Here is a 72,089-nt window from a genome sequence, read left to right as displayed (position 1 = left end):
CCACATGAGGTAGAGCACAGTCACCAGGAGAGACTTGTCCAATCAGGATTGAAGAAGACTCGAAAATTGAAATCTCTATATCCATTGAATATGAGGTTGTAAGGAATGGTGCATTTAACGTATCTAAGAATACGCTTAACAACTTCTTTGTATGTGGTAGTGAGCTTATGCATAAATTGACAATATTGATTGATGGCATATGAGATAGAAGGCCTTGTTATTGTCAATTGTGCTTTGTTAATCAAGTTAGCTTCTCTCGGTGGGATGCTTAATCATCAAGGTTCTAGAATCATCCATTTGTTGGACCAAGAGTAATTGGCAAGACTTCTAATTGCGCACTAGCTCACTAGATTCTATGTACAAGTGACAGACATTTGTTCAAAAACATGTTTCTCCTCTTGGTGGTGGGGGCTAGGGCTTGGGAGTGAGAAGAGATGAGCAGAACAAGAAAAGAGAGAGGGAGGGGGAGAGAAAGCATGAAAGAGAGAGAGAGAGAGTTTCTTCTCAGTTTTTCTCTTGGGAATTTTCTCAGAGTTCTCTTGTTCACCATCTTGGTTGAGAAGCAAGGCATAGGGTTGCTTGTAATCATCTATGAATGTCACCAAATATTTAATACCTCTGATGAATGGTATTCTCACTTTCCCAAAGATGCCAGAGTGCACTAGCTCGAGCGGGTTCTTTGCTTGAAATATTGAATCAGTGTAGGGAAGTTGATGTGCCTTTCAATATTGGCACTCGGCACACACTGCTTCATGCCAAACCTCTAGATCATGAAGTCCCTTCACCAATTATGTTTCCATCATCGCCTTGAGCTTTGGGTATCCAACATGTGCCAATCTCGGATAACATAGATCAACAATTTCATTCTTCTAGATTCTTTGTACATATGCTTCCTATGTGGGGTTTATTTTCTAAAAGGAAAATCAGAAATTCTTAGAAATTTCATAGAATTCCAATAACAAGTGGAGAGTGATATTGGTTATTAAATCAAGTGCTTGGGAACAGATAACGGTGATGATTACACATCAACGAATTCGCAACTTACGTAAGCACATAATTCATAGGCAACTCACGTGTCCTGATACACCTCAGCAGAATATGGTGGCCGAGAGAAAAAATTGGCACTTGGCAAAAGTTTCACGTAGTATAATGCATGTGAAGAATATACTGTCTCGGTTTTGGACCGAGTGTATGAGAACCGCCACTTATGTGACAAATCGTCTTCAACCGTCGAAGCATGTGTTTATCTCACCATATGAGAAGTTGTACGGTATCAAACCCGTTGTAAGTCATTTAAGAGTTTTTCATTCAGTATGTTAAGTGTTTGTGCCTACCATCTTCCCAGCAAGTTTGATAATAAAGCTCTTCGTTGCGTCTTCACTGGGTATGACTCTGAAAGGAAGGGTTAGATTTGTGTGAACCTAGAAAGTGGCCATGTATTTGACGAAACTTTATCGTGGTGGCCATCTGATCGAGTTAGTCTTCCAGATAGTCTGGAGCTAGAGGCTAATCAGTAAGAGAAATTAAAAGTGGACGTTCCAAGTAGAGATGATGCCGAATCTACAAAACCTCAGGAGGAGGTGGTGGCTAGAAAAGAGAGCCCTAAAAGTCCAAAGAAACGAAGTCCATGGAAAACAAGGTATTCATTAGACAAGAACATCTCAAGAGATGAGACCGTCTCAGTTAGAGGAATCTGATGTCGAAGTGATCAAGCCTAGAAGATCCTCGTGGATACGAAAACCAAATCCAAAGTTTGCAAATGCAGCGTATGCAGAAACATCATATGGTGAAGTTGGTTTTACTGAACCGAAGACTTTGAAGAATTTTGCAAAGGAGCTTAACGTGACCTATAGAGTCAGCACTGAGGGGGAGTGTTGAGAGTCATCGCCGACTCTCCACGGTTTAAGAGGGGCTGGGCCGATGTAGGCCTACTCGAACTAGGAAACGTGGTAGTGGTCATAGGTGTTAGTTATGGGTTATTTGAGTAATATTTAGTTCAAGAGTTGTACTTATTTTAGGAGTTTTTGTTTCTAGAAGTCTAACTAGAGTTACGCTTTATCTATTGGTTGAAGTGGACGAGTGGTTATTTGGTAGTTATTTCATAATAGGACTTTGGTATTGCTTTATTCGTTAAAGAGTTTAAGTTGGAAAAAAAAAATTACTCTTAATATGTTTGTGTATGTTTTTTTTTAGATCTACATAAAGAGATAAACAAAACGTGTATAGCATTGAGAGAAAAGAAAAAGTGGTGTATTGTTTAGAGCTTTGAGATGAAATCAAAGAAAGAGATAAGTTTTCTCTCACCTTGCTTTGCCTTTTTGTTTTTGGTTTCTTCTTCTTTCAGCTTTGATTTCTTTCTTCAAGAAGTGATATCAAAGCTTCATCTAAATCCAATTTGAGCTCAATAGTTGAATGTTTTTAATAGGGCTGCAACTCGAGCCGGGTTTTACCCGACCCGCATCAACCCGACCCGAAAATAGCCTGGGTTAGGTTCAGGTTTCATGGGTTTCGGGTCGAGCCGGGTTCAGCATTCAAAAGCCCGCATGAATCTCGGATCGAGCCGGGTTTGAAGGGGCCCGACCCGACCCGAGTTACATAAGTTATAGTATGTACATTTTTTTTCTATTGTTACTTAAAAGTTAAAGGGATAATTACATTTACACCCCCCTCTAGTTTCTGACACATCCACTTCCACCCCTATAGTTTAAAACGTGACAAATACACCCTTGTAGTTTCAATTTGTTTAAGGTAGGCCCCCTCAGCTGAAGGTTCGTCCATAGATTGAAGGGTTAGGATGATCTGATGGAGCTGATTTTTTGGGCACACCCTATCTATGTCAGGACCCATCAAATGAACGCTTTGGATCATCCAAACAATGTGGGCCCACATTATCTGGATGATTTTTTGGTAGTGTTTGGATTCGGGTAGGGGCCCACATTATTTGGATGATCCAAAGTGTTCATTTGATGGGTCCTGACATAGATATGGTGTGCCCAAAAAATCAGCTCCATCGGATCATCCTAACCCTTCAATTTATGGACGAACCTTCAGCTGAGGGGGCAAACCTTAAACAAATTGAAACTACAGGGGTGTATTTGTCACGTTTTAAACTACAGGGGTGGAAGTGGATGTGTCAGAAACTAGAGGGGGTGTAAATGTAATTATCCCAAAGTTAAAAGTGAAAACCCACGCACCCACTGTTACTGTATGTGAGTGTAATTTCTGTTTCTATGAGTTGAGTTGATTCAAGTGTTTGATTCAGCATTGTTTGATTGTAATTACAACATTGTTTGATTACATCATTGTTTGATTCAAGTGTGATGTGAGTGTAATTACATCATTGTTTGATTCAAGTGTAATGTGAGTGTAATTTCTGCTTCTATGAGTTGAGTTGCCTTGCCAAACAAGAATTTTCCTTAAAAATTTGCGTCAACGTGAAAAAACCCGACCCGAGATATTTCTCGGGTAAGGTTGGGTTCTCCAAAACCCGACCCGCCCGACCCGAGTTGCAGCCCTAGTTTTTAATCAATGGACTGAGTCTAACTCATTTAAGATCGATTAACACGCTGTCAACTACATTTATATGGTCCTCACTACTCTATCATTCCAATGGGACCCAGCACAGCGGGCCGACTTTTATGATTTTACCACAAAACATGTGGCACAATTTCGGAGGATATGAATTAGATTGCACTTGCTGCAAAATCCGGTTCAAGTCCCATTGCAAGGACGTGGGTCCCACCACCAGACGAATTCCGAGGTGGAACACACCAAACTCGCTTGTATGTCCACCAGCAATCGGACGCAATACATTGGGCCCACTTATGCCACGCGTACATGATCGTAACCATTGATCCAAACGACAACCATGTGTCCAGACAAACGCAGTTGAGAACTCCTTCATCAGATGATCCGTGGCCGTTGATCCATCAAGGCTTGTTTAGGGTTCAGACGATGAATGTTAAACCGTTGATTCTGTATAGTTCTTTATCTTACACATGGGACTAACAACATTGGATCATCTCTTGATGTTTGGCAAGATCAACGACTTTGATTTCACATACATGCCCCATCTGTAGGACCCATAAATTGTCTTGTACCATTGATTGTGGAGATTTTATATGGTTTAAGCCTGTATAGTCCAGTATTTTCCAAAATGTATTGTACGGCCCACTTCATATGAAAATCCAATCTGTCCGGACCACAACATAAATAGGTTGTGCCCCAAAAATCTTTTCCATATGATGATCTCATCACTCCGGACCACAACATAAATAGGTTGGCCATGGTTTGAAATTTCGGTTTCAGAATAAATTTAGGACCTAGCCGAAACCGAAATTTCGGCCGAAACTTAGTAAAGATGGGCGAAATGTCTGTTTTTTGGGCCGAAATTTCGGCTGAAATTTTGTGAAGGAATAAAAAATTAATATTTTGTTTGAAATTTCGTACGTTTCGGATTTCGGTGCCGGTGTTGACCGAAATTCGGATTTCGGTGCCTGAAATTTCAAACCATGGTTGTGGCCCATCAAATCGATAGTTTGGATTATCTTATGATGTTTGCCGTCTAGTAGTTTTTTGAAAAAATACTGGACTACTCGGGCTTACATTATAGAAAAACTCAGAATGGTGAAAGTGACTTTCTGCATAGTGGTTCTCAATTCCAACCCTTGGTTTTACTTCCAGACACCCCTTCTTCACTGGCTGTTATAAATTATAATCCCCATCAAGTCATCAGCCCTTACTAGCCAATGAACTTACAGACTGTATGCCACAAAAACAAGTGGGTGTAAATTGTGTAATTACCAATTCCCCAAACTAAAATAAAAACTACTTCACCAACGCGAGAAGCGTGGCAGGCATAACCACGTGCCGGGGACATGTGCCTGGCACGGGCCGGAAGACACGCGTGTGTGGGGGCGCACCGAAACTATTGACTAGGAAAGAAGCCTAGCCATGTGGGAAGGAAAGTGGCTAGACAAGACCTACCAAAAACATAGAATAAAAAAGGAAGTTGATATTGGCACACTATATTTTGATAATTGCACTAACTATCCTTGTCTTTTCTTTTTAATTGGTTTATGAGTAGGCTAGGGGTGCAACACGGGTCGGGTTGAGGCCAACCCAAACCCAACCCGAGGAGCCATTTACTCAACCCGACCCGACCCGACCCTACGAACCCTTTTTCTCAACCCGAATTTTTAAGCTTACTTTAAAAAAAAAAAATGATAAAATGTCAAGTTACACTCGGGTCGGATTACCCAAGCCCTCAACCCGAACCCGAGCCCGACATGAGTTCAACCCGACCCAACCCAATTTTTTAGGGTTGAACCCAACCCGAGTTGCACCCATTCTGAGTATTTTTGGAAATTGCAATAACTTTGACAGCCGGTTAATAAAAAGAGACAAGTTGAGTCAGTGCAAATTATCAAAACCTCGTAGAGCCAATATCAGTATCCGAAAAATAATAGAATAAAGATCCCACGGAATCCAATCACTGAATAGTGATTCTAGGGATTCTCGGAATCAGCCGATACGCAATTCTCTGTACTTAAAATAGTCTCACTTTCCTAATCCAACCCTCAATCTGCATTTCCTTCTAAAAAGGGGGGTGTGTGTATAAGGAAAAAGGGGGTGGGAATATCAGTTGCCCTTTTTTGAACGTTGAAATTCTCGCGAGATATTTTGTTCAGAGGGCGACAATCAGGAACCATCTCCGCAAACGCGGGAGATTAGATTTCTTAATATCTGTTTCTATTTTTAAATTTTTGTAATTTCTTAAAAAGGGTTGTTTCTAATGTGCGCCTCTTAAGGTCTATATGTCTTAACCGGTGCCGCGCTACTGTAGAACTTTTAAGCGAGGTAGGCTAGTTTGGACTTAAATTTCAAAGAGAAAAAGAGAGAGGAATTTGGTCTGCAAAAGTAAGCGAATTTTCGAGCCGAAATGGGTATGTGTTTTTGTTCTTAATTTTGGGTTTTGGGTTTTGGGTTTTCTCGGATTTTGTTTTATGTTTGGGTTTTATTAGTAGATGTTTGGGTTTTGTTTTTTTCTCTGTTTTGGTTTTGTTTCTTGATCTCTGGTGATTGATTTTCATGGGTTTTTGTGCTTTTTTGGTTTTTGATTTGTGGCTTTGGGTGAGATGTTTTTATTAGTTTTGTGGTTTATTTGTTATTAATTGTTGTTAAAGTATGATGAGAGAAAGATTTTATGGTTGTGTAGTCTTTGGATTTTGATTTTGATTGATGGGGTTTTTTTTTTTTTCTGATTAGACTCTACCACTCTCTCTGTCTCAATTTGGTTGGTTTTTGGTTCATGGGTTTTGTGGGTTTTCTATTGTTTTTGCTCTTTATTTGTTGTTTTAATTCATTTTTTACATGTGTTTTCTATTTTTCAGTTTTCTTCTCTTTTACTGGTTTGGGGGCATGTGATTCCACGTTTTTCTCTTTTTTTACCCTCCTTGCTGGCGGAGCAGTATTTATAGTGTGAACCTCCTTAGGTGCAACCATACACTACAAGAAAAACGGTAATTAGCGACGTTCTCTTACCGACGTTCCTAAAAAGCGACCCTAATATTCTATATACAACGACGTTCAAGTAGTAGAACGTCAGTGAATTGATATTCCCGCTCAAGTAACTTCTCCCGCCCAGAAAATAAGCCCTATGTATACACCGACATTCGTTGGGCGTCGCTAAATCCCTGTAAGTACCGACGTTTTTTAATAAAAACGTTGTTAATTATTTTTTTTTTACTTTCGGAATTCACCGACATTCATGTAATGTCGCTGAATATAAAAATTAGTGTCGATATTTTATAAGCGTCGGTGCCTCTTTTTTTTCATTTCCCGATCAAGCTCGCGCCACTTAGGGCAGAAAACATTTTTTTCCCGCCCGCCCAAACCCTCAGCTTTCCGCATGCCTATTTCCACTCGAAACCCTCCCAAATCTCTTCTCTAACCCTTACCCTCTTTCCAGAAGCCCTATTTCTGTTCTCAAATTCCATCTAAAATCCCTAATTTCCCTAATCTCCTCATCTCTAATCTCTCCTCTTCTATCTGATATTTTTTTCTTCTTCCATTCAACGGTGATAACGAGGGACGATTGAGGGTTTACCGGCATTCAAGGGAGATAACGAGGTATATCTAAGGGATTTGAAATGATGATTGTGGCATTTGATGAGGCATTTTTTGTTTAAATTTATGGTTTCAGTTTTTTGTTTCGAGAGATTCCGCAATTAGGGTTTCTTTTTTCCCTGTATGATTAATGATTCTGTTTGATCTGTAATATCTTCTCCCACTTGTCTTTACAATTAGGGTTTTGGTTTCTATTTTTTTTTTTAAGGGATTTGATTTCCCATATTCATTCTATTTTCAAGGTTTTTGATTTCTCACTTCTTTTTAAAGGTTTTAGAAAGTTCTTATGTAATTAACGAGGCATATCTATAAAGACTGGAAATGGCTTGATCAACCTATTGTAAAAAAAAAAAAAACAGCTCGAATAAAGAGCGAAAATGTGAAATTGATCACATTTTATTTAAAGGTTTTCTCGCAATTTGGGATCACTGTGATATGCTGATTTTGTGGGATTTTTAAAAAGTTCCCAAATCAGTTAAAATGACAGTGTTCTGTGTTTAACTTTGACTGGTCATTATAGTTATAGATTTAATTTAACTAAGGATGTCAATCAATTTGTGGTTAAGATTGGGTTAGATTAGAAGTCTACTTTGTGATTTTGTTTCTACCTAGGGTTTTCATTTACTTTCAAGGGCTTTGATATTTCATTTTCAATTTTTTTTCTAGGGTATTTGTCACTTCAAGAGAAAGGGTTTCCCACCCATTTCCTCAAAAAAGAAGGCTAAGAAGAAACGGTATGGTTTGTATTCACATTGCCCTAGGGTTTTGATTTTGTTTGATTTTTTTTTTCCATCTAGGGTTTCTTCTTATTTATTTATTTTTTATTTTCATCTAGGTCTCAGCCAGCGAAAGGGAAGAGGAGGTTGAAATCATAAAGAGGTATTGATTTTGCAAGCTTTAATTTCATTGTACCCTTAGGATTGCTTTACTCTTCCCTTTGCAAGCTCACTAAGTAATTTCTCTTCTTAATTGTTTGCGTATCTTCTGTGTGAAATTCGTGCAAACAGTTAAGAAGAAGATAAATTGCTTGGAAGATATTGGAAGTTTGGGTTGATTTTATAGTGCTCTGTTTTCTTCACGATAAATCGTTTGGAAGCCTCTTGAATAGATTGAATTGAATGCCTCAGATCGGAGTTTTGTTTGGTCGGCCACCCTTAATATCCAGAACTATCAAGGGTAGTTGAAAATCACTAAGCCAATTTAAAAATTTTGGACTAAACCTCATGCCTTTTACACTCTTCAAATTGAACTTATAGAGTTTTAATTTTTAGGAGTTTGAGCTCAGATACGCTGTAGTGTTGCTGCCATTATGAGTTCCTATGCTCTCTGATGCTTATACCTGTTTACTTAGGGTGTACTTGTTAGAGTTCTCAAGATTCAACCGGATATGGACAAGATCTAATTGTCATCAGTTCATACACATTTGAGTTTCCATTTTGGGTTTTATGTACTTTAATTCCATGCATGTTGGAATTGTTATCCGTCCTTACATGTTGAGTAGCCACCTGTTCATGCACATTTGAAATCTTATCTACTCATGTATGTTTGAATTGCCACATGTCAATCTTATCTCCCTGTGTAATTCAACATCTTTTGTTTATGGAATACTTCGGTCGATTTTCAAGACTAGTGACTATGATCCTCTCCAAATCCATGCCCTGCCCCCTCTTTTCCCCAACACCTCACTTTCTATCTAGACCCCTCATAGTTTGCAGTGGCAAGGAGCAATGATTAAAATATCCTTGATCTGTTTATTGTAGACCCCTCCAACACCTGATGGTTATGAGTAGTTGACCCCTCGCTCAATCTGTTGGTTGTTGAGGGTGATTCCCTCAATGTGTTTCGGTAAGTTTCTGAGAGGAAGGATGTCCTTGGCATTTGGTGGGTGCTTTTTAGGAGATTAATGATATGGTTTGGGATCATTCCACAATCTTTTTGCATGCTATCCGATCTGCTAATAGTGAGGCTGACTTTTTGGTTTGTTTAACTGTTGCTAGAGCTGATTTGATTACCCCTTATTTATTTATTTATTTTTGTTTTGGTTCTTGATTCGACCATCATAGTAGCCTGAGACTCATGCCATTTTTTCGATAAATTTTAGTCACCATTCAAAGAAGGCATTAAATTATCCACATCAACAACTATATTACCCTAAACCCTAAATTGTTATGCATTGCTTATTGGTCGTTGTGCTTTTTTTTTTGTTCAGATGTAATTAAAGTGTTTCCACATCAAGTTCCTGTTTTTTTTTTTTTTGCCATTTAATGTTTTTTACTTTTACCTACAATGTCTTCATTTTAGGATTAATAATTTGAATGTATCTATAGTGTTCCTAGAGTGTTGGTTGGCTTGGCATGTTGTACTTTAAAAGGTCAAATTTATGCCACATCTTGATATTTGCACAACAGATATGCTATCTTTAACTGATGATCTCTTTAAAAGTCAAATTTTCCTTTATCTCATTTAGGCTCCATTTGTGCCTACTTATATACTGGACGCTGTATCTTTTTTTTTTTGCAAATAATCGATCTACTTGTTTTCAGGTTAGATCAACCCGGAGTACATGAGCCACCTTTGCTTTATGTCTTTTACGTATCATTTCCGAGTTCATGTGTCATGGGCTATGTTGGTTCAATTTTTAAGACTGTTTTGTTGTGTTTTGTGGCTTCTGTTGCCTCTTTTAGCTTTTTGTTGCATTGTGTTGGGCTTTTTCATCCTCATGTCATAGAACACATTTTCTTTTTCATCTATATTTGTGTATGCAATTTGATAGTCAAAATTGTTGTGATCCAGCTTATCTAGTTTTGACGCAGTAAATACGATTATCTGTTTCTCTCTCGATCTTGTGCTCAAATATCTTCATAGATAAGAGTCAATGAGCCCCTTCAAAATGCTTCCAAATGATCAAAAGTACTGTAATTTTTTTACTGCTTATCTTCTGCGCTTTCTGCATATAACCCATTCATTCTACTCTTTCTGATGCTAGAACCTCTCGGCAGAAGATCATTATGAAGGTATCTTTTTGCTTGCAAGCATCTATGTAGCATTATCACAAGTACATTCTATCATTTATGTTCTCTCCATACACTCTTTTCCTTTCTTAAATGTCCCCAGAGTTCTATGAATCTCACAGGTTCGATATCTCATTTTCATTGGCCATGAAGCACTTCTTTACTTAAGTTTATTCATTACATCTGGATCAAACAATTTTATTTTCTACATTATTCAATTCTTTGGGTTTCAATTATGGATTCTAGTATGGTTTCTTACATTATTCTTTGGGTTTCAATTATGGTTCAAGTATGGGTTTCAATTATGGATTCAAGTGTGGTTTCTTACACTTCTACATTATTCTTTGGGTTTCAATTATGGACTCAAATATGGTTTCTTACATGCCTCTATTGGAATTTTTCTAGGTTTCTCGCCACTGCATCTTCTGACCACACTGTTAAGATATGGAATGTTGACGGTTTCACCTTCGAGTGAATTTTGACAGGTAAATCTTGGATCAGATCCCTTGCATGTTCTAACTTAGTCCCTTATGGAGTGATCTTTATTTTATTTTCGGTGGTTTTGGTTCATATCTCCACAGACCATCAACGCTGGTTATGGGATTGTGTGTCCTCTGTAGGCCCTTCTTTAATTAACGGGTATAGGTCACTGAACTCATTTTTGCAAAGTCCAGTTATTGCACTCATTTTGGATCATATGTTCCCTTAATTGAGTCTCTTTGTATTTGTTTCTCCATTTTTTTTATAATGTCATGAGTATTATTTTTTTTTTAATTTCAATTGCAGCTTCTTCTGATACAACTGCAAGACTATGGACAATGGCAACAGGGGAAGCCATCAGAGTGTATTAAGGACATCACAAAGCCTTCAAGACTTCAAGACTATTTAGTATTACCCTATCAATTCTTTGGTCAGTAAGAGCTGGGCTTTGTTTCTTCTCTCTTGTAGTATGAGGTGAAAAGCAGCTTGTCTTACCTACATAAAGCATGTTTGATAAATAGACCTTTACATGTTGGATGCGAACTGCTATTCATTTTTTAACTTTAAAATTCCCATTTGCAAGTCAATGATGAAATGATTAGGATAATCCCTATTAGGCCCTTGATCAACATGTGTCGTACTGTTTACATGTATGTTAATTGTTCAAAGCCAAATCATACATTGCTCTGTAATAGAACTATACCCAGGGTGCAAGCTCTCAAAATTGTGTTTCTTCGATCCATGTTTCAGCCCTTGTCTTGGCAATAACAATTCAATTCTGTATTTTATGTGACATGCAGGGTGTATGGAGATTATTTCATGTTCTCAGGATCGTCGATCTATGGAATTTTAGAGGAAGGGATGGAACCTTTTATATAATTTTGTTTCTTGTCATTGTATTTGAAACGATGGATGCCATTATAGTGTCATTTAATGTCCTTTAAATAGTCTTTTTTTAGTACTGTTGGATGTCACACTGAGGAAGAAGTTGTTGGTATATGGGTTGATTTTAGATGGAGATGGAGATAGTTGGTTTGATGATTTTTGTTTGGAGGACCTTCTTGGGTTTAATTTAAATGGAAATGGTGGTTTGATGACTTTGGATGTTTTTTTTTTTTTCTATCGTTTGGATGCCAATATGTGTATATATATGTTACTTATGGTGGTACAGGTTTTATACAGGTTCATATTCACTGTGCTGCTTTATTTCCAAAAAAAATAAAAAAAAATGCTAATCACCGGTGGTCATAAAACCGTCGGTGAATAATAAAAAGAAAACGCCTCTACATCTTTTACCGACGGTTCAGAACGCCGGTGTATGTCCTCTACACCGACAGTTCCAATGAACGTCGGTATAGTTTAAAGAGAAAGTCCTAATTTGTAGTCTCATTTACCGACGCTCATGGCCGTCGGTGTAAAAAAACCTTTACCGACGCTGTTGACAACCATCAGTGAATGTCCTTTTTTCCGGCTCTTTCACCCCTTTTTTACCGACGTTTAAAACCATCGGTATAACATCATACATCGATGGTTTATTAGAACCGTCGGTAAAAGGGTTTAGTCATGGTAGCATTACCGACGCTATGACAAACCGTCGGTGTTACGTTCACCGATGTTTTTACGACGTTTTACCGATGCTCGTGAACGTCGCTAAATGTCCTTTTTCTTGTAGTGATAGGTCTTTTTCCTTCTCTTGAATCAGAAGGAACTCTTGATCTCAAACCCTTAGACAAGGCATCTTCTATTTGGGTTCCCTTCTTGATGAGATGATTGAAATCAAGAAAGTACTGGATGGCCATGTGATGATAGTATTGTGGAGACAGATTCTTCACAACAATTTTTATCTGTTCCCCATCTGACAGACGATGAGTCATCTGCGCGGCTTTCCTTCTCCATCTACGGATGAAGGAAGTGAAGGTTTCATTGTGGCCCTGCTTTAATGCTTTGAGATCTCTTTTGGTTACGTCGATCCCCTCCTCCATGGAGAACTGTTCGACGAACCTATTGGCGATATCCTCCAAGGTTCTGATCTCTTCTGATTTTAGGCTCTATAACCATTTCTTAGCTACTCCGAGCAAAGATCGGGGAAACAAAAGAGCAACCTGCTCCGGAGATAGACTATGCTACTGCAAAAGCGGAAGCACTGACATCAGATGGCTTCTAGGACACCCTGTCCCATCATACTTATCCATGTCTGGTACTTTAAATCTAGGAGGCAATGTGACTCCTGGATATATCATGAAATCTGCCATGTTAAGCTTCTACGGGCCTTGAAATTTTATGTTTTCCATCTCCTGGGCTGTAGACACCCCATTTTGACGGAACCCCTAGTTGCCATGTTTTGTGAATAACCCCATCAAATCAGTGAGTTAGAGTCTCAAGTTTTTCCCTAGGCTCGTTAAGGGTCCTAGCTAGGTACCCGTAAAATCTCGTTAGAATCCGAGTACGTATGCCTGGCAAATGAGCAGAGAGAATGAGCGTAGTGCAAATGCAGAAGAGGGGTGAATTATCCTAGAAGGAGCCCCACCAGATTCGAATAAGACGCGATGTGAAGTGCGCTTATAAAAATTTTTTTTTTGCAAAACCGCGCGCCTCTCAATACTTGGAGTGCCAATATCCACAACCATTTTTCCCTATAAATATGAGCTTAATCTCTTCATTTCAGAGGATCAAGATTTTTTTTTCCCAAATTTCTGAGAGAAAGAAAGCGAGAGAAACCCTAACCCTAACTTCGATCAAGCTCTCTTCTCCGGTTGTATTCCGATCGTACTCCGGTCAAGCCTTCTACCTTGTGCTATCTTCTTCTTCTTCTTCTTCAGCCATACCTTTGGAAACCTAGATCTGTGATTGATTTTTTTGAAACCCTATTCTTTCACTCATAAACCTTAGATCCAAACATTTTAGCTCTAGATCCTTTACTTTCTTAGCTAGAAACTCCAAATTTTAATTTTAATTTTTAGATCTGAAGCTTTGTATTCTTTAAACCTAAAATTTGAATCCTAAGATCCTTAATCAGTTTTTGATTGAGCAAAAATCTATTTGTTTTCATCAAATCAGTTCAATCTCTCTTTGTTATGGTGTAGATCTGTTTCGATTGTTGTCTTTAATACTGGAGGTTTATACTCAAGAAGGAAGTAGAAGCGAAAGGGATTAATTCGGCAAGAGGTAAGTGATTTGTTGTTTATTAAGATATTTGCTTATACATTTTTTGATATAAATTCTTATGGATCTCTATTGTATATTGCTGTATTTTCTATAGACATTTTCATTAATTGACTCTAAACAATGGTGAGATCTGTGTTTTTCATATTGAGCTCATGATTTTTTTTTTGAAAATTGTCTGTATACTATAAGATCTGTAAAAAAAAATACCTATGATTTGCTTAAACAAGTTAAGTTTATGAGATTTCTCTTCTTCTATTTCATACAAGAACAGTGCCAACACTTTAGTTTAAGAAGTTACTCGTCCATAGTTTGTTTTCCCTTTCAATTGGCTTATAATGTTTTGGAGCTGTAATGATATTTTGACAGTCTTTTAGCCATTAAAAGATGAGGTGTTTGGGTGGAAGTATCAAAACATAATAATGTTGGTACCATTTCATTGATTAACTTCACCAACCCTATGTTCTTTTGGTGACTAAAGAGTTGTCAAGGCCATTTAACTACCTTTCAAAAGATAAAATATCAAGCTCTATTGTTGGCTGAATAACAAGTGGTTAGATTAATTAGGTTATTAGGTTTGTAGAAAGTTGATATAAGATAAATTTGTATGGAATATAAAGGTCTGCTGGTGTATGAAGCTTGTGAGGGGATGGATAGATAGCAGATTATTGTCTCTGTAGTGTAGCCAATCTGTAACAAGTAAATTTTATATGTTGAAGCACTGGTTTAAGATGTGAAGCATAGACAATTTAAGGTGTAAGTTAAGGGTAGGGTTTAGACTAGTCATTAGGTTTGGAGGTTTAAGGAATTAAAAGAAATGCTACAGGTAGGTTATTATTATTCAAAGACGTTTTGTAATATAAATTATTTGACTGAGAAATTGGTATGCTTTACTTGAAAGTTGTGTTGGAAATGAAGGGAATAATACTCCTATGTCTGTTAAATGAGTATAATTTTTTTTTGTTTCTCTAAAGAGTTTAATATTACTATTAAAGTTATTTTGACTATGGTCGTAACGTGTATCTTAATAGCTAGGTCTTTTACTTTATGCAGCTAATAGGATTTTCTGAGCATAACAATGAGTACACACACTGATTTCTGAATGGTTTCAATACATTTTGAATGAATACCAAAAGTTGAATTTTCACTTTACTTGAAGAGTTTATAGTGTTTCCTTTTGTCGTTTGGGAGAATGAGTTTACCGTTATTTGGTAATCTATTTATATTTGTATTGGCATTTCATTGTTAGTCTTGTGTTATATGTTGATTTCTAAGAAAGCTGATTCCAGTTGAACCACAAGAAAAATGAAATTCAAGTTGTTTGGTTTGTTAATTGGCATGATTGTATCTGATGAGAAATTATACTATCCAAAAATGATATTGAATTTTTAATTTGATGAATGACTTGAATATTATGGTCGGTTGTGATGATCTTGACTAATTTTCATTATTAAATAGTGTAATAAGAAGTTTTTTGGAGTTTATATAAAGAAGAAGAAAGAAAGAGAACTCAGTTTTTACTAGTCCATTTTCATTCTTGATATCTCATTCTTTGGTTTTCATCATTTTTATCTACTGTTTTATTTTAACCAATACTAAGCAGATTTTTCTTCATCATGGTAGTCATTTTCTTTTAATTTGTTTCAATTTTATCATTATTACTACTTTGGCTTTCCTCTATTTTAGATTTAACATCACTTCCATTTCTTATTGTTTTCATCATTGATTTTCATAGTTTTCATCCACCATGGAATTTGACAACCCATCTTTTCCATTCTGTTGCATTTCCATTCACTCTCTTTTCTATTTAGAATCATTATTAATATGTTAAGAAAGCAGTAACGAGTCGTAAGGAGAACTGAAGATACAGAGTAGTATCGTAGGCCTTGAATCCAATAGTATTGTGATGTTTTCTTCTTCAAAGCTAATCTCTGTTGAATTGACTTCATATAATTTGAAATTCACCAAGAGGATATTCGTTGAGTTTAATTGGCAAAAGACGTTCAAGTGCATCTAATTTAGATATCCCAGGTAGTTATAAAATGACTTAAGGTAATAAGAAAGTTTATAATAATAATAATAATATTATTATTTTATTTTATTTTTTACATTCATATCCAGTTTCTGCTGTGCATTCCCTGGTTGAAGCAGGGGTGTTTCTGTTATGCATTTATATTCATTTGGCTATGTGCTAAAGTTCATAAGAACTGAATGTAGGTTGACATGATTCATGTTGCATGAGATTTGTGAATTCTTCCATTCATTGGATTAGAAATCAAGTTTTTATCTGTCCTTGGTCCCATATTCATGTGAAATTACTAAATATCATAGTTATGTACATATCCTTTCCCTAAGGCTGTGTTCTTCTGTTTGTTTAGTGTGGGTATGTAAGTTTTTTTTTTATTTGCGTCAAGTTTCATTTTTGATTTAGATGATATTATCTGAAAGATTTGGCAAGTGCATAGAATTTATAGATGGGTTTACACAATTATGGGTTCTTCATCTTTATCATTGGCGAATTGACTTGTAAGAGAATTACATGTTAACATAGTAATAACTGATATAAAATGAGTCTGTTTGTTGGTGTCTAAGCTTTAAATTGCCATGTGACCTGGAATCTATTAGCACATAATCTGGAATCTGCTAGCACACAACCTTGAATGAGTTGCCATATAACTTGGAATCTGTTAGCACATAATTTAGAATCTGTTAGCACATAATCTGGAATCTGTTAGCACAATTCAACCCCCATTTTCTGCACAAGTTTTAGCACACAATGCACCCCCAGTTTTGCACAAAACAGCCCCTGTTTTATGCACAATTCAGCCCAGTTTTGCACAAAACAGCCCTTGTTTTTATGTACATGTCAATGCACAATTTAGCTTCAGTTTTGCACAAAACAGCCCCTGTTTTATGCACAACTCAAGCCCAGTTTTTGCACAATCCAGCGCCCACCCAAGACTAGTAGGTGCTAAACCTGGTCTATCATTCTTGCTGTGTATTATATTTTAGCTGGACAAAGAATGCTTGAATTTGGGTTGTTCTTTTTATCCTATTTTCCAGTTCATAGAGTTTCTTTTAAAAAAAAACTAAGGAATTCGATTCTTGTATTTGGCCCCGCATTATTTTCAATATCTAACACTCACATGTTAGTAAAAACTTCATTTTTTTTACGCTGTGTCATTGAATCCTGAATATGTGCATTCCAACAGCAGACATGTGTTTTATATATTCGCATAAATTTCTTGATTTAAATGCCTTCAATTGTTGAATGTTCATATTGCATTGAGATTTTTTGTATACTGATTCAAGGCTTTATTCTTTGAACCGATGAGGCAATAGTTCATGGCCACTGTTATATGAACAGAACCCCTGTTGGCGTTTAATTTATGAGAAGGTGGTTTGTTGAGTGGTCGACTATATTGAATATAGGCAGATAATGATAGAATTGTATGAATATGGGATTTTGATCTTAGGGTTTTGTCAATATTTTTTTCTCTGGCTTGGTAAAGAACGCTTAGACATCCATGAGTCTAAATCATTTTCTTTGAACTTATTTGATCTTGTTGTGAATTTTGATATCTTTATCTAATAGAAGATTGAAATGAAGCCTTGGCTTTAATTATGTATTATATTTGGATTTGTGTCTCTTATGTGTCTTTGAAGAGAAGATGAGCATAGAACTACCATTCAAATTTTAACTCCAATGCATGCTCAAGTAGTTTAGGAATATGGAAATATGACCTAGAAATCATCTGTCATGATGTCAATGAGTTCCATTTGCTTGAGTACTTGTAAAAATAATTGTGAATGTCTCTTTTGCATATTTGAGAAATGACCTTCAAAGACTATCCTTATGTCATCATGTACGCGGGTTCGGATCCTAACTTTTCTTGATATTTGTATATTTTATCTGGACTTGCACTTTGAATAGAATGCAACAGGGTATAAACTCTTTTCTTAAGTGGAATGCATCCCTACTGAAATTTCTTTCTGTCTTGGTAATTTTTATTAGAATAGTTGGCTACATATTTTGATTTTTTTTTCTCCTAACAAAGATGGTGATTATTTTAAGAAATAATGTAGTGTATCCTCCCTTTCAAGGATATTGGTTATTATTTTTTTATTAAAACTTATGATTGGAATTCATTTTGATTTATGTTTGGAGTATGTACTTGAAGAGCATGATGATAGGGTTGAAGTCCAACTTTTGAAATCAATGGATGTAGATCTTTGGGCCTTCTTATGATGGTTTCAAAGAAATTAAGGGCGATGAAGGAGTCATCCCAAGCCTATCATTAGGGGACTAGCTTAGTTCATATAGTGTTTCCCTCTATTTTCTTTTCTTTTAGAAAATGCTTCAATCTTTTAGACAATCTCTCTATCATAGTATAGAGCTCGCTCAGTCTCATTATCTTGCTTGTTTTCTTCTTTTGGAGAAAGGTTGTCTCCTTTGTTTTAAGGGTGTCACCTCCTTTAGACATATTTTATCTGATTGGCGTTCTACTTGTTTGTGATCATACTAGTTTACTTGTTTGTGACCATGCTGGTGTACCTGTTTGTGAGCACACTAGTTTACTTGTTTGTGAATCACCCTTGTGTACTTGTTTAGTGTCTTTATCTCGGAATATGTTCCGAACTACGTTGGCTTGATCCCTTTCCATAGGGTACGTAATGCAGCTTGGGATCCACATCCCAGGTCCAGCCAAACCTTTCAAAATAAACATTTTTAAACCTTAAAATATATATATATATATATATATATAATTCTTCAAAACCTTTTCGAAAAGATCTTCCCCTAGAGTTAGGAGTCTGTCCTAGCTGTTTAGGGTGTTTCTGTCCTAGCTGTTTAGGGTGTTTAGAGTTAGGAGGCTGTCCTGATTTGTATTGATATGGTGTGTCCTGTCGTGTGAGTGTCCCTAGAGTTAGGAGGCCTCAAGTCGATCGGTTAGATATTTAGTCGAACCGATGACTAGACTAGGAAGCATATAGTCAGCCCATGGTTTTTATTAGGTTGCACAGCCTAGTTACACATAGGATGTAGGGCCCACCTGCATTAGTTTAAGGCTAATCAACTTGCATTAGTTAGGACATATAGAGAGTCCTAAAAATTACAATTTACTTGAACTTAAGTAAATTGTGCAAAAACTTTAAAAATCAGTTGAGTCTAGTGGATCGAGTCTAGGATAGCGGTTCTAGATGGTTAGGCATCGTAGTTAGAATAGGTCATCGAACTACGTTGACTCCGATTCTTCCCGAGGCTGGGATACGTAGAGCAGCTGGGATGGACGGCCATCTTGGTCCGAGTCAAGTCCTGCATTAGAGTTTTAGGATTTGTCTTATTGAGTCATGTATAGAGTTGATTTGTATTGTGTGTTTTGCTGTGTTTTCTTACTTTCTTGTACTGATCCTATACTTTTAGCTGTAGCGTGCATGTGTTTGTCCACCGGAACTTAGACACTCATTAGGAATTTCACTCATAATCTAGCTATTTTAGGTGACACACTTCTTTCATTTATCTTTTGTATGCTTATTATTTCTATTTCTCAGGAAATGCATGCTTAGGTAGACGACTCCTGAGGATTGTTCCCATTTCATATGATTTTACCCAAAATTCTTTGGATCTAATAATAAATGGCATAAGAGACCAAGTGCTTGCACTCGGACGAATTGGAGGCGCTCTTCGGACCTTCTCCATTCGTAATCAGGCACTAACCCATTCATTTCTGGTTATCCATGGTATACATAGCTTATTTTTTAGGATCCATGGCCGTATACCATGGATGGCGACTCTGAGTTTTGTTTTGTTTCGAGAGTTCCTTGGTAGAGCTCTCCTTCACGCGTGGATGATCCAAGAGGCCGCTGGGGGCTCGTCCCCCACATCTCTCCCGGATTGGGGTCCACATGCCAGCCTATCCATTCTGTTTGTTATCGCTTTGCCCTTATCAGCTCTCTCCAGATGAGGGAGGCAATTTTCTTCTGCATACTGCTCATCCTCAAAATCATCCTCAACAACGAACACTGCTGGTCTATTCATCATAGGAGGTGGAGGAGGTATAACTGAAGGATGCTGGGGGGCATTCTCTTTAGAAGTAGAACTTCTATCATTTTTCAGGCGAGCAATTTCTTCATTAATGGTACCCAATTGTGCCCAAATAGCTTTCATCATCTCATTGGTGTCCAGGGCATTATTTCCATTCTCCGCCATCGATTCAGGTGTGGGTAGAACGGGTGAAAGAGATTCCTGGAAATTTGAAAGGGGTAACAGCAGGGAAGTAAAAGAGGGTGGTGACAAAGATTGTCGACTCGGCCTGGAATCAGATGTCTGACGGGACCAGGTTGGTTTTGGAATGAGGGTTTTTTGAGAAGCTATGATTACTCTATATCAGAATCTTGAAATAGAAGTATAAAAACTAGATTAAAATGAATGATAAATGAGATAAGATATTCAATCAAATAATGACGGGAGAAACGTAAAAACACTTTCATTAATAGAATTCAAATTGCGATTACAACGGATGGAAATATTAATCTTTGATCACAACTGGATAAGCAGACTGACAATAATGGGAAATGTAGAAATCCAAATGACAAAACATGATATGGATCTTCAAGGCTCCTCAATCCGAGCTCTCCTGCTTGCGGGCTCTTCTGATATTTCTCCACGTCGGACTTTGGATGATAAACTAAACCTCCTTTCCATATTTTTGTTTCCCCAAGCAGCCACAATGGATCGAACAAGATCAGGAGTATGATCTTCACAAAGAGGAGGGACTATGGCTCCGGGAGGACATGGAATTCCCGCAACCTGATGGAGAAATCGCATGGGTGCATAAAAAGAAGATTTCTCGGTACCCATGAGATAAACAAACGGATGTGGGTAAGTGCTAGTAAAAACTTGAAAGCACGAATGACTTACCCAACGAAACTGACTCTCCTCTACATACTGCAACCAACTGCGCCATTCATCAATGGACTGAGGTTGATTGGCTATTGGTTTCCATGTACGGAAATTCCTCAGGGTATAAGGATTTTAGTTTTGTCGCTGAAGAATTTAAAGTTTTTCACCAAGCCAGATATACAACAACTTGACACACCCACAGAAATTGTCTTTGATCTCCTGAGAGGCAATAAGATCTAGTCCCAAGAAGGTTTCTGCTAACATGGTGGGGATTGGATTCCTCCCTTCGTTAATTTGGTCTACCACGGTTAGCAAGGTTAACGGAGCAACACGAGGGTTTTTCCGAATGACATATCGCGCAAAGACACTAAAAATCAAAGCATTGCGTTGACAGCTCTGAAAACGGGAGTTAGTAGGATCAATGTTTTTGGAAAAAAGGGTAATGAGGTTTTGAACTTGCACACACGAATCCGTTAAGCATGGAAGAGCATCAACGGTTTGATTTTTTAATAGCTTGCAAAAAAGAGAATGAGAGGAATCTATATTCGAAGTTCGTATCCAAAATCCCTCTGTTAGGAGTTCTAATAAAGCACACCAATCTTCGAATATAGGACAAAGCTCGAAGGATCTAAATCGAAAAACATGCAGATTAGGATCCCAAAATCCAGCGGCTGCTTGGAGAAACTTCCAATTTATGTCAGATACACTTAAATGATTGAAGGTACAGATGAACCGATCAACCATACTCCTTTCCGAAGATTCTCGCGGAAGAGTCCTAATAGTCTCGCTTATCCAGCCTTTCAACACATTATTCGCCATAATTTAACCTAAACACAAAGAATAGGTTGGGATAATTAGGGAATGGAGAATAACTTGGAATAAACAAAGAATAAGGATGAACTTAGCAATTAATCACAAGAATGATATAATTAATGACATCAAATGTTCCATTGATGATCAAAGATGATCAGAAACTCAGGGAAGAGACCACGGTCATAAAATGACAAAAGTAGATCATAGACCGAATCTAAATCTGGAAGATGGACGGCAAAAATGTATGATCAAGAAGATCAATAATGATAGACTATGGTCATAGAGATAGTAGACAAGCTATCGACCATATCTAAGACAGAGCAAACAACGATTTGAATAATACATATACAATATGAATCTACAACAAAAGAATGGATGAATGAAGCTTGAACTTTGAAGAATAATAACAGGCAAAATTTATCATCACTGTGTCAAGGAATAAACCATAGCTATGAGTGTGACAAGTAGAAGCCACTAGCCATGTTTAGATCTGAGAGATGAATATACACAACTGATTGATTCAAGCCAGGACTCGCTACTAGAAAGTAGGTTCTGATCTTATAATCAAGAGATATATGGACAAAAATCTCGATGAATAGAACAAAAGATAGGCCACGACCATGAGAGAGGTAAGCAAAAGCCACTGGTCGGGTCTAGATCTGAAAAATGGACTGATATAACTGATTTGATTAGATAAGGAAGCCTCACTAATGAGTAGGCTCTAATCTAATAATCAAAATATATACATATATATCCTAACCAGGGGCACCAGCCCTAAATATAATTCCGCAGAAGCAAGAAGCTTGACTCAAGACAGACATGTGAGTGCACTAGGACTGCGTCTGTAGCCACATAAGGTAAACTACAATAATCTATGCATAGGACATGGCTCCTAAATCTAGGCTCCAACATGTATAAGCAACACATGTTCGTCTTTATATGAATGCAATATATATATATATATATATAAGCATATGCAGATCCTAATTGGGTTTTACTAAATCAACAAATATATCATGTACATAATATATGTAAAATGAAAGTAGAGCTCCGGATTCAATATATAGGGCACTATGCATATGATCCATACTTTAAGTATATAACACAAGTACACTGAGTGTTATATACAGTATGCTTCATTGCTCACCGGCTGCTGTAAACACAAGTACACCGAGTGTTTACGATTGCAGCACTGGCGCATAGCTTGGAAATAGATACAACAGCACCAACAGGGTAATGACATCCCATGTGGCACGCAGTGCATCTATCCCGTGGAGCTAATAATAATAAAATCAATAAAAAAAAATAAAAAACAAGATGATGTATGTTGTGTAGTGTGTGAATCTCTTGTTTTAAACACCTATTTGGTACCCCTGGATTCTAAGCGATTAAATTCTCATTTCATATGATTTTAGCCCAAAATCCTTCAAAGTTAATAAAAAATGGCATTTTAACAGAGTTAGGCAATATCTCGAAAAAATTCCCCAGTGGAGTCGCCAGCCTGTGGACCCAGATCCAAGAGAGGCGGGGGACGAGCCCCACACGAGATAGAAAGTCTCTCTCTACAGATCATCCACGTGAATGGAGAGCTCTACCAAGGAACTCTCGAAAGAAGTGCCCCTCACAGCATGAGTGGCGATACAAAGGGAGATACCTCTCGATTCGGGGACTAGCCCAGATTCGAGGCGTACCTTAAACAAAGAAGAGTCGTCATCCAAGGAAGTGGGCCTTGGATCCCATACTATGCTCTGTTGCAACGGATAACCAGAGATATAAAAAGAAGGTTCGTGCCTGGTTACGAATTTAGAAGGTTCGAAGAGCACCTCATCCGCCCAAGGGCAAGCACCTGGTCTCTTATGCCATTTATTTATTAATTTCGAAAAGTTTTGGGCGAAAGTCATTTGAAATGGGAACGAATATCTCCGAGAAGACGTCTATCTAATCATGCATGTCTCAGAGATGAATAATAAACACACACAAAATAAATGAAAGAAGTGTCACCTATGAATATCTAAGTTATGAGTGTCATACCGAATTGGTGTCTGAGTTCTGGTGTGCAAACACATGCATGCTACAGCTAAAGGTATATGATCTGTACATGAAAGTAAGAAAACACAGCAAAACACACGACGCAATTCAATTCTAAACACGACTCGACAAAACGAATCCTAAAACTCTAATGCAGTACTTGACTCGGACCAGAATGGCCATCCACCCTGGCTGCTCTACGTATCCCTGCCTCGGGAAGAGTCGGAGTCAACGTAGTTCGATGACCTATTCTAAACTACAATGCCTAACCGTCTAGAACCGCTATCCTAAACTCGATCCACCAGACTCGATTGATTTTTAAAACTTTTTGTACGATTGCTTAAATTCAAGTGAATTTTAACTTTTAGGACTCTCTATATGCCCTAACTAATGCAAGTTGATTAGCCTTAAGCCAATGCAGGTGGGCCCTACATTCTATGTGTAACTAAGCTGTGCATTCTAAAAAAAATCATGGGCCGACTATATGCTTCTTAGTCTAGCCATCGGTTCGACTAAATGTCTAGGCGATCAACTTGAGCCCTCCTAACTCTAGGGACACTCACACGACAGGACACACCATATCAAAGAAATCAGGACATCTTCCTAACTCTAAAACACCCCAAATATCTAGGACAGACTCCTAACTCTAGGGGAAGATCTGTTTGAAAAAAAGGTTTTGAATAATTTTTGTATTTTTGGAAGATTTGAAATGTTTATTTTTTTAAAAGGTTTGGCTGGACTTGGGATAAAGATCCCAAGCCGCACTACGTACCCTGTTGAAAGGGATCAAGCCAACGTAGTTCGGAACAGATTTTTCTAACTACTCTAAGACTCAAGACTTTTGAGATTTTCAATTTTTAGATGTTTTTTGAATTTTCAAGTGTTTTTGAAATGTTTTTCCTGATATCCCATAAAGGTTGGACAGCATCATATGCTTTGCGGGGGAAAAAAAGACAGAATCACGACTCTGCAAGGGTTGGACATCATCCTATACCTTACAAGAGTGGATAAAAATCACATGATTTGATGAGAGGTTGGACAGAATCCTAACCCCTATGATGATAGGACAGACTCCTGAAAGAAGGATTGACTCTCTAGCTAAGGACAGATTCCTATACTGAGGACTGACTCCTAGTGGACAACCCCAATAAGGGAATACAAATGAGACTAGGCTAGTCTCCTAAATGAAAAGGAGATAAAAAAGAGTGTTAGTGAGACTGGGCAAGTCTCCTAAACACAGAGATGGGCTCCATTGCCCTTGCAATGATAAGAAGGGTATGATTTTTAACAGACCAAGTCGGTCCTTACCCTAAAGGAGGTGTTCTATTTGAGACTTGGATAGTCTCCTATGTATGACTCGCTAATGAGACAAAGCTTGTCTCCAAAGGATTTGATCATGTTTTCGTGAGACATAGCTTGTCTCCCTAAAAGGATTGACGCTCTAATGAGACAAAGCCTGTCTCTAAACGGGTTTGACATTCATGTTGGGACATAGCTTGTCTCCCTAAAAGGGGTAGGCTCCAGCTAGCACTATCATTACCCTTGCAATGAGAGGGGATTTTAATGCCTAGGATACATGTCTAAAGACTGGGTTAGTCTTCTGAAAGAAAGAGGGGAATGCTATCAAGACTAGGTGAGTCTCCTAAGGATGGGCTTGGGCTATCACCTTCATCACCGTTGCAATAGGAGAATAAATTCCTGAATAAAGGAATAATTCTTAAAAGAAAAGATCTTAGAAACATTGAACACTTGTAAATAACAGTCATTTTATAAGAATCCTGAATATTAGAGTAAGACCCTGCAGATAATGGGAGAATGAAAAGCATCAACAACACACCATACAAAGTATATCCTAATAAAATATCTCCTTTCCATTCACTTTTGCAGAAAACTATAGGGGTGCATAGTATAAAATTTCTAAGATTTCTCAAAACAAAAAGGCCAATTCCAACATGCTATCTAAGTGATCTCTGCAGATAAAAAAGGTGGTTGATCTCTTCGGAGATATAATTGTGCAAAGAACATGAACAGATTTGTGATGTTTTAAATCGAATATATTTTTTGTGAGTAAATGGTTATAGTTTGGCAGCCAAAAGTATTATTGATAAATGATTTTACAAAGAAACAAAAGTAGTCTATCATATACCTACCTTTAGGGGAACCCACTTTTAGCAAAAACATACTACCAACCCATTCGACCCTTTTTAAAGAGATTCAAAGTTTTAAACAATTCTAGAACTAATCACTTCAACTTGTATCATCAGGTAGCCTAGAGCAAAAACAACTAGGATTCATTTTGGAAATGGGACAGAATCATGGGCAAAAGCTTGTATAGAAAAATAGTTAAAACTAGTGCCAAAACAGGGAAAAATTAGGGGCAGAAATGTGCTAAACCAGTGTCAAAACTGGGCAGAAATGTGCAGAAAATGGGCCAAACCAAGCCACAACAGGGCAGAAATGTACATAAAATGAGCTAAACCAATGCCACAATAGAGCAGAAATGTGCATAAAATGAGCTGAACCAGTGTCAACACAGGGCAGAAATGTGCAGAAAATGAGCCAAACCAATGCCAAAACAGGGCAGAAATGAGAGATGTCCATTAGTAAAGTAAAAAAATGGTTGCCACAATCACAACTATAAGGGGACTGTGCATATTAAAATGGTGAGGTGGCTGCCAATACGAAGGAGGTGCTATGGACATCTCTATGACACAACAGTTGGAGTAGGGCTGCTACGTAGATGAAAGGATTGACATTACAAAGAGAGGGAGGGCTGCTATTATAAGCCACTAAAGGTCAGTCCACACAATGGAGCAATCTTATGAATACCCCCTCTTCTTCAAATTTGCACTACCAATTTCTCTCTGATCACATCTATGTTCATAACAATTTGTACACAAGTCCATATGTTATTATGAGAAGCCAAGGTTAATACAACTTATCAAGCATGCTACGACCTAAAACATTTCTTAGGTAGCATATTCCATATACAATACTTTGCTTCAAAATATGAGAACAACACAGTTCTTCTTTTTTTTATTTCACCACAAGTGATGGCATTTTAAAAATCTTCTTCAAAATTAACACCATCCTATGAAAACCAGTTGACATTTGATATAGGGGTGAGTGTGCATACAGTGTGGTCGTGTGTAAGGGAGTGAAGGAATATATCATTAGTTCAAATCATATCCAAGAATATATATATATATATATATATATATATATATATATATATATATATATATATATATATATATAGTCTGCTATTACAAATACTTTCCGAGACCTCTCATCATCAACCAAAGTAAGCAATAAACAACAGACAAATGATACCAACCTAGCTACCCTTAAATATTTGCATTAGCCTCTCTTACTTGTATCAATAATAATTTACCTAATCCTGCTTTGTTAACATGGCCTAGAGAAATGAACTCACACAGGAAGAATATATTCCAAGAATGCCATCGATCAATTAGACTAATCACTCTACTAATCTTTTAATTGACATGAATCGTCCAACTTTTCAGACATAACAAGTCATTAAAACATAAAAAGAAACTTTATGCTACAAGCAGTTCTATGAAGTATCAAGCTCTAAACATCAAAACCACATCAGATCTGTAAGATTATGAACATTAAATAATGAAATTAGCTACAAAATAAATAAATTCCTCGAAATTAGCAATCATATTCTCAAGAGAACAAAATCATCATCATAAAAGAAATTCAATAGAATCGAAGGACATAATTCAAAAGCTAATGCCGTGATGAACAAAAATCAGAAATCACACACTGAGATCTGCTACCATTACATTTTTAAAATGACTTTTAAGGATAAAATCAAAGAAATCTCAAAATTGTATTAGAATATTACCTTTTGTGACAAATTTCCTCACCTTCTCCAAGAAAATATGCTTGCTAACTTCAGGAACTCTTTCCTTACTTCGAATCAGTTTTTTTTTTTTTTTAGCGACTATGGAGACTCCTTACTTGATTTTTTTTTTTACAAATCTCAGAATTCCAGATCTTCTCTTGAATTAGAATTTCTACAACTGTGCTGGATCGGAATAGTATCAAAGATTGAAGCTGATAACCAAAAATTACAAAGACAATTCGCAGAGAATGAATCGTTCTTTCTGATTTGAGATAGAGATAAAGGTAATGAAAAAGTAGATCTAAGGTTTTGGTATCAAGCAATGAAAATCCAAGGTTTTAGGGCTAGAATGAAGAACAGAGTAAGAAAAATACTGTAAACAATAACAAAATCCGACCAAAGTTGACTGGAGATTGGCCGGAATCCGACTAGATTCACCGGAGAAAAAAGGGTTAAGGTTTCAGATCTAGAGGATTAGGGATTTTAAGGCTCAATGGAAGATTAGAACAGCAAGATTATTACAAAGAAGGGATTGACCGAAGGCTTACTGGGAAAATGACCGGAGAAATCAAAGATCGCCGGAGAAGAAAGGGGTTTCAAGAGTAGATCTAGGATTTCTAGTTGCAGGAAAAGGTTTGAGGCTGAGATAAGAAGAGATGGAGAATATGATCGGAGGTTGCAGATCTTGCCAGAGCTCCGGTGGATCTGGCCGGAGAAGATCAATCGGAGAAGAAGAACGGTGAGATCTACTTTCTCTCACTGGCTCTCTCTCTTTCTCTCTCTAAAACGAATTTCCTTTTTTTTTAAATGAGAGAAAATCCACATTTATAGGCATTTTTGAAAATTGATAATGGCACCCAGATTGATAAGGCGCGCGAAAATTTGATATGGCGCGCCCACAACTTTTGTCCCATTCGGCCCAGGTTCGGCACCAATCAGGATAATTCGCCCCCCTGTTCTGAACTTGCACCACGACTTTGCTCGACTCGTTCGCTAGGCAAACGTGCTCGGATTTCGATAAAATTTTGCAGGGACCTAGCTGGGGCCTTAACCTAGCTTAGGGTGAAGTTTGTGACCCTAGCTGATTGATTTGGTTGAGTTTTGCTCAAACAAGAGAGATTTAGGGCACGGTCAAAATGGGGTGTCTACACCAAGGTATCTAATTTGGAATACCAAGTTTGTTGCCTCTAGCCGCTATATATAGAAATACACTAGGGTTAGTGACTGGTTAATGGACTCTAGCCCATGTAGGCCCACTACACCAGTCCATTATCTTATTGGGCTTATATTAGAACATACATGGGTATTATCATGCTCCCAACAGTTTTTGCATAATATCCATAGTTTCAAAACTCCCCCACGTCACCATGGAGACATTGAGTTGACTCCCTTCTACTTTGGCTGTGTTCTAATTGTTGATTTTTAAGAGCACAGATGCAAAACAAAATAGAATAGGAGAAAGTTATGGTCTGTTGAAGTTTTGGTAAAATCGGGATGAATCTGGAATTTTTGCAAAAAACCAGTCGAATGAATATTGTCGGATGCCCGAATGAATAGTGTCGGACATCAGGAAAAACATGAACCGAGAACCCGAGAGTGTCTTTCCCTTCGAAAGTGCATAGAGACGTCCAAATGAATAGTGTTAGGCGTCCGAATGAATAGTGTCGAACGTCCGACCACAGTGAAAATTTGGAAGTATTTTTTTAACTTTGGGAGGTTTTAACCACTACTTTGGCCACTATCCTAGGCCTATTTATTGATATGTATGACACTGTTTGAGATAGGTATTGCGCCCTATAAGTTGTTGAAAGGAAATATATTCGTCATTCGAGGTGCTTAATTTCATATTACTTTAGTGTTTTGATTTACCATTCGATATCATATAGTTTGATCATAGTTGCCTAACATCTTTTGAACATGTGAACCTTTGAATAGAGTTTTAGATCTTTACTTGGGTCTTGCGTGCTTAACCATTTTTAAGAATTGAACTCTATTGAATCTTGCTATTTGATACACACTTACTAGATGTATTTCCCACAACTTGGATTCTTTGTGAAACCTTTGCAATTCCTCAATACCATGAACTTCTGGACTATTGTGCACCCTACTACATTGGAAACCCTTGTCGAAAACTTTGTGAACCACCACTATGAACACCCTTTTGGACTATATGTATTGTGGACACCTATTGAGAGCTTGCTTTGCAGGTATACGGCAATATCGTGTCCCCAAGTCTTGGGGGTGTGACAACCTGCGTGGGTGGCATGATAAAAAGTGAGCTGCTGTTGGATCAATGTACCAAGCAGGGACGGAGCCAGGGGGCGAGGGGGGGCACTTGCCCCCCCTCAAAATTGAAAAATTCTCAATTTCTCAGGATCTATATAAGTATGGACAAAGTGAGGGAATGAGAACATAGTGTTTTTTTCAACATCGAATAATCTGTGTCCAAAATTGTCCAAAATTGTAATTGTCAGAAATTGACTCTTGCAATTAATACCTCTCTCTCTGGGATGAGAACATAGCGTTGTTTTCAACTTTGAATAATCTGTGTACAAAATTGTCTAAAATTGTAATTGTCAGAAATTCAATCTTGCAATTAATACCTCTCTCTCTCTCTCTAGGATGAGAACATAGGCATTTTTTTCAACTTCAAATAATCTGTGTACAAAATTATCCAAAATTGTAATTGTCAGTAATTGACTCTTGCAATTAATACTTCTCTCTCTCTCTCTCTCTCTCTCTCTCTCTCTCTCTCTCTGGGATGAGAACATAGCGTTTTTTTCAACTTCAAATTATCTGTGTACAAAATTGTCCAAAATTGTAATTGTCAGAGATTGACTCTTGCAATTAATCTCTCACTCTCTCTCTCTCTCTCTCTCTCTCTGGGATGAGAACATAGCGTTGTTTTAAACTTCGAATAATCTGTCTACAAAAGTGTCCAAAATTGTAATTGTCAGAAATTGACTCTTGCAATTTACACCTCTCTCTCTCTCTCTCTCTCTCTCTCTCTCTCTCTTTCTCTCTCTCTGGGATGAGAACATAGCGTTTTTTTCGACTTTGAATAATATGTGTACAAAATTGTCCAAAATTGTAATTGTCAGAAATTGACTCTTGCAATTAATCTATATATATATATATATATATATATATCTCTATGGGATGAGAACATAGCGTTTTTTTCAACTTCGAATAATCTGTATACAAAATTGTAATTGTCAGAAATTGACTCTTGCAATTAATACCTCTCTCTCTCTGGGATGAGAACATAGCGTTTTTTTCAACTTCGAATAATCTCTCTCTCTCTCTCTCTCTCTCTCTCTCTCTCTCTCTCTCTCTCTCTCTCTCTCTCTCTCTCTCTCCAGCGAACTAAAAATCTCCTATGACATTGTGGATTTGTGGCACACAAATGAATGGTTCGATCATCCTCTGAAGTGGGACCCAGAAGAAAACTGGAATTCACGCATACACACCGTATAAAATCTCCACTGATACGCTCAAAATATATCAGTTATAATATGGTGTAAGCTCGTATAGTTCAAATTATTTTTAAAAAAGTATTGTATAACTTACCATAGGATGATCCAAGCTGTCCATTTGATGGGCCACATCGTAAATACACTGCACCCCAATGAAAATGGTTTTTGGGGTGCAATGTATTTACGATGTTAGGGTCATAGCCCAAAAATTCATTTCGATAGGATGATCCTAGGCCACATCGTAAATACGTTGCACCCCAATGAAAATGGTTCTTGGGGTGCAATGTATTTCCGATGTTAGGGTCATAGCCCAAAAACACATTTCAATAGGATGATCCTAGATCGTACTACGATCTGTATTGGAATTGCATATTATGGAGACCTTTCATAGAGCTAGGATCGTTCTATTGAATGATACCAGACTACACGAACTTTCACCATCCCAAAACAAATTACCCATGCCATGCTAGGAGTGTTAAATAGTGGGCCCAAACCATCAAAACATGTGTAATATAATTTGGCCCCACTACATGAACTGTAAGGGAAAAGTTATTCTAGCCCCCTTTTTTACTTGGGAGAAACCCTCTAGTGTAAAAGAGTAATGGGCCTCACCCATGTTCTGCCCCTCCTCAAGCAAATTCCTGGCTCCGCCCCTGGTACTAAGTGTTAATGATTTTGCATTTTCAAAATCATGTATATTACATGTTTTAGTGTTTTGGAAAATGTTTTATCAAAAGCGTTTGGGAAAAAGAAAAAGTTTTCTTGGAAATATTTGCTTTTACAAAAGGATGTAGAAGTGTAGTTGAAAAAGATAGTTCCACATCGGATGAGAGAAAAGAAAGAGAAGGGCTTATAAAGCACTACCTTTTCTAACTCTTGTTGATTGCACATTGGGTTGAACCCATGGTTGGACCCGCGGGACGGTGCAACGCACCGTTCGCACACGCGCACGCGCACGCGCGCGCGCGGCGTGGGCAATGGGCTATAGGGCGCTTTTTTAGGCGCACTTTGCACTTCGCACGTACGCAACGTCGCGAGGAGCGATTGGAGCCTTTAATTTTTCCAGATTTGATCTGCACCGTTGGATCAAGATGAAGATGGACCGGTCGGATGGGTGGGTCAAATGGTTCGCAGGCCCATCAAGCCGAATGGTTCAGTTGGGTTGGGCTTCGGTTCGGGCCTAACGGTGGGCCCGTTTCGGTTCGGGCCTAACGGTGGGCCCGTTTCGGTTCGGGCCTAACGGTCGGCCCAACGGGCCCATGACTCCAACGGTCAAAGGGTGTGATCAAATGGGTTGTGTCCCTTTCCCCAACGGTCATGTGCCAAGGGGGTGCGATCCACACCATAGATGGTTGATCTAACGATGACTAGGTTGGAGAGAGGTTTTACTCAAGCCAACAGTCACATCTAGGATCGATCAGGACCGTTCAATATCAATGGGTGCGATCTAACGGTCAGATTTCAAACATTCTGGAAAGGTGCCCTGTAGAGGTGTTTTTCACACTGAAAAGACACCAGATGGTCTATAAAAATGTGCAAACTTCAGTCATTTCAGATAGAAATCGAATTGGCAATTCTGACTGATTTTACACTCTCTTCTACACTCCTACAAAAATCCCCAAGTATTTCTACATACTGTTTTTCTTTTGTTTACTGTTCTAGATACTGTTTTTCTGCAGAAACAGAATCTAGAGATTTCTCTAAGGCTTGAGATTTCGGAAGGGCATTTCGGGTTTGATTCCGCTAGTGCTACGCGTCATCAAACATTAGTAGGGCTTCCCTACTAGGCTTCATTGTATCTTGGAGGCAATTCGCGGATCCCCTTTGCACACTACTAGTGGGGGCGAATCTTGTCTTAAGGAAAGTGATATCACGCCTTGAAGCAACAAGTTTCTGTTTTCTATCATCAACAGTACCCTCAACAAATTTTCCAACACTAAGTGTGGTACCGCCCGCAATGTACTTGACGATCGGGTACCATATAAAAACTCAAGAAGAGAAATGGTATTTGACTGTTAGGATTAGAGGTGGATGTGGAGGTGGAGCTTATATAGGAAGCTTTCTACTTCAATGGTAAGGTTATGAAAATTTTCTACTTAAATGGTCAGGGTATGGACATTTCTCCTTCCTTGTGGTTGTATATGGAGTGAGAGAGTGTCGATTTGAGGGAGATTTTGGGAGTTCCCTTAATGGAATAAAACTCCTCTTGGCAATGGACGTCTGATGGGATTCCTATGGATGACATAATTCTATTCCTAGTCCAATAGAAAGGAAACTTCTGAAAAGAAAGCAAGAAGAAAATTTGGGAAGTTTTTTCACAATCTCTCTCGGCTTTAAGAAATGATGAAATGAGGAACGAGTGGAGTTTTTAACCTCCTTACATTTTTTACCTAGAACGGCCATTTTAAAGAAGGAAATAATGCATGGAGGAAAGTGGTGGGAGGCCCTTTTGTTGCATAATTGGGGTGCCTGGGAAGGAGAATTTCCTTTTTCTCTCTATCTTTTCAAAAGCTAATTCCAAGGGTCCCTTGTGAATAGGACTCTTCTATCAAAAGAAACATGAAAGGTATTGATTTTTTTTATTTGATAAAGATAGGAAATTTATTAAGAGTAGATTACAAGTGCATCTCGGACGCATGATTTTTTGGAATTTATGAGGATGATGCAAGGAATATAAAATATTTAGAGGAATGCTAAACTCAGAGGTGCCCTTGCAAAAAAAATAGATGGAAGGGCACACCATTGGTTGCACTCACCAAAGTGCATATAAGAAATGTAAAAGTTAAATAATATTAAATGACTCTGGTGACGTCCAAGTGTCCAACCATTGAGCGCGGCTCTTCCATCATTTTTTCCAAGGGAGCCCTTAAGCTTAGCATACCTCTAAAAATTTAAATTTAAGTCAAAAAAATTTTTTTTGTTAGGGACAATGCATTCAATACTTCATAAATTTACATAAAGTTAGCCACCTATAAGATGAAAGGTCTGGACTGCATCACCGACAAGCGTGAGAAAATCAAAACAAATTTACAGTGGAAGGTTTAGAACCAAGGGATTGGTAGATGGAAAGTGATATACCTAGAACTGGAGTATAAATATGTGGCTACATATCCAATCTCTGCAAATTTCATTGAGGAGATTAGGTCCTCAGACTCATTATCTTCTCCATGGCAACATCCCAACGGAATAAAGACGATGAAATATTAAGGCAAGAATGCAAAGAACTGATCTCCTCTCTTCCAAGAACGAAAGGGTGGTCACTTCCTTATTTCTATCAATATCAAGGCTTCTGGTATCCTGTAAAGTACTTGAAAGGAGCAGTGGCATTCCATCAACACTATCAACCCCGGGATGGAGATACATTTTTGGTCACCACGCCGAAGGCTGGTACCACTTGGCTGAAGGCGCTTGCTTTCGCTGTTGTGAACCGGAAGCGTTACCTTCTCACTGACCACCCCTTGCTCAAGGCTAACCCCCATGGCCTAGTCCCTTTTGTCATGTTGGAGTTCTTTGCAAATAACCAACTTTCTGAATTTGAGGGCCTTCCCTCCCCTAGGCTCTTGGCTACCCACATCCCTTACAATATGTTACCGGAATCCGCAATAGAATCGAATTGTCGGATAGTTTACTTGTGCCGGAATCCAGGAGATACCTTCATTTCGATGTGGGTTTTCGTTAGCAAGTTGAGAGAAGAGAGTGTAGGACAACCACTTCCTCTAGAGGAGGCATTTGAGTTGTTTTGCACTGGAGATTCTGCACTTGGTCCTTATTGGGATCATGTGTTAGGTTACTGGAAGGCAAGTTTAGAAAGGCCTGAAATGGTGTTGTTCTTGAAGTATGAGGAAATGAAAAAAGAACCCATACTTCATTTGAAAAGGTTAGCTGAGTTCTTGGGGTATCCTTTCTCTCTGGAGGAAGAGAGAGAAGTGGTGGTCGAGGAAATATCAAAGCTATGCAGTTTTAAGAATTTGAGCAATTTGAAAGTAAACAAGGGAGGAACAGTAGAAGTAGGTATTGACGGTAAGAATTTCTTTAGGAAAGGAGAGGTGGGTGATTGGGTAAATCATTTGAGCCCTCCAATGAAAGAGCGTTTGGATCAGCTCACAGAGGAAAAGTTCCACAGTTCTGGTCTCACCTTCTCCTTTTAGTTACTGGTTCATCTTCATATGTGTATTTTTCTTCTCTTGTTTTTTGTTTGGTTTCCAGTAAAGCTCTTACTGACCAACCAAAAAACAGTACCATTTCTGTTTTGTGTCATATTGATATGTGTTTTTCTGATTTTGTTTTATTTGGTTTCGAATAAAGCTCTTGCCGAGCAACAAAAAAAGTACAATTTCTGTATTGGGTCATTTTCATCTGTGAGCTTTCCCTTGTTACAGCATAAAAGATTAAATAACACACCATCTCCAACAGCTTAAGCTTTCAGAGTAATTGGCCGTTTCACATAGTATCAGAGCAATTGCCCAGGGTTCAAAACTCCTTGATATTAAAAATCCACATATAATGGCCAACCCATAAAGAAAGGTCACATGTTCCACGTGTAGGCCAACCCTAAAAAGAGGGGCCACTCTTGAGCAGGAATGTTAGAGTCTAAAAGATTAAACAACACCATCTCCAACAGCTTAAGCTTTTGGAGTAATTGGTAGTTTCACATCCGTATCTTACTCTTGTTTGATTTCCAAAAACGCTCTTACTAAGCAACCAAAAAAATGCTATGTATGTATCGGGTCGTCCTAACTGTGAACATTATATCACCACTGACTTCATAGCTATTATTTTAGAGTTTCATTTTATCTTTTATTAGTCATTTAGAGTTGTGTTTACATAGGATTGCTATTAGATTAGTTTAAAGAATTCCACTTTATCTAGAGCTACGTGTTATGGTTATCAAAGTAACGCAGCAAATCAAACAAGTATCACAGCCGAAGCTTACGATCCGAATATTGCCCTAGAATCCACTAGGGAAGAAGAAGAACCCTAGAATCCACAAGGAAAGAAGAGAGACGGAAAAGAGAGTTAGTGAAAACGTATTTTCAATTCATCATAATCTATCCTTGCTTCTTTCACACTAACATATTTATAAACAAAAACTAGCCTACTAATTAGTAGGCTACCAAGAGAAATAGAAATCAAATCTTACTAAACTTTGGAAAAAAAATCTACATCCTATCGATAACTCCTTTCTAAAGAAACAAATCATATATAGCTACCAATAAGAAAGAAAATAACAAGAAAAGAAAACTAGAATATCTGAAAGCTATGTCCTATATCAAAAAGCAGAACATTACTTGAAGTATGTATAGAATTTGAACGTGAATAAATATTTTGAGTGTCTTTTTCTTAACAGAGTGCTATTGACGTTATCTTCTAGAGAGTGCATATTCACGTTCTGTTACACTTCCACAATTTTTATAAAGTGCATTCACGTTATTTTTCAGAGGCATCTACGGTTTTGGCAATTTTATCTCTCTCTCTCTCTCTCTCTCTATTGAATTGTTTTTCTTCCTAAGCAGCAAAGAGAAGTTCACAAGTGGTATCAAAGCAAGGTATTCGATTGGAATACCGGCCTGTTTTTGGATTTGCTTAGAGGAGATTTCAAGTTGGGAATACCGGTTTGTTCTTTGGTTGCTTCGAGGTGATATCGAGGTTGGAAGAAGAGATGGCGGGAAGTGTTGGTATGTTGGCGGGGATCGAAAAGCTCAACAATACCAATTACATCTATTGGAAGTCGTGCTTGGAGTCATACCTTGAAGGCCATGATCTATGGGAGATAATGAATGGCAACGACATTGAGTCACCAGACAAGGGAGTAAATATACTGCGGAAGTAGAAGATCCGTGCTGGAAACGCTTTGTACATATTGAAGGCATCAATACAGAAGGAGTTGATCGAGCATATTAGAGAAAAGAAAACTCTGAAAGAAGTGTGGGAGGCACTCTCATCTCTCTTTTCACGGGCGAGCAATGCACAGCTGTAGATGTTGGAAAACAAGATCGGTTCATTAACACTAGGTAATTTATCCGTCTCTGAATATTTCATTAAAGTTAAGAACTTGTGTAACGAGATCTTACAGTTAGATGAGGATTCTAATATTAGTGAAAGCCGGATGCAGAGGTTGATTATCCGCGGCTTGAATCCCGAGTTTAGCGGATTTATCAAGGCTATACGTGGTTGGCCAATGCAACCATCTCTCCTAGAATTGGAGAATCTCTTGATTAATCAAGAGATGTTTCCAAAACATATGGCCGGATTGTCTATGAAAGAGAGTGAGGAAGCGCTTATGGAGAATAGTAAGCGGAAGTGGCAGAAAAATAAGAAGTCGAAAGATGGCTATAGGAAAGGTGATCGGACTAATAACAATGAAAATTCACAAGAAAAACTTGATTTTTATTGTTATTGATGTCGTAAGCCATGTCATATTAAAAGAAATTGTTGGGTTAAGATTGAGATCGACGATGGGAATGTTGTCATCGAATCCAAAGACAATGAGGATAATGATGGTGGTGAATGGGACATGCAAGCTTCTTTTGCTTGTGAAGTGGTAGGACAAGAGACCGTTATAGAACACGACTTTGAGGGGGAGGTTTCTTTTGCACCGAATGTTGTAGAATCCCCAATTATGAAGAGTCAAGTATGTGCAACAAGTTCTTCTGGAAAGAAGGCTATTGACTACAAAAATGATTGGTTGATTTACTCTAGATGCTCGCACCACATGATTGGAAATCCTTTGATTCTTCTATGGCAGCAACTATATGATTATGTTTAGTGGGAAGACTCCTTAACACTTTTTCAATAATTTTTTCATCATCTAATTTTTCTCCATAAGTTTTGATTTGATTAACAATATAACTAACTCGTGAGAAAAAATCTCGAATTATATCAGAATTTTTCATAAACAAATTCTTAAAATCACGATGGAGGGTTTGTAACTTAAGAGAGATTACCTTCGAAGTACCTTGATATTCTTCTTGAAGCAAATTCCATCCTTCTTTTGATGTAGTTGCAATCATAATCCTTGTAAATATCGTTTCATCCATGGCTTGTTGGATGAGAAAAAATGTTTTTGCATCCTTCTTTTTGCTCTCCATCAATTCAATCGTCGTTATTAATCTTTCCTGCTTTGCAAAATTATCATACACATTCTCTACCAGCTCCCTTAAATCATAAGACATAAACAAGGTCTTCATCTTAATAGATCAAAATTGAAAATTATCATCTTTAAAAAAAGGAACACTTTACTGAAAATTTGAAGAAGAATTGGTATTACCTGTCATGTTGTCAACTTACCGAACCCGGGCCGGTCATCTTTTCAAATCGTCCTAGGCCATTCTGCTCTGATACCACTTTAAAGAATTTGATGAACTAAAATACAAAACACAATAGAAGCTTTTTTCATAGGAAGAGTACAAATACTTTATTTTCATTATCTCATTCATACCTTACTAGTAACCAAACCAGCCATTTAAATAGAAAATACACAATCGTGTAACATCACACTTTTTTCAACTTTTAACAATCCTAACTACATATGACTCGCGTAGATAAATTCCGTCACCTAAAAAATAGAAAAGCTATACTCATCCTTCCTAATAACTAATGACTCACACGTACAACTCTATAAACTTGTCTCGCATGATCAAACTCACTTCCTAATAACTAGCCACAAACTCTATCTTCATCAAGGATAAGATAAAACTTATAGAAACTTAAGATAAGGATAGCTTGGATGGGTCCAACATTTTCACAAATTTGAATTATAATCTAACAACAACACATAAACAAAATAAAAGAACCATTTTCAAGGTGCCAACCATCTATCATATCTACTCACTACAAGAAAAAGGGTTATTGCCGGCGGATATTTCCCGGCGGTCCAAATAAACGTCGGCAAAGACCATATTTCACCGGCGGTCACAGAAAAACCGCCGAGGTATCGCGTTAACCTCGAACTCATTTTTGTGATGTTGTCCACGATATCCCCGGCGGTCATGACCGTCGGCAAAATGTAGAATTCCCCGGCGGTAATAAGTGAAACCGCCGGTGAATCGTATTGTAAAAACCCAGCATTTGTTGACCTTCGGCATATATTAAAGGGGAAAACTCTAGCTAGAAATCCACGATTCCCCATTTTCCTTCCCGCGCGTGAGACTCTTTTTCCCTCCACTTCTCTCACCGTCTTAGCTAGGAACGAAATCGAGACTCACCAAAAAAAGAAATCGAGACTCTCCTTCGAAGAAAGCTAGGTGATTTGGTTTGCTTTTTCCTCCACCTCTTCTCTGTATTTCACATTTGTTCCTCCACCTCTTCTCCCTATTTCGTTTGCTTGTAATATATGTTTTTTGGATCTCTATTTAGGGTTTTGCAAAGGGTGGAAAGGAGGGCTTGAAGAAGATAAGGATAACTTTGTTTAGGGTTTTGGATATTGGAGAAGAAGCGAAGGGTCTGATCTCTCTAACATCCCAAAGATACGAAGACCTAGGTGATTTTCAGCCCTAAAATTCCTTTGTATTTTCTTTTTGCTCGTTCCTTTCCAACCTAGCTAAATTACCTATTTATTCATGGTTTTCCATCAGAATGTAAGGGTTTTTTTAGGGGTTTTCATCGATCTTATTTTGGGGGTTTTGTAAACAATCTCAGTAGATTGGTTTTTATGAGAGAAGAGATGACCCGTCTCTCAACTGGAATGGGGTTAGGATTTAATTTTTTACATAATGTGCAATCCCTCTTGCTTTTAGTTGTGAAATTCCATGACAAAGAAATGTGTTTGTTCTCGTAATAGTTTAATTTTTTCCTTCCTATGAAATGAATTTTTTCCAGAAATCTACTATCTTGAAGAATCTTTTTGTTTCCAATGTTGTTTTTTTTTTTTTTTGAAGATTAGGGTTCTGTTCTTTAAAGACGTAGGATATATTATATGGAAGTAGAATACCAACGGTAAACCACCATCGAAGTAGCCTTCTCTGCTTCAACCTTCAGGTTCTGCCATTGAAACCGCCATCAATAGGCAGCCACATAGCTGCCGAAATCTCCTAGTTTTTTAGCAATACAACCTTGAATACTAGCCTCTCTTCTTCTTTCTTTTATTGCTGCAAACCCCACCTTGAAGCAGACCCACTTTCTAATTATTTGCTCAGCCTCAAAACAACCCTTTAATATTCTTTAAGCCCTTTCGCAAAACCCAGTACTTGGTGCACAAAAAGCTAGTCCTCAAAATTTCCTTTGTATCCCCACAAAAGTCAACTGGATACCACCCCCTTTCAGCCCACTGCAATGACTTAAATATATTAAAATCCTTGCCAAAATAGCCCCTGTTTCCGCATTAGATTACCCATGTTTTGACCGATTACCCAAAGCCTCCTTTTCTTAATTCTTGCAGCCCTCTATAAGTTTAACCAACAAACAGTGCATAGAATAGACAAACTAGTCCCTTCCTAAAGCCTCATCACAGCCCATCTTTGTTCCCTAAATAGTCCCTTAATTCCCTAGTTTAAGGCACTAAACAAACCCCACAAGACCATCCTACAAACCTACCCTTTCCTTATAAAGCCTTATCCATCTCTTTTACCGAATATTAAAACTTCCGAAGATTTCGGTAAACCCATAATTTTGATTGTTCCATTATGCTTGCTAATATTTTTGCTTAACCTATTGTCGTACTTTTAAAACATATTCATGATGGAGTTTAAGAATCACTACTCATTTTGAATCTGTGCTATAAATAGAAGGTTTTTTACTACTAGTGCAGGTACAGTCACTGTTTAAATTAGGCATGACACCCATATAATTTCATCCTATATATAGGAAAATAAAAGCAAATCAAATAAGAAAAAAAAATAGCATGGTCCAAAATGTCTAAATTTATGGCTGTCAATACCAATTTTCTTTTGCTAATTTCTACTTGAGGATGGCTGCAAAATAATGATCCAGTGGTGACTTTTTTACCATTTTGACTTTCAATCATCAAGTGACAGTACTCATCCTAGAGGTTGAAATCAGTCATATTGTTTGGGAGTAGGCTTGTGTTACTTTTGCGAGTTGGAAAAGTGAATGCTGAGGGTGAATCTAGTAAAAGTTTTGCCAATAATTAAGCAATTAAAGTGAATTATGAAAGTATTTAGTTTGGTGAAAAAGGCGTTTGTCTCCCAACAGCTCAAATGAGTCACTTTTATCAGCAATTCTCTTAATTGGTTGATTTTCTCGTCTTCATTTGTTCACTTTGTAGAAGAATAGGATAGAGCCCACATATGAAGGAGGGATGCTTTGGTTCTTCCTCCTCCTCCCCACACCCACACCCACACACACAACGAGAGAACTTCAGCTTATCTCTATTGACTCTTGGAAATCCCTGAACGTGACTGATTTATCCCATAACTGTTTCAACCTTATCCTCAAAAATTCATTGCTAGAGCTGAATGTTCCACATTAGTTGTTGAACCAGCACCTGTAATGGTCTCTTTCTGCTTGCTTCTGTTCTAATATAATCGTAGACAGATTGAAGAGGATTTAACTCATCTTTTCCGAGTACTTAAACCCTATGGAGTTCTAGTTTTGTATTTAAGTTTGCAAGAAATTCAAAGATCATATGATATTCCATTTTCACATTCTTCATGAAATTTTTTTAAAGGATTCATTTAGCTGACCCCAACTAGTTTGGGACAAAGGCTTTGTTGAGTTGAGTTATATGATATTCCATTTGTTTCTTTATGTCTTCGAGAGGAGGGCTAATGATCAAGTCCCTTCCACTTTTGCCTAAAAAGCCCAAGTATTCTTCTATGGACAAAGTTCCTTGCTGCATATTTATCCTTTTATGCAGTCAGTCGATATGTGCTAAATCTGCCCATTGAGAGTAGATTCAGGCTACCATGTCCCAAACATCCTTCCCTATCTTAGAAATAGAAGGCTTCTATTAATACTAGGCCCCATCAATTAAGAGTCAAGCCATAACTATAAGATTATCGCTTTTGCTGTCATCGTGGAATGGGTCAACTTCTATAGGTGTTTCAACCTTTCCGATTTTGTAACCAACTTCCCCCGACTATCAATAAATATCATAATGGACTATGTCCACTCCAAATAATTTCTTTCTTAACCATTGTAATCATCAATATTGGATGGACAATTTGACTACTTCCTATGGGAGTGATTAACTTTGGCTAACTCCAGAGATAGTGCTTGGTCCGTCTTCCATAGGTATCAACACAACATAATCTCACCCAAAGAAGGCATATATAGCAAGAAATAAAGGATAAAACATTGCTCTCCATTAGCATCTTTGATTCCCCATAGAAGGAAAAAAAACTATGGACATGATCTAGGGCCCTAATTTTGATTTGGATCAGACCCTCTCTGATATCATGTTATAAATCTATACATATAATAAAATCACAAAACAGGAAATCAGAAGTAGATGAGAAATGAGGATAATAGAGGATGAGATGAGAGATGCTAAGAAGAGGAAGTGAGGAAGAAGAGAGAAAAGTTGAATGACAGGGGAAGATGTTCGTGTGGTTGAAAGTTGAAACCCAATCCGCTAACTTCTTTATTTGAGTCAGTATCCCCACCATACGAAAACCCCCAAAGTGGGCCCTTCATAATAAGATGTCACTTAAAATGACTTAAACCCCAAAAGAATAAACCCAAAGATCCTCCTTTGTATGTGGGCCCTATCTTATTTTTCTACATTACCAAAGAGGATGTGGAAGATGTGGAGTCAAGAGAGGGAAATCAAATTGATTATGTTGATGAGTCTGACATTCATCCTTCCACGGTGCAAGGGTGTGAAAGTGGGATTCCCATACTGCGTCAGTTTACAAGCTAAAACCTACACTTTGTAAGCTAAAACCCTTATTTTATAATCCTGAAATGAACAATCCAGATTTTAGCTTACAAAATCTGGGTTATATCTTCATAAAATTCAGGTTTTACCCTGTACAATGCAAGATTTTACGATCCATTCCAAAGCATGATACCGGTGTATCATACAGGAAGTACAAAATGGAAGTAGCCAGGTCAAAGCATGATACCTGCTTATCGTACAGGTCAAAGCATGATACCTGAATTATGCCTGCATTACATCAAGGACTTATTGTCCAACTTAAACGAACAAGGAAAAGTGATCCGAACCAGTGCTGTCGGAACACAAATAAATTTCATATGAGTAGTAATATCTCTTATTCTGATTCAAGAGAGGCAAAGTATATCAAACAGATCATTCAAAAAAAAGAGTGTATGAAACAGAACCAGTTGCTTGGGCTTCCACTCGCAACCTACCAATTGGAATCATAGTGCACACCAACCCTTACAAACCAGCCTTGACTGCTTACCCAATAGGTCTAGCCTGAACTAAAGTTTAACTAATAATGGTTCAGCTACATAGAACCCTGTTCAATGTAGGAATGTCCCCACCTGCTTATCTTCACATGACAGGTCAGTTGTTGAGCAAATTTTGGGACTGCCACATATTGGGCTGCATCAATTTTGGTACTTGAACACAGAGCTCCTTATCTACCATAGACAAAGACAAAACTCGGGCTCATAGTATTGTTGGAGAGTACACTCACCAGTAAGGTTTCACCTTTGTGCGTTTGTGGAAACTACTCGTTTTGAAAAATCAGCCCCTACTCTGGAGAATGGTGTTGTGCTAAATCAGGGTATTTGACTCCTATTCATGAACTGTTTAACCAGAGATCCTACTCTCCAAAGGGATTATCTTAAGTTGATGGATTGTTCTTGTTTGGTTACTACAAATTAACGCCATTTCAATTGCTTTGGGGCTGCCTATTTACACATCTAAATCAGTTTATATTCCTTGTGGTCATGGAAGGAGTGCTCAAAGGACTTGAGTAGAAACATTGACAACCATGGCAAGTTGAAGGCTATGTTACTGGTCTTTGTTAAATACAACTGAAATCCCAAAAAAAGGGAACACATCTCAAACTGCAAGAGAGATAGTTTTTTGTAGTTCAAGCTATGTTTTGAGCTACCATTGTTTATACATAGGTATATTATTTATGGTAACTGGCATGTTTGTTTTTTTCATTTTGCTACCATTATGCTTTGGATAATATTGTGTGTGGATGTTATGTGTATCACTGGATTTATTAACCATTCTTATGTTATTTCTGCAGGTGAGGCATTTCATAGCATTAACTCTGATTTGATAGAGTTCCCTCCTATTGAGTTGTCCACACTCCCTTTGATTTTAAAGGTGCTAATGAACCTCTCTAATTCTGCTTTTGTTTTTTTTTTGGTTGATTTCTTTAACCTAGCTCTTCTTTTCCATTGCCACACATGAGGTGTTTGTTTGGTTTTCTAAACTTCTATCATGTTTGGCCATTGCATCTAGCAAATGCTTGTTTCTCTTTAATATTTTGACTTAATACATCCGTGTTGTTATACTCCTTGATGGTCTTTTTGTTCTTAATACTCCTTGATGGTCTTTTTGTTCTTAATATCATTCATGCTATCTTTCTTATCTCGGCACACTACAAGAAAAAGGGGTATTACCGGCGGCTATTTCCCGGCGGTCGTAATATCCGTCGGCAAATACCCAAATTTCACCGGCGGTTCCGTAAAAAACGCCGGGAATCTTGATAACATCCTACGCTTTTTTTTAACCGTGGCCACAATATTCCCGACAGCCATGACCGTCGGCAATATATGTTATTCACCGGCGGTAATAAGTAAAACCGCCGGGAATACTTGATCTATAAAAACCCACGATCCCCTTTTCCTTTCCCCTTTTGCCTCCACCTCTTCTCCCTATTTCACAACGAAACTGGGATTCTTTATTTTAACAAGTGTGTTTGACCTCAATGACACTTTGTTTTTCTTCAGTCGTACACATTCGTTCCAATCATTATCATTCTATCCTTGAGTAAAGCAGGAGAGTAGTTATGGATAAAAGTTGGATGCAACTTCCAAGGTACAACCCTCGTAACGTACGTAGGGTTAGTTTATGAAATTTGGATTTAACCAATTCGTTATCTTAATTTATAAGCCTCACGCATGTTCCCATTTTTGATAAAACAGACTTGACCCAGCATATAGGGCAGGGTTGGATCGGTTCCTTGATTTTGCATTTGCCAGAACTAATTATGGGAACAAGATCAAATGTCCATGTGTTAAATGTGGCAACATTTATTTGGTTGATCGAATACAGGCCGAGGATCATTTGGTTGTCGATGGGATGCTTAAGGGCTACGATACATGGATTTTTCATGGGGAGGCAGTGCCATCGGCGTGTGTTATGGCTGACAGTGATCACCGAGTGCAGGATGAACCCATACTACAAGATGAAATGCATGAAATGTTACACGACCTCAACCCATTGTTTAACCGTGCAATGGACAATGTGCCATCAGACGGTGGGGTTGATCTAGGAAATACAAGTACGGAGGGGCCAGATTTAAATTCGCAAAGATTTTTCAAATTATTAGAGGACGCCGAGCAGAAATTATACCCGGGCAGCAAATTCACTAAATTATCCTTCCTTGTTCGACTTTTTCACATCAAGTGTCTCAATGGATGGAGCAACAAATCGTTCACTATGTTACTTGATCTCTTGAAGGAGGCACTTCCTGATGGTGAAACGTTGCCAAAGTCATTTTATGAAACGAAGAAAATTATTAAGGATTTGGGCCTCGATTACAACAAGATAGATGTATGCCCTAACGATTGCATGTTGTATTGGAAGGAAGCTGCCAATGAATTTAAATGTCGCACATGTGGGGCATCGAGGTGGAGAACAGATGCAGTACATCCAGATGACGAGCCATCTGAGACATCTACAAAAGGAAAAAAAATTCCTGCCAAGATTCTGCGTCACTTCCCACTGAAACCAAGATTGCAGAGGCTATACATGTCGAGGAAAACAACATCTTTTATGACATGGCATGATGAGGGCCGCACAAAAGATGGTATATTAAGGCATCCTGCAGACTCAACAGCATGGAAGACATTGGACTACAAGTATAAAGAGTTTGGTTCAGAGACTCGCAATGTTAGACTTGGGTTAGCAAGTGATGGCTTCAATCCCTTTAGGACGATGAGTATTGCTCACAGCACGTGGCCAGTTGTTCTAATGCCATATAACTTGCCACCATGGATGTGCATGAAGCAACCGTATATGATCCTCTCACTGCTTATTCCAGGACCATCTTCACCAGGGAATGACATAGATATCTACTTGAAACCTTTGGTAGAAGAGTTGAAGGAACTATGGATTGATGGTGTGCAGACTTTCGACGCAGCGAGGAATGAAATGTTTCAAATGCATGCAGCTGTGTTGTGGACGATTAGTGACTTCCCGGCGTATGCTAACTTGTCAGGATGGAGCACGAAAGGAAAACTGGCTTGTCCATCTTGCCATAAAGAAACGTGTTCTCAAAGGTTGACTCATGGAAGTAAGCAATGCTACATGGGCCACCGGCGATTCTTACCAATCAATCACACATTTCGTTCTGATAAGTCAGGTTTTGATGGGACGGAAGAATGGAGGGTAGCTCCGATTCCGCTATCAGGCAGTCAAGTTCTGGATCAATTACAGAGCATTAACGTAACATTTGGTAAGAAGCCGGATACTAGTGGGAAGAAGCCAACTGCAACTGGGAAGAAGCTAGATACACGTGGAAAGAAACAAGATACACGTGGCAAGAAGTCAGATAACAGTGGGAAGAAGCCGAATACCCATGGAAAGAAAAGGAGGCGTGAGAAGAATCCCAATGAACCTGAGGAGAATACCGAAGAGATGCCTCGTAAGGAACACAATTGGAAGAAGAAAAGCATATTTTTTTGTCTTCCGTATTGGGAATCATTGTTATTGCGCCACAATCTAGATGTGATGCACATCGAGAAGAACGTTTGTGATAATGTCATTGGGACGTTACTAAATATTGAAGGAAAAACAAAGAATAGTGTAAAAGCGCGGCTAGATTTAAAGAAAATGAATATCAGGAGAACGCTTCACCCAATAACTAAAGGAAATAACAAGACATACGTGCCCCCAGCATGCTTCACAATGTCTTCAAAGGAGAAAGATATTTTCTGTGGTGCCTTGAAACACGTCAAAGTTCCTGATGGTTATTCATCTAATATCTCACGACGTGTGAATATGAAGCAGCGCAAGATTTCAGGATTGAAGAGCCATGATTGCCATGTACTGATGCAACAGCTATTACCATTAGCTTTACGTTCATCATTGCCAAAGACCGTCAGCTCGGTATTGATTGAACTTTGTAGCTTCTTTAGAGAGTTGTGTTCAAAGGTTCTCAAATCGGGCGAACTTATGAAATTGAAAAATAGGATAGCACTAACATTATGCCATTTGGAAAAGATCTTCCCACCGGCATTTTTTGATGTTATGGTGCATTTGCCGATTCATTTAGCGGATGAGGCAAGGTTAGCTGGACCAGTACAATACCGATGGATGTACCCAATCGAAAGGTATGCAGAGCTTCTCAAAACTATGTTTCAACAGTTAATTTGTGTACATATTTTCAGTACAGAACGTAATACAAGTATTCACATTTTGTAGGTACCTTTTAACATTAAAATCGTATGTTCGCAATAGAAATCGTGTGGAGGGATCTATTGCAGAGGGGTACCTTGGGGAAGAATGTTTAACGTTTTGTGCAAGATATTTGGAAGGGGTTGAATCAAAGTTGAACCGACCACAAAGGAATGACGAAGATGCTCCGTGTGAATTTGAAGAAGGATTCGCTATTTTCTCAGTATCAGGACGCGCTCTAGGAAAGATTCATATGGAACCCATAGATCCACGGACAGTCAAACAGGCACATCGATATGTTCTCTTCAACTGCGCTGTTGTCAACCAATATCTTGAGTAAGTTACTTCCAGTGTCATAATTTAATATTTCCCGACTCTTCTTTTCTCATACATTCATTGATTCACATGTAGAAAACACATTGCCGAACTTTGGAGCGAGCGTCCCCGTGCGCTCCCAGATTCAGAAAATACAAATCCTTTCGAAAGTTTTCTCGGGAATATTGCGAGGACAGGTGAAAAATGTCCTATCTCATATAGGGACTGGAGGAGGGTTCCACTTGAAAAAAAAAAAGATATGTGGGCAATTGTCAAGGTAAACGTAGTTGAATCTGTATATATGTCTACATTTACTTTTATTATTCTAACCTAATGATACTTATATTTCACTTGACATGTAATACAAACTAAATATGACGTTCTTGAAGACAACAAGCCGTACGTTATAGCAGACCTTGGGAAGAAATGGCGGGAATGGAAGTCAACCCTGAGGACTAAATTCTTCCTCCAAAATGAACCACCACTACCTAGAAGCGTTATCCCGTCAGAATATCAAATTCTATGCGACTTTTGGAACTCTCCTGAAGGGCAGGTAGACAATATTACCTCCTGTATTATTCTCTCCTTTAAAATATTATAGTTATATATCTATTTATTGTTTTCACACTGCAGAAACTTTGCGCAACAAATAAGGCAAACCGAGCCCAACAAACGATAGCACACACTGCCGGTTCGCGGAGCTATGCAAGAGTGACCAAGATGGAGGTAATTTCAGCAACCTTTTATGTTGATTTACTATCTCTTTTTTATATTGATCACTTGCTATCATTATTGAAATGAGTACAGTTCAAAGCTAAGAAGAAAATGCCGAGCCGTGCGGATACGTTTGTGATTACCCATACGAAAAAAGACGGGGAGGCTGTAGATCCTAAATCCAAGGAGATTATGGTATGTTTTACATAATTTGTTATTTAGGTCAACAACTTTATATAACTTGTCATTATTTTCCCTCATATTTTTGAAGGAAAAAATCAAAGAGCGTCAGGAGCAGAATCCCGAACCTGAATCGAGCGGGATCCCTTCCAGAGATGACCTCTTCGGCCAGTTAATGAGGGAAGAGACACGTGGTAGGGTGCGTATGCTTGGGTTTTTTGCTACTCCCTCAACAACATTGGGCACTCCAACTAGGCCTCCTCAACCCCGAGGAAATAGTTTGCATCTTAACACGAAAATGGCCCAATTAGAACAGGTGAATGCAATTATGGCAGAGGAGCTGACACAAGTGAAACTACAAATGTCACAGATCTTAACCCACCTCCAGGGCGTCAGCCCCAACTACGTAAGTTTTTCACTATGTCCCTTAGGATTAATACGTAGATATTTCATTTCATACATTTATTACAATATCTTTCTTAGCAGACTCCCGAAGATGTTTTGCAGTCGCGAGCTAATGCAGCTTCCTCTTCTGGCAGTCATGGATTACGATCACCCTCCTCAGACGAGGTATAAATCCGTTATGTAAATTCTGACTTGATATTTCGATCATCTACATAAGTCATTAATTTTGTTTCTTATAATGTTGATAAGGTTGTTTTATTGAGTAAAATACGAAAGGGAGTTCAAGTGGCAAGGGGCATTTTTCTCAGCAGAGATCCGAATGATGAGGTTGATGATTTGCCGATTGGACTTGGATACTCCGTGGTCCAAATCGATGTCGTATTTGAGCCGGAGGAACCTTTGCTAAAGCCATCCCTATACCTCAAGACTATTGGAGATGCAGCGGGAGCACCAGTCGCTTGGCAGTCCTATCTTGTAAGTAAATGACCAATGAAAATTTTACTACTCCTTATTTTTGCTGCTATTAACTTGGTGTTTCTAATTTATTTTAATATTTTTTTGTTTGATTTCTTCTTGCAGATTAGACCAGCTCATACCGCTTGAGGCCGACCTCTACTATATATTTTGATTGTTTTTCAGTTTCATAGTTGATTTTCGGACTATATACCTTTTGTTGCATTGTAATAGACATTTTGAGTTTGTAAAGTTTCCTCGTTTATGGACTTTTGTATATCTTCTTTGTATAATGGGTCTCTTACTTTATCTAGAATTAAAACTTGTGCGCATTATATTGCTCGTTTGCCTATTTTATTGCTATGGTGTTACTGTTTAACTTTGGGGCTTTGGTGGTTTTGAGTAGATACCTAATTACTGAACAACAAATGTTGACAAGCTCGAGAAGGTACAGTTCAATCATTTTTTTATGTAATATTGCCTTATTTGTCTTCTTCTTTTTATTTATTCACACATAATTTTTTTCATGAGTTTGTTGTAGAGCTTGCGTGCCATGACTGAAATGAATGGGATATAATGTTCTACAAGTTAGATGCGGATTGGACCGGCTACTACCAAGAAGAATGTCGGTACTCAAGAACTACAATATCTTGCAAAAGGTGTGCATAGTCACGTGCAATATTTTAGTTAGTTTGATTGTGGTTATGATCATATTTTTTTAATGGGATAATAATTAGAGAATGTTGCAGGGAAAGTTTGTCATTTAGTTGTTTATTGATGCTAAATAGACAAAAATAACAACAACAATATCTTGCATGACATAAAAGACAAAAATAACCCTCCTACGTACACTAACACACGTTTTGTAACTTAGGAAAAATACTCTCCCCCACACGAAAGATTGCCCATACTCTTTTCATACCATCAACCTCCACTCACTCTTTTGGTCAACACGAGAGAGAGAGAGAGATAGAGAGAGAGAGAGAGAGAGAGAGAGAGGCTTGGGCAACAAGTAAATGATATGATATGTGACCGGGGGCAGCCGGTGAATGGGTTCAAATTAACATGACCCGATTTTATGTAAAAATCTAAAAAAAATCGGCAGTTAGCCGATTAATCGGATGAGGAAGCATCTGGAGGCATACACTTGGGACAGACTCCTCTAGTTTATTTAGGATTACTCTTTTAAACTAGACGGGGCTGTCCCAAATAAGAAATGGGGTGAACATATCATTTCCCTATATGTTGTTATCTAGTGGAGATGATATATGTGCTCTCTTTTTGTTCTTAGCACTTTCCTCTTTATTATTTTGTCCACATTTCTCAATAGCTGTTGTGATAGCTTCTTGGCTTTGTTTCTTTCCACTGTGCTCTCTTTTTGTTCTTAGCACTTTCCTCTTTATTATTTTGTCCACATTTCTCAATAGCTGTTGTGATAGCTTCTTGGCTTTGTTTCTTTCCACGTAAAGTGGAGGTAAATCAAATTTTACACACATTTGAGGTGAAAAAAACAGAGAAGGAAAACTTCAAAATAAAAACAATTTTGAGTGTAATAATCTGTTTGGAATCATAATCAATTCTCAAAATCCAAAAAAACAGGGCCTAAAACACTTATATTCTCCTCCATAGTCCATACTATATAAAATAGGTATCATTTCATGGCCCCATCAAAAACTACCTCCCTTTCTCCCATCAGCTTTCTTTATTTTTCTTGGGCAAGAAGATTATTGAGACCCTACAAGATCCATTCATCATATGCAATCATTCACAACTTGGGCCAGGTTAGGTTGGGTTGTGCATTTACTAAACAAATGAATTGAAATCAACCTGATTTTTGGTAAAAGCTCTGAAAAATCGACCTTAGTTGCACCCCTATATCCCTCGATTGTTGCAAATTTCATTTTTTAATATGATTCAAGCACTGGACTCCCAAAACCTCTATAACCTCCATTTCAAGTTTCCCATTTGTGTACCATGAACCTCCACTGACTTCTTTTGAGGGTTCGAATTCAACAGCCATGTAGTGCTTTCTTCGTTTGTTGTGTATATTAGTAACAGGCTTTATCAGGTTCTTGGATTCGAGGGAGTTGACAGATTTGCGAACGACTTTGTCCTGCAGTTTTGATTCACGTTTTAGATCCCCCATCCAGATCCCCATGCTTTCCTTGCTTTTGATCAATTCGTACAAAATGCGGTCAGCATCAGGAAGCATATGAGAGGGAGTTGAATTTGGTCGACCTCGTTTGGAGGGAAAAGTTGCCGGTGATCGACCCATACCTGCTCGACATAAATCAACAAATTAACAAGATAAAATCAAACTAAGGGAAACACAAAAAAAATTTAAGTCTCTTCCCAAGCAACATTCCAAACCTCTAATCCAGACCTAGTTTCCATGTAGAATAGAAATGAGGACTCCAAATTTCGGTTAAAATTCAATAAAACTTAGATATAACTCCTGTGGTTGTAGAAATAATTTCTATGTTCTATTAAAATTGGTGGAACTCTTGATGTATTTCATACAACATATACGATTTTTGGATGTTTTGGCAGATATTCTGAGTATATTCAAGAGATCAGAGTACTTGAATTTTTCAAAAATCCAACATATATCTATTCTGAAGCAGCATGGAGAATAAAATAATGTACACAATTTAACCCAGGAACTTGACTTTTTCTTTTCATACATGATATATGAACCTGAACCTTTTGGGAAAAAAAATTATAAAACATAAAAATGACGAATTTTCCAGCATTTGGAGTAACTGGTTGTTTCACAACTTCTAATAAATGACACTCTGTAGGTGAATAATGAACTACCAAGCACATTTAAAGCATACAGATTTCAGCAGCAGAGATGGTCTTTTGGGCATTATACTATAATCCGTTTGTTTTGCAATTTGGTAGTCAAAATTGTAGTCATCCAATGTATATCCTTGTGCAGGGAACTGAATCATAATCAGCTCATTGGGCATATTGGTAGTCAAAATTGTTGTCCCCAGCTAAATCTGTTTAGTGTAAAGACTGAGCACGTTAGAATTGTCTCAGATATCACAGCTTAGGAAGTCGAGAGTTGGGTGGAATTCAACCCTCCCTAACCAGAAAATTTATGATCTGTTACAACTTCCAATAGACTACAGACCAGGACAATACAACTGATTTTTTTCTCATATTGGACAACACTCAATCAAGTGTCACATGCTGCTCAATGTGTTCATGATAACATGTCAGTTAGCTTAACCTTGAGAAAACTAGTGGGTGGGGTCAAGACCTACAACAGGGTGCAACTGCCCCTGTTGAGTTATGTGTTGCATCACAATGGAATTGTTATTTCATTAACTTGGTGGAGTTAGTACAAAAAGCCATTACATTTTGCGTTGAATTTTTTTGTATTTGATGATTGTTGTTTCATCAACGAATGGTATAAAACTCTCATTTGATGCCTATTTATGCCAATGTGACCAATTTTTTTTCCTTGCAAATGTAATCTGATGGTAGATTTTCTGAGAAGGTTTTTGGAGCAATCTTTGTAACTACTCATTATTTATCTATTTATGTAATGATATTGTCCCCTATACATAGTGTATTCTTAATTACTTCATACTTGTGTATCTCATTTCAGGTTTATTTTCCGGCTGTCCATATGAAAAAGAAGCTAAAGAATGGTTCATATTCAGTAAAACCTAAGCCCCTCTTTCCTGGCTGCGTCTTCTTATTGTGTGTATTAAACAAGGAGATACATGACTTCATCAGATAGTGTAATGGAATAGGGGACTTTCTTCGATGTAGAGTACGTTGGAAGTACGTAAGATACTAATATATTAAACTTTTAAGAATTATTTGGTGTAAATATAATGCAGATGGCAATCCAACATCCATTTGGTGTTTTCTCCTATTGAGTTTTTAAATTTGGTATTTGATTCCTCCTTCGCTTGCTTTTGGTATTTATTATTGAATGTCTTTTTATTGCACCTGTTTGTATCATCCTTTATCATTGTGATTGAATTGTTTCTGAGGATATGATTTCTGAATGGTTATGGATGGAAGGTGGGGTGCTTTTCACGCTCATAGTACTTGTGGGACGCAGGGTTACATGGAGGGATGAACATAAGAAAGATATATATTGGATGTGTAGTTCTACTTGTCTTTGATGTGGATAATGTGTTAAACGATAATTTGTTATCAGGTATATGTACCCATGAAGGGAATGAAGAATAATAACCCTCTTTCATTTTTATTTAAAAAAAAAAAAACACACATTTACCGGCGGTCCTGAACGCCGCTATATCCTGACTTAAACCGCCGCCAGAACTATTACATACGCATCGGATAAAACTACTACCGGCGTTCATTAACCGCCGGCACTTAGTTTGCTTTTTCTCCGGCGTTTTCTAACCGCCGGCATTAGTTTTCGTATAAAATTTTCCTCTGAAATTGGCCGGTGGTTATAACCGTCGGCAATATATGTTATTCCCCGGCGGTTTGATTAAACCGCCGGCACTATCTTTCCCCACAGAATGTTTGCCGGCGGGTGTATGACCGCCGGCGGGTGTATGAGCGGCGTTCTAGAACGCCGGGGAAAACCTTTTTTCTTGTAGTGACTTAAAAAATGCAATTTTGCTGTTGCTTGAGAGAGCAGCCACCTCAGATGAATTGAATGCATAGGACAAATTTGCAGAAGGAATCTCTCATGGAATAGCCGGCCCACAAAATGCCTTCTGCAATGGTCCCTCACAAATCCCAAAATAAGAGGCAGGTAACCAATATAAAACTTAAATTTGATTCAAAAAAAAAAAATTGCATTAAAGATGAATAAAAATAACGAAAAAAGGACGAAGCATTAGATGCTTATAAATTCCAACAAGGTTTGACCCTTATAACACCAAGGATTATGGTAATGAATGCCCTAGTAAAAAGCCCTAAGATAAATGCTCTAGATCGCCTCACCCACATTCATGTATGTTGTGTTGGCCTTGATTGAGGAGGAACTTTCATCATCGTGAGCTGATTTTACTGCCAATTCAAATGCCTCAAACTGGGGTATAAGTATGTGTCTATGCATCCTAGGTCCGTAGATTCCATTGGGAACATTGTTGATAGTTTGAAATCCTATGACTCCCCCATAGTCCCCATGGCCGCATCCCAAATGCTTAAAGAGGATGAAACAATAAGGAACGAATGTAAGGAGCAAATCTCCTCCCTTCCAAGAGGGTATGCGTGGTACCTACCTTATTTCTACCAATATCAAGGCTTCTGGACCTTCTGGTATCATATAAATTCTAACCTTTAAATTTTTAAAATTTATAAGTTTTCAGAAATATTTTGGCCGAGCTTTTGTTTTCTGTATGTACACCCACTCCAGATCTCCTAGGGAAGCCATTCCAAAAATCCAATTCCCCCTTGGATCCATATTTCTGATTTTTATTGCTCATGTCCAAGAATTTGGGAGTCATAGGTGTTATATCCAAGTGTAGCCTCCATGTTTGTGTAGGAGTTCTGGTTTGGACATGTTAACACTTAAACTGAGGTCGTTTGGAAAGGTTTTGGAATTTCTCTTTTATTTTGATGATTAGACTTGAAAACCCAGGATTGCACTTTCTTGTACCCGAGTCTGATTTGCCATTCTCACTTGTGATTTCCTTTTGTTTAACCGTTCAAGAGGGGGTAACCAAGTGCTATGATGAAACCCGATTTTGATCTCTTTGGGATCATTTTCTCCTGACTCCCTTTCCCCTTCCTCAAAATTTTCAAACACAAAGCCAAATATCTTTTTCCTCCGTCATTTTTCTTGTCGTCGGATTTCTCAATTTTGATTCAGCTCGTTTTCTTTTGGTTATTATGCGTTTGCTCTTTCTACATTTCACGATTTGTATTTCTTACACGGACTCTTACTTCTTTAGCATCGTAGTGTACATAGCTATAGATGGAGACTGGTATTTAGTTATTTACGCATCCTTGGAGTTGCACTAGATCCTCTCACCTCCCCTATAATCTTGATGGATTCTTGATATATCTAGAGGCTGTTATGTATCTAAATTGTAAAAGGGGAGACGGTGGACTCTAGTGTTTTAGCCAAGGTTGGGTAATGCTAATATCAACCCTCCTTTTTCTTACGTACTTCTTAGATATATATTGTGTTCATGTGCTGGATTTGTTATCTCTTTTCACATTATGTTAAGTATAAATGTTTGCACATCCCTGGGCCACTACCGACACGAAATTCCTCTCTCTTCTCTCTAAGAGGGTAATTCCGTGATCACGACTTTGCTAGAGGATGCTGAGAATAAGGCTTCCCCTCGTGGACCTTGACCTATGGAATTCAAGGGAGAAATTCTCCGAATTCAGCAGGTCCTCGATGTAACTTGAGGAGAAAACCTCATTGCCACCCTTCTCATGCAGTCATGTTCATTCCAGTCATGACCCTGATGGCCCTTGGGCCCACTTAGGTCAAAATTTCCCTGATCGACACTTTACATACATTTCCATTGCTTGCTTTTCGACATTTGAGCCGATTAGGGGAAATTCGTCGAGTGGGGTGCCTAACACCTTCCCCACTCGTAACCAGGCACAGACCCACCACTTTGGGGATGTCAACCTGCCTTTTATGCAGAGTCACATATAGTGTCCCAAGCCTTCCATCCTAGGTGGCAACACTTCTTTTGTCCCCATCAGATTTCCAATCCGTTTGGGGAAATTTTCGATACGATCCGGTTTCGGGTTATCTGACCCAAAATCGGGTGGTATTGCATGCCATTGATTCGAGTGCGAGATTGGCAACATCGATAGCCATAGCCCCTATGTGGAGGTTAGGGCTGCGGCGTAGAGCCTACCTTATGAAGGACACGGTTCTTGTCCGCGGCCCGGGTCCCACAGTTTCCACCTAAAGGTAGGTTATGGATAGAAAGGGCTGAGTTGCTAATTTTTTAATTAGGAAATTCCTAAATTAGAACCCTAAAAATGGAACTGACAAATAATGCAGAGGAAAATGGGTATTTCCAAATACAGGAAACAATTCCATGTTTGGAAAGAGATTTCTAATTTCGAAACTTGCTAATTTTGAAAAGTGTCCAAAATATAAATTTCCGAGATTAGAAGCTTCCCAAAATGGCAGGTGACATGACGATGTCATTTCAACAGATCGATTGCCGATTTGGGGCGGATCATCGATTTGAGAAACTCTAACGGACCAATAGTTGATCAGAGATTTTTCGACTGTTGATTGGAAGGGCCTGATGAGATGCACATGCACCCTTATCCCCGTCTTAGAAAGAACTCGTCCACGAGTTCAGGTTCGCAATGTTGCAAGTGAGTAGAGCTAGGATCTAGATAGCCATAGCGGAGATACTTCTTGTGCCGACCTCGAACTGAAGTCCGTTCCAGAGAATCAGATAATTCCAATGAGCAGGTACTATGACAATTTTGGGTGGGTTCGGGGACTTGGTTTGGCCGGAAAATATGCTCTCGATGTACTCTTCGATCTGTGATATTGGAGGAAGAAAAAAGCTTTCATCACACTCGGTAGGAAGAAAAAATCTTTCATGTAATACCCGACCGCAAGTTAGGAAGTTTTTGTGGTGTCATTATCAAAAGATGGGCATAAGTTTTTAGATGTCGTTATAAAAAATAAACATATATGTAAATTGAATTTCGGATATAAATTTTCAAGATTGCTAGCCTACGTTGGACATATATTCCTTGAGTTGCAGCCAATAGGAAGAGAGGTCTAACAATTAATATTAGACAAAGAGAGAAGGGAGTTTAGAAAGATGAACCTCAATTAGCCATTAAAAGGAGGGCTTTCCTCTGTAATGGAGTCTCAAAGCAAGAAAACGTCCAAGCCTTGGTGATACTTTGGCAAGGTTTGATGGAAAATTAAATTCCATAATTGAAAATGAATTGTTAACGCCGGAGCTATATTTAATGGATCCTCAATCTGAGCCCACTAGGCCCATCGAGCCTAGGCCCCAAGTTTAAAGGTCCAAAAACAGTTGCAGTCCATGATTTTGGGTCATCTTTTGGGTCAAAGCTGAAATTACTCACAGATTTAAAAATAGCAAGCCATACATGGTTGGAAAGGCCTACGAGTCTACTTTCCAACGCAACAAACAGTTTGCAAATCGGAGTTCTGTGGAGGGAGTTATGGCTATTTTTCTGAGAAGGGTCTAAGCTGCCTGCAACATACGAATTTCAGCAGTTTTTGGTTTCTTTGTGCCTGCTGTCCAGTCCATTATTCCAAACGTTTTTGGCTATTATTTAAGTTATTTTTAATTTTTTATTTATGTTTTATTAAGTCCCAAAGACCCCTATTAAGTTTAGTAAGTTAGCCTTAAGTATTAGTCAAACTAAGTTTAGTTTTCCTCTCCCTTCTTTCTTGAAACTTGTGTTGTCAAGCTAGGAAATGTTGTTTAAGCCTTTGGAAGTGCACCTATGGTTGAGGTAGGTAGACCGTTCCCTACTAGTGTATTACGTCCTTATGGTTAGATCAGGGTATTAAGTTATAATATAAGCAAATTACATTATAAGGCATTAAATCTTATTGTAATTGATCTAGACCTTGAATAAAGTATGTTGAATTTTAGAAAAGAAAAGGAATTTAGTAACACTAAATGAAATTGATCATTTATGCACTCTATGCATTTTTTGTAAATATTTTGTTGTTTAATTACATGAATCGTGTGTGATAGTGCATGTACTGTTGGAAACTCAAGCATTTGAAATTTATTATCTTTTCAAATTGAGATATAATATAGTTATATATGCATATGGATGGAAACAAAGATTCATATGGGAATAAAGCTGACTATATTGTATGATATCCAAAAAATTGCATATAAATTTTGAAAAGAATATTTCACATCGTAAATCAAAATACATAGTTTTTAGTTGATTACAATATCCAAAATTGAGATGGATTGAAAAGTTGAACTTGATTTGAGTTGAAAAAAACACCCTCGACATAGTACCCTAAATGGGTTGAAAGACACCTTGGAATAATATTTTGGTAGGGTTGAAAAATACCCACGAGACATAATTTGAAAGATAACCTTGACACATCGAAAATAAGGGGTTGAAAGATACCCTAAGTACCTTGAGAACTAAATATTTTCTATAATTTAATATAATCTTCAAAATAAGACTTACCCAGTCTTGGTATGGAATTTTCAGTATGAGTTGTGTTTCGCTTACTTGGTACCCACTACCTACCAGCGGGTCTGTAGGCTGGATGTGATCACATAGACCATGGTCGAGATGGAGCCCATAACGTAGCACGGGCCCAAGTGATGGATTTCGTTGGGTTAACTGTGTCCTTTGCCATAGACGATGGATTTCGAAGGCCATCACTAATGAATTTCGGAGTGAGGGCGATTGATTATATATTTGCGCGCACTTGGGACCACGATCCTGTGAACGTTGGTCAATGTGGTGTGGCCTCGTTTGCTGGGGTACTTGTGGCCTTAGAGAAGACTGACAAATCGCATAAATAATGATTTTGAACAAGTTATGGATTAAAAAAACTTCAAAATGTACTTTATTTCATAAGTAGCTTTCCAAATAAATTTTCTTTGAAATATTGTTATCTGAAACATGAAAACATGTCATTTACACTATTTGCATAAGTCAAGATTTCAGAAATTGCATTGTATATATATATATATATATATATGTGTGTGTGTGTGTGTGTGTGTGTGTGTGTGTGTGTGTGTGTGAATGTGTATTAGCTAGTCGGTTATGGTTTATCAGCTAGGCTATTGTGCTCATTATTGTTGACTACCATTTTTCAGACTTTGAGGATCACCAATATGTTCACTAAGCAGTGGAGATTTGCCACACCGTTGATCGAGAGATTTTACTTCAGCCTTTTGTTCTCTAGTTCAGTAATTAGCGTGGTGAGGTGATTTGATGTTAATGTATTTAGAAGACTTATTATGACTTTTTTATTCGAGATGTTATATTATTTCAATTAAGTAAATTTAGCTTCCGCACTAGTTAGTAAATGCATTGAAAGGTGTACCCTTTTAAAGTGATTCTACTATGACTAAATTGGCGAACTGTTAGAAGTTGAGCCTTGGGTGTTCGTGGGGGTAACTCTACGGACATTGCGGCACCAACCTAAGAATACGGTTCGGGGCGTGACAGTAAAAGTGGTATCAGAGCATAAGCTTAAGAACCTATAGACTTTCAAAACTATGTAAGACTTTACGAATTTCGTAACACCAGGCCCCACCTTGGGTTGGTGATGTAGATACTTCTCAAATGATCGAAGGCTGAATGTTTTGCAATGGTAATCAAAATGATTGGATTAATCAGGTTAAAGGCTGAAATCTTTAGCATCGTGATCTTACCGTTGAAATTTTCATGATCAAAGTTTAGACCGTTGAAGATTTTTTTCTCTTTTTAGATCAATGATCAGATTAAAGAAAGGCTATATAAATTGGAAGGGGCTACTAAATCCGTATGATCATTTTTGGATTTGGATGCCATTGTAGTCATTCGGTTTCTTTGATCAGGAATTAATGTCAACCACACATCAAGATCTAATGGTTTCCAATTTAATGGGTATTGATTTCAAAAGTTTCTAAGTGGATATTAATTCAAGATTCTAGATCGGATACTAAGACAAGCTCCAAATGATAAGTTTTATTTCTTTTCAGTTGAAGTTTAATAGGTTTTAATTTCAAAAGTACTAAATGGAAAGGGACTAGTAGTGGTACGGAGAATTAGAAATTTTACAATTTGGTAGTCTTGATGGAAGTGTTTAGTGGAAGCTAAATTAACATTTTTTAAGCATGCAGATTAAGGTGCTTTACTAAATATTGGAAAATGACTTGATAAAGAATTTAGATGAGTTTACTCTTAAACTTGATATTGAAATCCAATTTCTAATTTTAGTTTTGGATTTACACCCAACCTTTTGATATCTACACCCTTTATCTATTATAATGACCAAATGCTATAAACCATACCTATGCCTTTTGATATTTACACCCTTTATCTATCATATATACCTAACCCTTTTTAATATCTACACCTTATGTATTTTAATGATCAAATTGTCTATGTTACACTTAAGCCCTTTTAATATTTAAACCCTATCTCAAGTTAAAAACAATGTTTGGTGGGAGAAACTTTTGAAAGTGTCTAAACACACTTTGGTTAGCTTTATATTAGCACTCTAATCTCTTCTCTATCTTGATTTCCAATATGGGTTTGGTAGAGTTTGAAGCAAGCAGGAGCCCACGAGGGATGGCCAAGATCAAAATGATCTCAACCAAGAAGAAAGGATAGTTCTGGGAATCCTCAACCGGAGGCAACGAACGTCACTCAACGTTGCTAAACGCGGAAGCCACTCGACGCGACCAAGCCACAAGCTTGATTCGTAGGAGGAATCACTCAACTCCAAGAGCAAGGAAACTTGCAAATAAATATTTTTACAGCAATCAAAAGTCCTTTTCCTTCCATTCTCATTCATGCTTATAGAGATTACAACAAAAGACTTGTAGTCCAAGACTCTATAAATGCATAGACACACACAAGTTACTAGCTAGTCAAAGCACTCTTTCAAGGCAATTAAAACAAACCACAACTTACTAAGAAAACTACAACTTTCCAAAAACTAAATATTAAAGACCAAAGACTAGTATTAAAGACCAAGACCAAAATAATAAATGTGGCGGCATATGATCGACTTTATGCTTTTGCATCAGAGTTCTATGCCTCATTGAAATTTAGCTCTCTATGGTTGAGACCGGCTTCCTATTTTTGAATTCTTAAACAAGGAAATGAAGTCTTTGATTGGAAAATCACACACCTCAAATTTTGGTATTTCCACCAATTTAAAATTTAAAACCCATAAAAAGGACAAATATCCTTTTTTTGTTTTAGTCTGACCTTTGTCTTCCAATATGAATATTTAAAGGACGAAATTTTTGTAAGAATGGGACAATGTAATACCCGGCCCCAAGTTGGGAAGTTTTTGGGGTGTCATTATCAAAAGATGGGCATAAGTTTTTAGATGCTTGTATGGGGGTGTCGTTATAAAAAATAAAAATATATGTAAATTGAATTTCGGATACAAATTTTCAAGATTGCTAGCCTATGTTGGACATCTATTCCTTGAGTTGCAGCCAACAGGAAGAGAGGCCTACCAATTAATATTAGAGAGAGGGGGGGAATTTTGAAATATCAACCTTAATTAGTGATTAAAGCGAGGGCTTTCCTCTTTAATGGAGTCTCAAAGCATGGAAACGTCCAAGTCTTGATACTTTGGCAAGGTTTGATGACAAATTAAATTCCATATTTGAAAATGAATGTTCTTCTGTAAATAAAGCCATTAACTATAAAAAACCACCATATATAGATGCTTACCTTCTTGAATGAGATGGGAGCCTTATGAAAATCATGGGTGCGTGTGAATCCCAACCTCTTAATTTATCAAGAATAACTTCATGATATAGATCCACCTATATTGAAGAAGATCTTGGGGCACATGTTTAAGCAGAGAAAACGTGTGATTTAAGAAGGGACTTGTGTTTTGCATTAAAAGAGGAAGTGAATGGGTTTTCAGTTTTGCAAAGCACTTATGTCTTGCATTAAGGGGAGGCGGAGGGTCACACGACTACTCCTTCATCCCTATTTAAAGAAGTCGACCACCCCATACTCCTTACTTTGCTTGTTGAGAGAGAGATTGGGAAGTAGAGAGATGGAGATTTTGAGGGAGAGGAAAAACTGTTTGGAGGATGATCTTGTTCATTCAAGGGAGAAGAAGGGAAGGATTCATGACTTTGGAAATTGTCCCAGAGCCATTGAAATTATCGCAAATTGAGGTAGGTAGACCGTTCCCTACTAGTTTATTACATCATTATGGTTAGATCAGGGTATTAAGTTATAATATAAGCAAACTACATCACAAGGCATTAAATCTTATTGTAATTGATTTAGACCTTGAATAAAGTATGTTGAATGCATGCGAATTTTAGAAAAGAAAAGGAATTTAGTAACACTAAACGGAATTGATCATTTATGTACTCTATGGTTATTTTGTAAATATTATGTTCTTTAATTACATGAATAGTGTGTGATGGTGCATGTACTGTTGGAAACTCATGCATTTGAAATTTATTATCTTTTCAAACTGAGATATAATTTAGTTATGCATATGGATGTAAACAAAGATTCATATGGGAATAAATTTGACTATCTTGTATGATATCCAAAAATTGCAAAGAAAATTTTGAAAAGAATATTTCACATCGTAAATCAAAATTTTGAAAAGTTGAACTTGATTTGAGTTGACAAAAACCCTCGACATAGGAACCTAAATGGGATTGAAAGACACATTGGAATAATGTTTTGGTAGGGTTAAAAAATACCCTTGACACATAATTTGAAAGATAACCTTGACACATCGAGAAGAAGGGGTTGAAAGATACCCTAAGTACCTTGAGACCTAAATATTTTCTAGAATTTAATATAATCTTCAAAATGAGACTTACCCTAGTCTTGGTATGGAATTGTCAGTATGAGTTGTGTTTCGCTGACTTGGTACCCACTACCTGCCAGCGGGTCTGTACCCTGGATGTGATCACATAGACCATGGTCGAGATGGAGCCAGTAACGTAGCTCGGGCCCCATTGATCAATTTTGCAGGGTTATTTGTGTCTTTTACCATAGACGATGGATTTCACTGGCTACCACTGATGGATTTTAGGGTGAGGACAATTGATTATATATTTGCGCATACTTGGGACTACAATCCCGTGAACGTTGGTCAGTGTGTTGTGACCTTGTTTGCTTGGGTACTTGCTTGCCAATGAGGTGTGACATTGGCCTCAGTGAAGACTGACAAACCCCCAAAATAATGATTTTAGTCAAGTTATGAATTAAAAAAACTTCATAATGTACTTTGTTTCATAAGTAGCTTTTCAAATAATTTTTCTTTGAAATATTGTTGATTTGGAACATGAAAACTGTCATTGACATTATTTTCATAAGTTTAGATTTCAGACATTGCATTGTATTATGAGGAAATGGTTTCTGCATTCGAGCGCAGATAAGCTTATTTGCGCTCGAGCACAAAAACAAGGTGGGGCCACATTTTAGATGGGATCCAAAGCATTCATTTGATGAGCCCTTTCATGGATAGGGTATCCACCAAAAATCAGCTCCATTGGATCACCTTAGGGTGTCCATTTGTGGGGCCTAAAATGGACAGATTTGTGGACAAACAATATCTGTCCATTTCCCCCCCACAAATGGACACCCTATTGTGATCCAATGGAGCTGATTTTTGGTAGACCCCCCATCCATGATGAGGCCTTCCAAATGAATGGTTTGGATCATCCCCACCCCCCCCCACCCCGCACACACACACACACACACACACACACACACACACACACACACACACACACACACACACACACACACACACACACTGCCCCCCTTGTTTCTTTGCTCGAGCGCTGAGAAGCTTATCTGCGCTTGAGCGCAGAAACCATTTTTCTGTTATATATATCTGTGTGTGTGTGTGTGTGTGTGTGTGTGTGTGTGTGTGTGTGTGTGTGTGTGTGTGTGTGTGTGTGTGTGTGTGTCGGTTATGGTTTACTAGCTGGGCCGTAGTCCTCATTACTGTTGACTACCATTTTTCAGACCTTGAGGATCACCAGTAGGTTCCTGAGCAGTGGAGATTTTCCTCATCCTTGATCGAGAGATTTTACTTCAGCTTTTTATTCTCTAGTTCAGTAATTAGCATGGTGAGGTGATTTGATGTTGATGTATTTAGAAGACTTATTATGACTTTTTTCGAGATGTTATATTATTTCAATTAACTAAATTTAGCTTCCGCACTAGTTAGTAAATGCTTTGAAAGGTGTACCCTTTTAAAGCGATTCTACTATGAGTAAATTTGTGAATTGTTGGAAGTTGAGCCTTGTGTGTTCGTGGGGGTAATTCTACGGACATTGCGGTGGCTGTTACAGGCACCGGCCTAAGAATACTGTTCGAGGCATGACAACAATGCTCCAAACCATGTAAGAAAGTCACCATTGGAAACATATTTCCATATGAGAAATAACGTACCCAAAACTCAAGCCTTCTTCCATGTGCACAATTTAATGGACAGCAAGATGATTGCCTTTTATATGTTGGGCAAGTAACAGGTGGAAAATTCTAATTCTCACTTGCCTTCTTACAGTTGAAGAGTAAGGAAAAATGCACTGTAGAAGAGATACACTTTCCATATCCTATCTTTTCTAGGACTGGCTACCTAACTACACTCATAAGGAATCACAAATGGCAATAGTGTTTCCTTAAAGGTAGGTTATTGATAGAAAGAGTTAAATTGCTAATTTTAGGAAATTCCTAAATTAGAACCCTAGCCAAATGGAAATTACAAATACTGAAGAGGCAAATGGGTATTTCCAAATATAGGAAATAGTTCCAAGTTTGGAAAGAGGTTTCTATTTTCAAAACTTGCTAAATTTGAAAAGTGTCCAAAATAGAAGTTTCCCAAAATGATAGGTGACACGACGATGCCATTTCAATGGACCCATTGCCGATTTGGCACTTATCATCTATTTGACAAACCCTGATGACCCGATCGTTGATCAGAGATTTCCGACTGTTGATCAGAAGGGCCCGACGAGATGCACATGCATCAGTTGACAATATAGCATTGAACTCTCTTGCATAATTATTGCATGTCTGCTGAGATGATGTTCTTGTCCCCCACCCCCCTTATAACTTACAAACCAAAACCAAATTAACTTCACAAAAAAGGTAGATTTTGCTTGAAGTTTCTTGGGAATGGTGCTCTTTCTCTCTTCCACCCTCTCTCTCATCTCTATATTGCTAATGACCTCTCATAAGTATTCTACTATTCGCTGAGTCTGCCATGAAACCAAACACTACTTGCCACTATTCTCCGAGGTAATTCCAAGAAAATCCAATGCTAATATCCTCCCTGTTAACTACTTATTCCACTACTCTCTGAGTCTATGCGCTGCGTAACCAAACACGGCCTAGAAGACTCCTACTCCTGCCTGCCTAGAATTTCATAAGCTTGAATCATCAAAATTTAGCTTGACAAATCCATTACTTGGAGGCTCCCAAACCTGTGAGGTCATCAGCCTTGACTCCCTACTACTGCACACCTCAGATTGCAGAGTCTGAGGATCACATGCTATTATTAATGTTCGATCCTGATGGTATTTGAGGGCCTTGAATGCATACCAACAAACTTAGACTTCGGTTCTAGATATCTCAATTAAACTTCAACTACCCAATCATATGGGAAGGCAAATCTTGTCTTAATTTATAAGCATTTAATGCTTTGTCGGTAACTTGAATTTTCCAGAAAAAAAAATTTACAAAAAAAAAATCATTTTATTTCTGAAATGATAGGTGGATGAGCTTATATTTAATTCAGCATCATTCTGGCACCGCACAATAAAAATATAAAAATGCACTCTTCTTCATCACTTTTTTTCTTTTTGTTTTTCCCTCTTCGCCGAGCATATTACTGCAACTCTGAAGAGGGTGAAGAAGATGAGGGGAGACAAGAAGAAAATAAAGAGGAAGAGGAAGAGGAAGAAGCAAAAGAGGAGAAAGAAGAATCACAGGTCGACAAAATGGAAGACCCCAAAAAAAATGGAAGGCACCAGAAAAATGTCTTAATCATATGCACCAAATAATGTGATACACACAGCGCGTTACCTTTTTTTCATTATCAAAGGCACCGAGTAATTCTTTATATATTCACTGAAAAAAAAGGAAGGCACCGGAACAATTCTTTTTCTTCACTATATATGGACCAAATAATGTGATCTGCACTGCTTCTTATTTACGTGGGAGCAGTAAATGTCTTAATCATATTTTTGTAGTGATGTTCAAGAATTGTCTAGAATACAATGATTTCTATCTTTGGATTGTTGGAAAGTAGAATAAAGAGAAAATGTATGTTTCATGAGATGTAAATCGGTAAATGTACGTTGGTGCGGGGAGCTGGGAGATGAAAAATTCCAGGGAAGAGGATTGGTGGATTGTCGCTATCACAACTTTGGATGGCGGTTTAGATGCAAAAGATGCCCACAGTCTAGACTGATCTCCTCCCCTCCTCCTTCTTGGGGTGGGAAAGGAGTATCTCCAGGGAGACCCACTCATGTCCAAGATAAAAGGCTTGGGGCATGGTTTTGCTCTCCTTGTCAATACCTAAACTATAAATGGCGAGTTGAATGTCGCTGGTGTCATTCGACCAGATCATCATTAAAATGGATCCCTCGACCTAGGGCGCAACCTAAGGATGATGAAGATAGCCTGTGGCCTGATTCGGGCAAAATTTATCGCAACAGAAACTCTGTGATTCCAATTTTATCTATTCCAGGGCAGGAATTAGATGTGCGATCAAGTTCTCTCCGATCCTCTTTTATCGGGAAAAAGAAAAACCATAATGAGTCTTTGCAGGAGCTGTGGAAGTGGGCACAAGTATCCTGAGAACTCCCATCATTACATTGCCCGTCTTTATTGGCAAAGGATGAAGTTCTTTTTATGTTTGATTCAGAATTGCAGGCTTCACAGATCATTGCTAAGGGATCTATGGCCTTGGACAACCATCTTCTCTCCCTCTCACCTTGGAAAAGGATTTTATTCAAGGAGAGGAGGCAATTTGGATTCGTTTTTGTGGCATCACTTTGCATGCTTGGGCTGTTTCTACGGTGGAGGCTTTAGGGGGCCTTTTTGGCAAGGTTGTAGAAACCAAGATGGAGGGCAACCATCAAAATTGTATGAGCTTCGTTTCGGCTAAGATCCTAGCCCCTCGATGGCTCTTCCCTAACTCTGGTGTAAAGCTCAAAATCTACGACCAGGTCTATCCCATTGGGGTTGAGCTCTCGAAGGAAACCCCTGAATGCGCCATCTAGAAATTAGGTTCCTCCTTAGCGGCGGATCAGCCTCCGACGACCTCAAGGCCTTTGCCTGGCGAACCGTTGGGTCCCATTGGGAGGATTGAGATGGAGCCATTAGCTAATTCAGAAAAAGGTATGATGAGATAGGAACAGAGGCATGAAGATATTTTAGGATCATTGGTGAGTCCCAAGAAACCAACTCTCCACATCAGACGGAAGCATGCTCCATACGTCAGGAAGAATTATGTCAATCGCGCCCCTGGCGGTTTTTACAAAGATTCAACCTTCCCAGTCAGGGGTTTAAGTTCCCAAGATCAGCTCATTATGAATAAGATGAGTTCTATCTTGGGTTCCAAACCGGGTGTAAAGAAGAAATTTAGCAGATTGTTTAGACTCTTAAAGTCCTATTCCTGGCCTCCTAGATCTGGCCCCACCTATATCTAATTTTATAGCTGGGGTTCCCGGGTTAAGAAAAGACTATGACAATTAAAAGTAGTTGGAGGTTTTGTTTTTTATATTTCTTGATAGCTAGGGAGGCGTATTGTCAGACTTAGCTCTTCTCCCTAGGAGGGGAGGTTTCAAGGCTCTATTCTCCATGATTTAGCTATTAAAAGGCCATCTCCATCTAGTTTGGAAAACAAGATCCTTAACAAAGAAGGAATGGCCTCCCTTGAGGAGCCAGGAAGATCAATTTCCCTAAGTAGCTAGCTCTCTCTCTCTCTTTATTTTGCTCTGGGATTACACCAGGATTTGGGGGATTGGATTTTGCTTTGGATGGAGACATAAACGATTCCACACTAAGGCGGTGGGTAGCCGTATGGTGTAGAAAAGCTTGGCGATCAACGACCGTCTGGATGTCCTAATTCCATGTTCTGGGGTTGTATATCTGCTAGAGTCCCCGACTCAGCGTGGTATGGTTGAGTCGCTCCTGGCTTTGATGGCTTGCCAAAATCACCAAACTAGATGACTATCTAAATGGTGATGACAAGTCTGTTTTGAGGAAAGCCTTGCATGAGAAGCCCCCAAATATGGCACTTTTCGTTGGTTTCGATCTGCTGAAGGCCTTGGGGTAGTGCTTTGGAATGTTGGGGGAGTGGTGAAGACTCTCTAGGCTGTGTTTCTAGATAGTAGGGGAGGTAAATTAGTTACTCGGCAGGGTGGCAATGCATTGATTGGTGGTCCTTACTGTAATTAATGAATTAGTAGATTTTCTTCTTTTGTTTTAACTGGTCTAGGAGTATGCTCCTGGCCATCCTAAATTGATTCTATGTTTTGCTAGTTGGGACCTCTGGTCCCCATTGTAATCTCCATAGTATCAATAAAATTGTCTTCTTTCAAAAAAAAATGGGCATAAATAGAACATAACGTATAGTTCATTGATTTCTTCTTGCTCTCTTACTACTCAAACACATAATCCAAACAAGGATTTATTGGAAAACAATCAAACTCAAGATAAGAAAAGCTTCTTAAGTGTTATTGGAAATCAAACAAAGACAAGATAAGAAAAGCTTACATAGGAAGATGGCCAGATAACTAATAGAGGAAAGTGAGACCAGAACCATTAAACTTTTGCTCCACCAACTGATCCAAACGCTCAATCATTGAAGGGGTCAAATGATTTGCCCAATCACCAACCTCCCCTTTCCTAAAGAACACCTTTTTGTCAATGCCAATCACTTTGTCAATGCCAATCACTACGGTTCCTGTATTGTTTGCTTCCAAATTGCTCAAATTCTTAAAACTGCATAGCTTTGATATTTTCTTCCCCCACCCCTTCTCTCTCCTCCTCTAGAGAGAAAGGATACCCCAAGAACTCAGCCAAGCGCTTCAAATGAAGTATAGGTTCTTGTTTCATTTCCTCGTACTTCAAGAACAAGACCCTTTCAAGCCTTTCCAGGCTTGCCTGCCAGTACCCCAATACATGATCCCAATAAGGACCAAAGCAAGAAACTCCAGTGCAAAACAACTCAAAGGCCTCGTCTAGAGAAAGTAGTCCTAGACTCTCATCTCTAAGCTTGCCCGAGAACGCCCACATTGAAATGAAGGTACCTCTAGGATTCCGGCACAAGTAAACTACGCGACAATTCGACTGTATTGCCGATTCTGGTAACAACGTGTAAGGGATATGGGTAGCCAAGGCTCTCAAATTCAGAAAGTTGGTTATATGAAAATAACTTCAAGATGACAAAAGGGACAAGGTCATGGGGGTTAGTTTTGAGCAAGGGGTGGTCAGTGAGAAGGTAACGAGTCCGGTTCACAACTGCAAAAGCAAGTGCCTTCAGCCAAGTGGTTCCGGATTTCGGCATGGTGACCAAAAATGCATCGTCGTCACGGGGTTGAAACTGTTGATGGAATCCCACTGCTCCTTTCAAGTAACGTAGAAAATACCAGAAACCTTGATATTGGTACATGTAAGGTAGGGACCATGCTTTCCCTCTTGGAAGGGACGAGATTAGTTCCTTGCATTCATTCCCTAATATTTCATTGTCTTTAAGAAATTGGGATGTGGCCATAAAGAAGATTAGGAATCTGAAGATCTCAAGCTATCAATAATGTCCACAGGGGAATTTGCAAAGCTTGGATGCATAGCCACATACTTATACTCCAGTTCTAAAGCTTCCTCTGTGATAATTTGTTTTAATTATATATCTGACCCTTCATCTACCAACTTTCCTCCATCCTGGTACACACAATAAACATTCTTGTGTTACATCTTACAAGAGTGTCAGTGACGCAATCCAGACCATTCAAAACTTAATTTGAATTTATAAGCATTGATGCTTGGTCCTTAATTTACTTAACTTAGTTTGAACTTGTAGACCTTGGATGCATAGCCACATACTTATAGTCTAGTTCTATATATCTCAAGCTTCAGGTACACAAACTTAAATGGTTTGACTTACTCAGATATTTTGTAGTTCTCAAACTTCATCCGGCCACCAATCGTTCGCAAGCTTCCTTGTGTGGGTGAGACAATCCAGAACATTATCTTATGGGAGGCAAAACGGGAATCCCGTTTGGGAGGGGAAAAAAAAGGCCACACATGCACAAGAAACAAAAAAATGGGGGATGAATCCCTACAAAAGCCAAAAATCAATTTGAAAATTAACAAATTATCTGTCAATTTCACCATCTTCTTTAGAAGTGTTTTCCTTCATCTTATGTGAAACGCCCTAGCCGAGGACGTTTCCGTCAATTTTTTCTTAAGGGCAATTTGGTAACTATGGAAATAATTTGGCTTATTTCAGTAAATTTACATTAAACATAGGATTTAAGGGTATAAATACAATTATAGAGTTGTAAACTGTATCTTAACGAAGGAGGTTCGCGCTTGGAAGAATGATCTCCGAGCTACGAAGCGTTATCGATCTCTATTCTAAGTTGGAAAAGAACATGTTAGGAACAATTTACATATAGTAAATCGTGACTTTTGTGATCTTTCATTGTCGGCCATCGTCCAGAGAGTTTCTAGTGAGGCCTTCGATTCGTAGGGATCCTTGGGTTGCAAGGATCCCAGTGAATCAGCTGTCGGTTCGAGAAGAAAGTCTTAAGGGAATCAAGGATTAAAATCATAGGGTATTCTTTGATGTTTTCTTCTTGAAGAAAACATAGGGTCTGTGGTGAAAACCCTGGAAAACGAATGTGAATCGTGCATTCTGGGAAAAACCTAGAATTGCGAGTTTGGTCGACCGAATGAGGATTCGGCACACCGAACCTAACTGGATGGGTTTTTGAAATTTTCCAAAACCACAGGGTCAGCCGGCCGAAGAGGCCATCGGTTGACCGATTGTGGTTTGAATTCTTGGGTTTGACTTTTGGGACACGAACTCACCCCAATTGACTTGTGCTTGCATTTAAACATTAACTTCCAGATGATCTAATTGTATGGTGACACTACTTGGTAAATTAATTTAGAGACTTGGTTGTGGGAGGATATTGATATTTAATTGGGAAAGTAACTTGTATTCTTATATTGGTGTTTTCTCCGTGCTTTACCGTCATGCATATGATTCATATTTTTAAACCATGTTTACGGACTCTTAAAACCATGTTCGAAATCCTGTGTATTGTTATTTCTTTTAAAGCATGTTTTTGCATGTTTTACTGATGAAAAAGATTAGATCAAGTACGGTGTGTTGTTGTATATGATTTGCAAGTTATATCATGTTCTGTACAGGTTGAGTTATTTTCCATGGAAATGCACTCGCTTAATCTCTCTTTTATTTTCTTACTTGATTAGGATTATTTGAACATGAAAAGATCATTGAAATCTTTGGAAAAAAACCCTCTGAAGAACCCTAATCTTTGCTCAATTCAACATTGATAGTTCTTTTTGTTAGATTTTGATTTTCAAAATCTTATGTTTTGGTCAAAAGATAGTGTTTGGAAAATGTTTTCAAAATCTTATTTTTTTGGTAAAAAGATATTGGTTGGAAAATATTTTCTAAGTGTGTTTTAGAAAATGAAAAACTTTTCTTTCGAAAGAGTTGCTTTTTACAAGAGAAAGAGAAGAGTGCAAAAGTAGTGTGAAAGGATAGTCCCGTACCGACTCATAAGAAAGAAAGAGTTGGGCTTATAAAGCTTTACTCTTTTTCTTTTCTTTGTTATGGTGCACAATGGGTCTTAGCCATGGGTTGAACCGCGGGACGGTGCAACACACTGTTCACACGCGCGCGCGTGGGCAATGGGCTATAGGGCGCTTTTTTAGGCGCACTTTGACCACCGCACCGTAGCGAGGAGCGATT

The 72,089-nt window shown here is 38.2% G+C and overlaps 1 protein-coding gene, 1 long non-coding RNA gene and 1 pseudogene across 7 annotated transcripts; all 3 read left to right on the top strand.

Moving 5' to 3' along the window:
- The first annotated feature begins 5,818 nt into the window (after nt 1-5,818).
- Nucleotides 5,819-11,716, top strand: LOC143850904 (uncharacterized). Of its 5 annotated transcripts, XR_013236104.1 has the most exons (8): nt 5,819-5,945; nt 6,495-6,697; nt 7,795-7,862; nt 7,964-8,007; nt 10,545-10,624; nt 10,721-10,778; nt 10,926-11,049; nt 11,420-11,716. It is a non-coding gene; the product is annotated as an uncharacterized LOC143850904 (long non-coding RNA). The 5 variants fall into 5 exon arrangements; XR_013236102.1 differs by lacking the exon at nt 6,495-6,697 and having other exon boundaries at nt 5,820-5,945; XR_013236105.1 differs by lacking the exon at nt 6,495-6,697 and having other exon boundaries at nt 5,820-5,945; nt 10,926-11,093.
- Nucleotides 11,717-33,910: 22,194 nt separating this feature from the next.
- On the top strand, nt 33,911-35,214 carry LOC143851860 (cytosolic sulfotransferase 15 pseudogene; annotated as a pseudogene).
- Nucleotides 35,215-38,921: 3,707 nt separating this feature from the next.
- Nucleotides 38,922-49,724, top strand: LOC143850790 (uncharacterized). 2 transcript variants are annotated; one of them, XM_077360045.1, is made up of 10 exons: nt 38,922-39,116; nt 39,229-39,352; nt 44,001-44,080; nt 48,085-48,248; nt 48,329-48,421; nt 48,503-48,604; nt 48,681-48,995; nt 49,076-49,159; nt 49,244-49,468; nt 49,574-49,724. In XM_077360045.1, exons 5-10 carry the CDS (start codon nt 48,416-48,418, stop codon nt 49,595-49,597), a joined length of 756 nt encoding a protein of 251 aa, XP_077216160.1. In that variant the 5' UTR covers nt 38,922-39,116; nt 39,229-39,352; nt 44,001-44,080; nt 48,085-48,248; nt 48,329-48,415; the 3' UTR covers nt 49,598-49,724. The 2 variants fall into 2 exon arrangements, 1 of the variants encoding a protein (XP_077216160.1); XR_013236054.1 differs by lacking the exons at nt 38,922-39,116; nt 39,229-39,352; nt 44,001-44,080; ... (2 more) ...; nt 49,244-49,468; nt 49,574-49,724 and adding exons at nt 45,756-47,316; nt 47,408-47,716; nt 47,792-47,972 and having other exon boundaries at nt 48,503-48,605.
- Nucleotides 49,725-72,089: the final 22,365 nt, after the last annotated feature.

This window comes from Tasmannia lanceolata, unplaced genomic scaffold (assembly GCF_043159265.1).
Source record: "Tasmannia lanceolata isolate RefF3 unplaced genomic scaffold, GAP_Taslan_0.1 ptg000018l, whole genome shotgun sequence".
NCBI classification, from domain to species: Eukaryota; Viridiplantae; Streptophyta; class Magnoliopsida; order Canellales; family Winteraceae; genus Tasmannia; species Tasmannia lanceolata.
This window is presented reverse-complemented; position numbering and strand designations above follow the sequence as displayed.

Excerpts from the sequence above, each read along its gene's own strand:
- LOC143850790 (XM_077360045.1), top strand. Across the intron at positions 48,605-48,680 it reads CTAAATCCAAGGAGATTATG|GAAAAAATCAAAGAGCGTCA; the intron begins GTATGTTTTACA and ends ATATTTTTGAAG. Across the intron at positions 49,160-49,243 it reads GATCACCCTCCTCAGACGAG|GTTGTTTTATTGAGTAAAAT; the intron begins GTATAAATCCGT and ends AATGTTGATAAG.